The 60,948-nt window shown below is 42.6% G+C and overlaps 1 protein-coding gene across 1 annotated transcript; it reads right to left on the bottom strand.

Moving 5' to 3' along the window:
* Positions 1–2,543: 2,543 nt before the first annotated feature.
* LOC120914465 (homeobox protein CHOX-CAD-like) lies at positions 2,544–15,337 on the bottom strand. The gene is made up of 3 exons (XM_040325151.1): positions 14,673–15,337; positions 7,840–7,985; positions 2,544–3,146 (listed from the first exon to the last, which is right to left on the bottom strand). The coding sequence occupies exons 1-3, from the start codon at positions 15,100–15,102 to the stop codon at positions 2,916–2,918; spliced, it is 807 nt and encodes a 268-aa protein (XP_040181085.1). The 5' UTR covers positions 15,103–15,337; the 3' UTR covers positions 2,544–2,915.
* Between the last annotated feature and the right edge of the window lie 45,611 nt (positions 15,338–60,948).

Here is a 60,948-nt window from a genome sequence, read left to right as displayed (position 1 = left end):
GCATTGTGTGATTTGCGTAAGTTACGAATTTGCTTGCGCAAAACTAAGGTTTGTTTTATATGGGCTAACTTTAGTAGACCATGCAAAACCATACCTTTTTTTCGATCGCCGCGTTTTTTTTTAAATTTGATTTTTTTTTCCCGTCGCGTAACTTTTTTTTTTCCCGTCGCAACTTTACGAACCCGTCGCTATCCACAAAGCCCGACGTAAACTACGTATGCGCGATGCACGTCGGGAAAAATGACATCACACGCATGCGTAGTCCGTCCGGCGCGGGAGCGCGCCCTAATTTAAATGGGAATCGCCCATTTTAATTAGGGATCGCTTAAGATGCAAGGAGATCAGCTACACTGGCGCAATTTTAGAGGTAAGTGCTCTGTGGATCGCTACCTAAAATACTAAAATTGCGCCAGTGTAACTTTTCTGCCTAAAACTAAGATCCGCGATTTCTTTGTGGATTTGGCCCATAGCATCTACAAACTATGGGAAAGATTTATGGCATTTAAATGGCGTTTTTATTATGATTTTTTTAGTAATGGAGGTGATCTGCAGTATTGCGATGTTGCCACAAACATGTTGGACACTTTTGACAAATTTCTGGGACCATTCACATTTACAGAGCGATCAGTGCTATAAATATGCACTGATTACTGTAAATGTGACTGTCAGGGAAGGGGCTAACACTAGGGGGCGATCCAAGGGGTTAACTATGTTCCCTATTGTGTGTTCTAACTGTGGGGGGAATGGGACTATAGGAGATGACAGATCATGTTTTCTCTCGTGTGCCCTCTGGTGGCTCTCCTGGGTGTAGCCGTATATATACGGGATTTTGCCCTGGAGAGCCATTCTGCCGCAGTATATCTGCGTGAGCCAGTCGGGAACCGGTCAAAGTTTTCTTGCAACATTTAGACAAGCCTGTAAAATATTGGGAAAATATAGTCTGGTCAGATGGAGACCAAGATTGAACTCTTTGGATGCCACAATGGACACCATGCTTGGAGGTCAAATGGCATTGCACATCACGCTAAAAACACCATCCCAACAGTGAAGTTTGGATGTGTGAACATCATACCTGTTTTTCAGTTTACATTACTGGCATATCATTGGAAGGAAGAATGAATGGAAAAATGTACTCTTGATAAAAATCTGCTGTCATCTACCAGGATGATAAAGATGAAACAAGGGTGAACATTTCAGAAAGACAATGATCCCAAAGAACTAAAGTTTAGAGTTCACAGAAGAATCCCATGGACCCTTCAAGATTTGAAGAATGGGCAAAAATTACACCTGAGCAATGCATGCAATTAATTTCTCTATACAGGCGGCATCTTGAAGCTGTCATTACCAACAAAGGATTTTGTACGAAGAATAAAAAAATGGGTTGTTACCGACGTGTGCTGAAAATTTCATGTCAATAGCACCTTTAAAAATGGTGATGTGTTCAATACTTATTTTACCCGCTGTGTAATATATATATATAAATATATATATATACACACACACACACACACACACACACACACCAGATATACAGTATATGTAACAGATATATATATAAAAAAAACACTTACAAAAATATTAAAAGTCTTCCCTATCAAAAATGTAAAAAAACTAAAGAAAACCCAAACATTTGAAATAGAGTTGGGTTTTTAAAAGTATAATGTTCTTTTTGAACTTGTTATATTGCTGCCAACGAAAGCCTTATGTATATTTAAATTGGCAGGGAGGCTAAAATCTTTGACAATTTTTTATTATTTTTATTGGTGAGAGTGCATTGAAACTTGTTATTATTACACACAGCTCTTAGTTGCATGAACAGAATAAAAGGTAGATCTGTATATATATTTAGTATATGTCAGTAATTAATTTAAGTAAACTTGCTTTTGTCAGATGCTCTAATCTTTTATTCTGTTCACATGAATGTACAAAATCACCAAACTGTTTTGATCCTTTTCCTTACGGCAATAATTTGTTAATGGACAGAGTATATTCTAAAACTGTACAGGATATAATGGATGTGCACATCATTTGAATGGATGTACATTGAGTTAAAGATTTCTCAGTCACAGTATCATTTCTCAGTAAGATTTCCGTTCAAACATTTGTACAGAGAAAATGTTCACATTAAACCACAAATTTCGGTACACACTTAAGACAAATAATCATAAGGCACGTGTAAAGCCCTGTACACCCGATCGGTTTGTCTGATGAAAATAGACCGATGGACTGTTTTCATCGGACAAACCGATCGTGTGTGGGCCCCATCGGTTTGTTTTCCTTGGTGAAAAAAAATAGAACATCTATTAAAATGTTCCTATGGATAAAAAAACGATAGAAAAAAACAATCGTCTGTGTGGAACTCCATCGGTCAAAAATCCACGCATGCTCAGAATCGAGTCGACGCATACTCGGAAGAATTGAACTTAATTTTCTCAGCATGTCGTAGTGTTTTACGTCACCGCGTTGGACATTTTTGACTGATGGTGTGTAGGCAGGACTGATGAAAGTCAGCTTCATCAGATATCCAACGAAAAAATCCATCGGATTAGATTCCATCAGATATCCGATCGTGTGTACGAGGCATAAGAGTAGCTTTATGTAACATTTAAAAGGATGTACAAATTAGTTCTTAGTTCACCAAAGTAAACCAGTCATTTGACTTTGGAACTCCTTGGTAGGTTATAAAAATTGTAACATTGTCTTCTTCCTTCAGTTTATTCAGGAGAATTGTAACAATTTTGTTAGCATCTTCTTGCATGACAGGTAAGACATTTTTTGATGCGTAGTTGCTATTTCTGCTCAATTCTACCTCTGTTAAAGAGAGTAACAGTTTTCAGTCTTAAAAGTCAACAAAGGAAATCCTTAATGTCTTATAGTTAGTCATGGTTGTAATTGGCTGTGCTTAAGCTTCCCATTTACACAACAACATGATGTATGATGTCATCGGGATGCAGGCCATTGAGTCCAAGTTGTCGTGGTTGATATGAAGAGCTTGTCATTTCCCCTTGTACCATAGAGTCACAGTGTGGATTGGGACTGGCTGAACTGGAATCACTCTGCAAAGAGCCGGATCCATCAAACTGATTCATTTTCTTTTTGAAAAGCTTTCTCTCCTTCGCTCTTCGGTTCTGGAACCAAATTTTTACCTATAAGGTCAAATAATGAGAAAGATATTGAAACAACAGTGGGTAAAGTGTATGTTACTCCAATATTTAATATTCCTGATGTGCGTCTGTTGTACCATATACTTGTGTTAATATGTATCCTGTTTCTTTGTATTTCGTCCGATGTGTGAAATACCAGGTGATTCTGCCAGACCCCCCTGCTTTATTATTTCAAACTGGCCATGCTAGGCATGGTAGCACATCTATCCTCGCGTGGCAGGTTTTCTAACTGTGCTGGGATCACAGGTGGCCTGTCCTCCAATGGCAAGACTTGCATTGACTTGCCCCCCCTGCAAAACTAATTACTGAAAATATTTGTGTACTGCTGTTTCTTTGCCTCCTTTTTTTTTGACCCAACAGTCTCCACCTCTCTAAGGCCTCGTACACACGGACGGACTGTCCGATGAAAACGCCATCAAACCAAAATCCCCGCGTACAGGATACGCGCTGACGTGGCCGCCCCCTTCCCCGCGACGATGACGCGGCGACGTGCGTGACCCTGGAAGGTCAATGCTTCCACGCATGCGTCAAATCACTTTGACGCATGCGAGGGCTTTCGGCCGAGCGGACATGTCCGGTAAGTCGTACAGACGACCGAACGTGTCCGCTGAAACTGGTCTGCGGACCAGTTTCAGCAGACATGTTCGGTCGTGTGTACAGGGCCCAAGCCCCTTATGCAGCTGAGAACAGAGGATAAGTGATCACTTGTAAAAAAAATAAAAAAAATATGTATTTATAATTTTTTTTGTATATACACAAATATTTTGCCTTGCTTTTCTATTTTAAACTGAATGGATTGTTTTACAAGGTAAAGCCGGCCATAGAGAGAGATCAACCGGTTCAACAGGAATCAGGTGAATTTCGATCCATCTATGGGCAGGCTGGTTGTACTGAAGTTGATCTATCAACTTTTATACAACCAGCCTGTTGGTTATTTTCCATGTGATCACTGCTGGCGGCAGTGATCATTGTATTCTTTAAAGCTTAAGTAAACCCTCCAATCATTTTCAGCCAAGGAAACTGCCATCTTGGCCTCTGTTTAATCTGCAACTGCCATGATGCTGCACATGTGATCTGTTATGACACAAGCCATTGGATGATTTAATAGTTTGGTTGAGAGCACAATCAAATGTGAAGGCTAGCACAAATGTTAACAGTTTTTATGGATCAAATTGATGGGTTTACTTCCGCTTTAAGCAGGAAAACCTCCCACTGTCAAAATTAGGGTTGCACCGATACCGATTCTAGTATCGGTGCCAATACCTACCATTTGCATGAATACTCATGCAAATGCTCTGATGCTTAATCTGATATCTGTTGTACCGGGTCTGGCTTCCTCAGCATAGCAGATGGGGGGCCAGGCAGCCTCACAGATGATCGGTGCAGCGGTTGGGGCAGTTACAAACACCAATCTCCCTGTATAGCTTTCAATAAGGCAGCTGAAAGCTGCTTCTCCTCCTCTCCCTCCCATGGCTGTCAGCTGCTTTATTGAAAGCTATACAGGGACATTGGTGCTTGTAGCTGCCCCCACCGATCACCCCCTGTGTCTTCCTCTGGGTCCTCCCCTCATCCCAGATCTGTCAGGGCAAGGGAAGGAGTCTTTCTCTCTCCCTTTCCTTTTCTGAATGCACAGAGTCAGTGATCACTGACTGTCCATTCATAACTGAGCATTGTAAACTGATTTTTTACGATGCTTCAGTTTATGAATGAACGCTCCTGTTCATTCATAAACTGAAGCATCGTAAAAAATCTGTCTCCTGTCCATTCATCTTCAGTGCAGCTGAGGCTACTGAGAAATCTGTGTCCTCAGTCCCTTTCCCTTTCTCAAAAGAGAGATGTCAGGGGTCTGTATAGACCCTTGATATCTCACCAAAGCCACCCCCCATCCCCACAAGGCTGAGAAAAAAAAAAACCACACTGACACCGTCCACTCCCTCTCCGAAAGAAGAAAGGAAACAAAAAACAAGTATTGAGACTTGTACTCGGTCTTAAAAAAGTGGTATTGGTGCAACCCTTGTCAGAATACAATAGTGCAAAAGGAGGGAATACCTCGGCGGCCATAGCTCAGGCATTTATTTTTCCACCTGGGCAGTTCAGGCACCTGGAAATTAGTGATTTTTCCGAGGGATTCCTTCATCAACACTCACTGACTGTTAATTGGGGAATTGGGTGATTTGAGAGGAAATTGCATAATCTATGGCCAGCCTAATGCCTGGTACACTATGAGTTTTTTTTCATTCAACCCAGCAAGTTGAACTGACTGCTCCGATCGGAGCCACTGTACTAACCATCCAAAGTTAGTACAGACGATCTCCACCCACTGAGCTGTTGTGTTCTGACAGAGGGATGGCCTCCTACCACAACACTCCGATCAGCGCTCTCTGCTGGTTTTCCAGGGGAAAAAAAACGGACGACATTTGGCCCATGTGTATGTCGTTCTGTCAGAGATGGATCGACTGCTCAGAAAAGGAATCTATTTATAAAGTTGCAAATATCTTAGCAGTCATGCAAATGTTAGGAATGATTCTCATAATGCATGTTAAACTTAACATTATAGGCTAAAAATGTTTAACCAGAAGAAGAAAGTCCTCTGCGCTGTGTAGAACATGCATGGAGATTCCTGTGCTCACCACCTACAGAGGGAACTGTTATACAGAATTGACACAGTGTTGCAGAGACAGAACTCTGAAGAGTTTACTGAAACCCTTCACAGATGGGCAACTGTATGGCAGTTCACTTTCTGTAGTAGCCAATTTATTACATCATTAGTGAGGAGTGAGGAGCACAGACATCTCCATACACTTTGTACAGAGTGCAGAGGCCCCCCTCATATTTTCTCTTCTGGCCAATTCTTTATAGCCTATAGTGTAATTTTCTCTATTGGTCGAAAGTTCATTAACTCTGCTAGATGAAGGTTCTTAAAGCAGGGTTCCCATCACATTTTTCAATTTTTAAAAATATCTGCTTTCATCTCTCGTTGTATATGTTTCTATAGTGTCACTTACTATTTTATAAAATCCCGCCGTTCCGCCAAGTTATTTAAAACGAACACTTTATATTCCGGTCTTCAGAACGTTCTCATTTTGCTTGTGGGCATTGTGAAGCCCACAAGCAATTGCTCCCGGGAATAGTGGGGATGACGCGTCAGAACGAGCCACCCGTCCCGCCCCAATCTCGCACATGCGCAAGACTGCTGCAGCGCCGTGCCATCAACCACTTGGGTTGCCATCACAACGAGCGGCGGCTGCGGAAGTGTACGCCGTTGTGATGGCAACCCATCATCAACAACAAGCCGCGACCATCACACAGCATTAAAATACATGATTGCCATTTCCTTAATTGTTTTGCCAGTTTTGAAAATGGCGCCGAGCTATTCAGGGAATCGGGTCACTTCCGGTATAGTAGTAACGCGATTCTTGCACAGGGGAAGGGCACGGCATCACATGTCATCATTTCCCAGGAGCTTTAGCGCTGTTAGGAGCTGACGTCAGGATCCTCAGTGAATAGGAAGGCAGATTTCGTGGGACCGCATACCAACAGGCATTTCAAGGTCTAAGCTACACTTTAAAGCGAAATTATATTTTTGATGGAAACTCCTCTTTAAGGCATTTTTTTTCTCCTTCGAATCAAATGTTGAGGAATGTTACATTCACCCAGCAACAGGCAACCCATAGAAGTTGCCATTTTACACAATATTACAAACACTATGGTAGGTAGATTCAGGTAGAGTGAGGCCGACTTATCACTAGATAAGTCGACCTAACTCAGAATCTACGCCGACTTATGTTTAAGCGTATGCTCAAACAGAGATACGCTTAAACATATCTAAGATACGACGGCTTGCGCCATCCTATCTTAGATTGCAATATTTCGGATGGCCGCTAGGTGGCGCTTCCATTGCGGTCGGCGTAGATTATGTAAATGAGTTTGTACGCCGATTCACGAACGTACGCCCGGCCGCCGCAGTCGATTTACACCGTTTCCGTAAGGCCTTAGGCGGCCTAAAGTTATCCCACCTATGAGGTGGAATAACAATGTTAAAGTATGAATAAAGAATGATGAGCGCAAACTGAAAATCTAAAAGTGAATATAAAGACAGTCAATGTTAAAGTATGGCCGCCGTTCCCACCGCGAGGTTCGAATTTTTTACGTTGTTTAAAAAATTTACGTTGCGTAAGTCGTCCGTGAATCGGGAGTTACGTCGTTTACGTCCACGTCGAAATCAATAGGCCCGTACGGCGTACTTAGCCGCAATGCGCACTGGGAAATGTAGGCGCCCGGGGCATGCGCAGTAGCCGAAAAACATCAAAAACGTGAGGTCAAGCCTCATTACCATTAAACACGCCCCCCTCCAACCCATTTGAATTAGGCACCCTTACGCCCGCCGCGTTTACACTACGCCGCCCTAAGTAAGGAGGCAAGTACTTTGTGAATCATGTACTTGCCTCTCTTACTTAAGGCGGCGTAGTGTAAACACGCTAGGCTACGCCGCCGCAAATTAGCGCGCCCCTACCTGAATCTACCCATATGGGTATTGTTTGTGATGTTTTCACAAATAGAGAGGCAGTTCCATGGCATTTTTTATTGTTGTACTTTTATAGGTTTTTATCTAAATGTTGCAAATATAAAAAAGGAGCTAACTGACATTTTGGGGAAATAACTGTTTTGAACTTACCTGTCTTTCAGAAAGGCTTAAATTAGCAGCAAGTTCACTTTTTCTTCTTATAGTAATATATCTACTATAATGAAATTCTTTTTCAAGCTCCAGTCTCTGATGGTCAGTGTAAACAACCCGATATTTTTCCTTCGTCCTTGTCTTACCTAGAAAATGAGAACTGCAGTTGTAAATTGAGTCCTGCAATATCGAAATTGTAATAATTTTGCATGCGAATACCTTTATATTATTCCTATAGTTATTGTGATTTTTTACTTCCGAATGACATTAACAATTTGTAATACAGCCTAACAAAGCAATAAGTTCCATTGGTAAATACCAAGGCATGTTGAGACCTGTAGTTCCTGTACAACTGGAGGGTTTCAGGCTGACCAGGTTAATTTATGATGAGAATTTATTCGCTTGCAATATATTATCAGTTGATATTTTCAAAGGTAACAAAACCTGTAGGACAACTTGCTCTTGTTTGTAGGCAACATATTTGTGGTTATGTTTTCATAATGTATTGGTTACTACCATAAACTGTACGGAAGCAGTAACACTTGGGGTCATTAAGAGGCTTGCCTCCAGGTATCTCGTTGTTCTGCTGAGACAGGATGTGACCAACTCAAAGGGGGAAAAAAAGCAAAGAAACAAAGCAAAACACAACTGTGAAGATAACAAACAAATACAACACTACCTACGTGTGCTGATGCCTTTGATCTTTCCTTATTCTCTTTGATGTAAGTTTGGAATCATACAGAGGAACAAAGATGCCCAAATTGGTTCTTTAAGTTCTATTGAGGTGCTAATTTCAAACTGATAGCAGACAAAGAAGCTACAAGGTGATCTTATCAATGAACGTCTTTGACAAGGAAAAGACGAAAAGTGTTGCTCAGACTCCCTTTCATGTTAGGGAAAGTACTGTAGGATTATCATTCAAGAAATTGGCCTAAAAATGTTTTTCATACCAAGGATTGTCTGAATTGTTCAGAGAAAAATGGTTTGGCTCTTATTCAAAGTTCAACTTACTGGGGTTGATTTACTAAAAAGGTAAATAGGCAGTTTTTTGCAAGTGAATTCGAATTTTGCATGTCAGTTTTTCATTAGCTTAGTGAATGTGGTGAAAATGCACTTTGTAAACAATACTTAATCATGTGCAAGGAAAAATAAAAACGACTTCACATTCACTTAGGCCTGATTGCAGGTTGCAGTTTGCGTTTTTCATATACACAGTTTTGATCCATTGAAGTCTATGGAACCACAAATCAGAACAAAATCCCTGGCCCTTTCCAGAGAATGCACAGATGTGAACATGACCCATAGGAAACCATGTTAAATGAACAGTAGTGTTCATCTGCAAAACTTGAAAATGCACAAAAATAAATAAATAAAATATAATAGATGTGAACCAGGCCTTAGCTAAGGAAAAAATTAGCAAAGTGAAAGTGTCCTTAAAGTGAACAGTCTATTTGCCTTTAGTAATTCAACCCAGTAAACATCTGATTGTACAAATGACATTAGTTGCCCATTCTGGTTGAAAAACAACTAGATACGACAATCATCATCTGATAACTATGAACCTGAGGTTATGCAAGGCCCAATATATTACCGAAAATTAATCCGACATTTTCTACACATTTTTCCTGTTCTTTCAAAAGATCACCTGCTATGTACAGGTACAATGTTGAGACTCTCACTGTGTAAGCATGATGATATAATTGAGGCCAGAGTGATCATAATGTTATTGTAATGATTTTATCTCGGTACCAAGTCCTTTAAGACTGAAGTTACACTCCTGATACAGACGTAGGCAAGCAGTCAGGCATGCAATCATGATCTAAATGTAGTCAAGAAAAATAAATAAAAACTTTCTAGAGGGACATAAACCTGCATGCCCATCCTGATTAACCTCACAGTATTGCTCCATGGTTATGAGAAGGTGGTAAAGCAGGAATTTCCTCTAGTCCTAGTCACTTCCAGCTTGTCTGATTGAGTATTTCTTCTGGGTGGCAGTAGTAATGGGGTTCCCGTAGACATAAGGTCATCACCTGATCTAGCAACAAATAGCCAGGAGTTCAGCAATGGCCACCCCTATATTTCCTTTACTACAAATGTATTTATTTAGGTTTAAACATGCATTTGCTAATGGAGGACAGGCATTTAGGTGCTACATGAGTAATTAGTATCAAATAAATTATACAAATATAAATTACTTGTTTGTGCCAAAATATGCAAATCTCATGGTTCTTACCTCCTCTTCCTTTTTAGATAGAAAGCTCTCACAACCAAGACTTTTCTAAAGCCTGGTACACAAGGGCCGGATATTGGTTGGTACATTTAGCCCATGTGTACAGCAGCCTGTCAAACAGTAAATGTCTGGCTTCTGTCGTACAGGCATGCTGCCAATCGGCATAAATCAGCGCTCAAAGTCATTGGCTGTGAGCGCTGACCGGTGTGTTCTTGCCGGGGGTGGGGGGGTTGCAGTCCCCCTGTCAGGACACAATAGCTCAGTGGGGAAATTGCTGTACTAACATCACAGTTAGTACAACAAACTCTGCAGTTTCTCTTTTACACTCAGCCAGCTGGGTTGAATAAAAATAATAATAATTCTAGCAGTGTGTACAAGACTTAACCCTCTTGTATTTACTTGAAAGTAACTGTACTTTCTCCCTTTATTAAAGTGCTGTGCAAAGTATTGCCACTATATAAATCCTAAATAATAATAGTAAACTCTAACAAGCAGGGTCCTCTGATTTCTCTTGTACCAAACTGTTGACGTTTTATAAATCCTGAATTATTATAATAATATCAATTAAAAAAAAATATTTACTAAGAAATGCCCCATCAGTGTGCCTTCTTACTATATGTGTAGTAAATAATATATCTGTCTAATTATATTCTTGAACACATTTGTGGTGTTTTTATTCTGTAGATGTGCTTCCAAATACGGTTTGCAAAAAAGACTTCTGCCCTGTGGGAAATATCCTTTTAGAGGGGTCAATTGCTCAGTGTTTGTTTATTGCACCTTCCCAATGATGTTGGTAGTTAGATTCCTTTTGTATCATTCCAAAAACCTGTTGTGCTTTTGTAATACTCTTTGTATAGTAGTGTCCATTGTAGAGTAAGAACCAATGTGTTTTGGGTCACTTGTTCCCATGCTCATCCCCCAACTTTATGACTTTTCCAGATGTGCGTCTGTAAAACTTGGAAATTGGGGCGTGTAAATACAATATTTAAAGCTATTTTGATTAACATATATATTATAAGTGGCGAACATGCTTCAAATTTGCTTGCTATTTCTAATTATACCCTTGATTTGCTAGGAGGAAAGCCATACATCATTAAAAGACACGATGATCATAAAACTCTTCCTAGTGCAATAAAAGCCCATGGTTTCTTTTATAAGTTGTGAAAATCAGCACCCTTTCCGGCTGTATAACCCCAGGAGAAAAGGGACTATGGGAATACAAAGCTGCATATCAAAGCGAAAGCAATAGAGGTGTGAATAAAGGCCTTGCTACCTTTAACATGACCGAAAGGGCCTAATGAAACATGCTTTCAATGTCATTTTTCTATTTAAAAGTTAACCGAAAATTATGTGGGATTAAATATATATTATATATCCCAGAGTTATTTACTGCCAATTACTGGTCCATTGAAATGTATAATTATTGACATGTAAAATATCAATTATCAAGCATTTAATATAATAACAAATGTCAGTCTTTAACATTCCTTTATCTGCTGCATTTAATAAATGCAAACACCTAAAGGTGTCCCATGTACAGAAAGTGAAAATATATTTCCATTAAAATATTTTCTTTCATTTGTCATCATTTTGTTAAATAAAATACTATATATTTTTTAAAAATATACTAAACTTTCTTATACGTGACACCTTAAAAATTCCACTATAATGGGATGTGTAACATTGGGATGTGGTGTCAGAGAGAGGGCTCAATGTTACAGATAGTAAAAATGCAAGCAGAATAAATTCATGTGTCATTCTATGTGCCTAGATCTCTAGTACACAGCCTAAACAGATGGATTAAATACATCTTCTCAGGCTGTGCCACTGTTGTATTTGGATGTAAAAATACACCAGCTGTAATAAAGGTAAATCTAAAGAAAAATTGTATAATGTATGGCCCAGCCTTCGTCTGTACAGATCAGGGGTAATGGGCAATTGCAAAAAAAAACATGGTTCTGTGGAGCAATATAGTATTTTAACTGCAGAGCACCTACTTGCAGCTGTGGAAAGACATTTTAGTGTCACAGGCGGACTAAATTCAGTCAGCAAATTTATGTTGCAGTATCTAACGTAAAAAGTTTCATTTTTTGTGTCCTAAAATGTGTTAATTATTTATTCAATAGAAAAATTCGAATTGCATCGTTCCATGAACTTGATGAGATGCTAGAAACACAGATGCATTGCAATAGACACTATTTAATTTGTATGTTTATACTAGTTTGGCATTCACAGACTACTAGACTGGGGTAAAATCCAAGCATTGGTTAAATAGTGCTGCTGCCATACTGGCCATAAGGCAGGCAGGCATGTTCCTATAACCCTTCCAGTACTATATTAGGCCGCGTACACACAGTCGGTCCAAACCGATGAAAACGGCCTGAAGTCCAGTTTCATAGGTCCAAACCGACCATGTGTACGGTCCATCGGTCTGTTGTCCTTCGGACAAAAATGATAGAACTTGCTTTAAAATCGAACCGATGGACGGCTGACCATCGGTCAAAACCGATGGTTAGTACACAAAAGCATCGGTTCAAAACCCGCTCATGCTCAGAATCAAGTCGACGCATGCTTTTTTTCAGCACGTTGTGTGTTTTACGTCACCGCGTTCTGACCCGGTCGGGTTTTGAACTGATGGTGTGTACGCACATCAGACCATCGGTCTGCTTCAGCGGTGAACCGATGAAAACGGTCCGTCGGACCATTCTCATCGGATGGATCGACCGTGTGTACGCGGCCTTAAAGGTCCTTAGATCAGCCTCAGCCAGTCAAGATGATTGAATACTTATATGCCTGATCAACCTATTGCCAGAGTACACTTCAGTACTACTTCTGCCAATAAAGCCTGACTCTGAGGCCCCGTACACACGACAGAGTTTCTCGGCAGAATTCACCGAGAAACTCGGTCAAAACCCGGATTCTGCCGAGAAACTCTGTCGTCTGTACAGTTTTGCCTCGATGGAGCCGCCGAGGAGCTCGTCGAGAAAATAGAGAACATGTTCTCTATTTTCTCGTTGTTCTATGGGAGAACTCGACGAGAACTCGACGAGGAACTCGACGTGCTTGGCACGTCGAGTTCCTCGGCCGTGTGTACGGGGCCTCAACCATTTAGGCCAAACAAGAATATCAGTTGCAGACTCCGTATCCAGAAAAAAAAGAAAAAAAGCGGGCGGGCGCAAATTGTACCTATAATTGCATTTTTTCCCCCTCCTGCAATTATTCTGGGAAGCATTAATAAATAATTCAGATGGTTGGAATGCTAGCAAAAAAAAAAAGAGCAAAGGAGGATTAGGGCTAATTTTCATGATTTTAAAGCGTATGGCTTTATGTTACAAAAAATTACTTTCCTAATCTCTGTCGCTAAAACGTTACTGTTCATATACCCTATAAATGATTGCAGTTAATGTTTTTGTTAATCTCCCTGTAAATAAGACGGTTTAATTTAAAGAATCGTTACCAACCTCATATTAGTTTGACAGCTTTTATAGATCTATTAAACTTGTTACACCCTACAATAAACAAGGCACTTTACTACAGTATGTTACTGCTGTTAATTAGTTTTTGTACAATAATTGTACAGCACATGTGAACAACCTACTGCTACAGTTTGATTCACAGTGCATGACAGTACAGCTTTTCTATAGCCTACTATGTTCAACTGTTAGTTACCTGCATGCTGGCTTATACATGACTGATCCTTCTTAATCTTAGTGCAATAAATGGGGAGTTGTTAATGCAATGCGATATGTTTGCGTCGATTTGTGGACAGTTTAAAACCACCTGCAAGTTAAAATGTCAGATTTTGAAAGATGTGTGTGTGTAAATCTCAGACAAAATGTAGACATTTAAAACTGTTAAAGAAAAGCATAAAATATAGGACTTTTATATTGTAAATTCAATTTAAAAAATAAGTCCAATAAACAATTTTTCTTAATGGCATTACATTTATTTGGTAAAACAGTTGAACTTGAGTAAGTATTAAATCTTTTTTTTTGGGGGGGGGGGGGTTCAAACACAACAGATCTTTGATGACAACACAGATAGCTGAGCGTATGTTATTATTCATTTATTTTACTAGAAAGGATAGATGTATATTTATATCAGGGTGGTTATCTGTACATCCCTCCTCTGTGTTCTTAACTGGGCTTGAGTTTTTGCAAAAAAAAAAAAAGAAAAAAAAACACCACCATCTAATCTGTAAGTTTTCAGAGAATTACTTCAATTTCACATACTGTATATGTACTTCATCAATGAATGAATATGCCAACTATGAGGCACTATTGTTTTTAGTGCAAAGATTAGTGAATTTTGCTATTTGAAAACGAAATTTTCTAAGTATGATAGATGCAGGTGTTTTGAAACCTGCTTTCTAAAAAGGTAAAACATTTTTATGTCATTATTAATGCTCTAGGAAACTTGAGTGAGTCTGGAATATGCTGTCCCCAAAAAAAATTTCCATTCTGACACTGACTATCACATAAATCATAACGAAAAAAATTAATTTCTATTCTGTATGACAGTAAACCAAAATGTAAATTATGTAAACAGAGAAAGAATGTTTTCAAGAAGTATTGATATAATTAATGTAACTTCTTTCACATACCTGTAGATGTAGATTGTGCTGTTTTTCTCATCCATTCATAAGAGTTTTGACTTTGACCACTGGGCGAGTGTGCAGCTGTATGATTTCCTTCAGCTGTATGCATAATCCCAAGTCCAGAAGGATGTGGAGAATTATAGCCAGGAGAATTGTAAGGAAATTGGCTGGGTGATAAGTCAGAGGTCTGTATGGTATTTGCGCTGGATGGTGAAGCAGAGTAAGTGCTCCAGTCTTCCCGAGGTGATCCATACTGTGATCCCCAGACTCCACAGGACTGCACTTGGTTATCCATGGTTGGTACATGATGATAAGCCACATAGTTAAAGTATGGCTGACTGGACACATAATTCTGCCCTCCATGGTTGTTATTTGTTGGCCTTACAGAAAGTGGGTACATGTTACCGGATTTACTCCCAGGATATGCGACGTTCATAGTTGTATCAGTTCCTACGTGGTCATCATTAGCTGTATAGTCCTCTTAAAATGACCCTTGCTTCTTGCTTCACTCCTTCAGTCTATCCATAAATGACCCCTGCTAGCTGTGGAGTCTCATTGCTACTAATGACTAACAATGGTGTGACCAGGTGCTGGCAGTAACAGTTTACTAAGGCCCTGTCTGATGTCAGAGATAACTGCCTGGCCCCCAAATGCATTTGCATTCAAATGAAAGGCTGGACATCCCAGTATCATCACCTTGTTGCTACTTCCAGTGCTTCCTTTTCAATTTCTATGAAGTTTTCAGCATTCTTCAAACAACTGCTGCTGTCATAATTGATAACTTTATGTAAACCTCTGCTCAAACTGTAGGCCATATACACCCAATAAAACTCAATGGGGTTGATTTTCTAAAACTGAAAAGTGCGAAATCTGATTCAGCTCTGCATAGAAATCAATCGGCTTCCAGGTTTTAGCCTCACACTGACTGCGAGAATGAAATGTTCAGCTGAACTCGCACAATTTCATTTCCTCATGTCAGTCACGACTTTGGGGGCGATTTTAGAGACATCTGTGCAGGTTTCTGCACAAATGTCAATGGAAATCGCACCCCCAAATTGCCAAAAGTAGTACTGAAACTACTTTGGCAATTGGTGTGGCATAGCACCGATTCGGACACTGCCATTACCGGCAATTGCTACCGATTTGGCATGCAATTTGACATGTCAAATCGCATGCCAATGGGAACCAGGGCCAGATTCACAGCAGAAATACGCCGGCGTATCTACTGATACGCCGGCGTATTTTCAAATTTGCTGTGTCGTATCTTCATTTGGAATCCTTAAACCAAGATACGACGGCTTTTGGCATAGATCCGACAGGCGTACGGCTTCGTACGCCTTCGGATCGTAGGTGTAATTCTCCGGCGGCCGCTGGGTGGAGTTTGCATCGTTTTCCAGCGTCAGGTATGCAAATTAGCTGTTTACGGCGATCCACGAAGGTACGCACGTTCGTCGCATTCTCTTACGTCGGTTTTTCCCGTCATAAAGTTAAGTGTGCTATTTAGATGGTGTAAAATTACACCATCCATGTTAAAGTATGGCCGTCGTTCCCGCGTCGAATTTTAATTAATTTATTTTTTTGCGTAAGACGTCCGGGAATACGAAAGTACGTTACGCACGTCGCCGTTCAAAAAACATGTTGGGGGGCCGTAATTTCACGCAAAGCACGGCGGGAAATTTCCAAATGGAGCATGCGCAGAATGTTCAGCGCGGGAACGCGCCTAATTTAAATGGTACACGCCCCATTTGAATTAGGCAGGCTTGCGCCAGACAGCTTTACGCTACGCCGCCGAAAGTTTACACGCAAGTGCTTTGTGAATCAAGCACTTATGCTGGAAACTTGCGGCGGCGTAATGTAAACGGGATACCATACGCCGCTGCAAATCTACATGAATCTGGCCCCAGGTTTTATTGTCAAAGCTTAGTAGAACAAGCTGAACATAGAAGCTGATTGGTTACCATGCACAGCTGCACCAGATTTTGCACTCTTCAGGTTTAAATCAATCCCAATGCATGTAAATAGTCCTCCAACAAGTGCAAGTGCAGAATGAATAAAAAAAAGGCCTGGTTTGCCTTTTAATAACAGTATATAGTCTGTAAATATACATGGTGTATGTATGAACATGTTATTAGTCTTGCAGGGAAGTCTGTACTGATAATGGAACAAACAATCAGCAGAGAAACATATTATTCAGTGCTCTATATGACAATGTAGGATTTTTTTTATTTTCCAATCAGGTTTGCCAGGATTGGGGATGCTTACTATAAGATCTTTGATTTATGTGAAAATCCACCCAAGTAGACACAGGGGTTGTCAACATCCCAGTTCAAGGATCATGTAAAAAACAGTACCCCCCAAATGTACTTTGGGACTTTAAGGGCAACTAGTAATCAGCAAGGTTTAGAAAAATAGCAATTTTATTAATAAAAGTGTGGTGCATACATTACCATATGTCAAACAACATAAAAACAACACCAGACTTGGATCATGTAGGTATAATTTTCTTAGTAATAATTCCAACGCGTTTCAGGACTGATGAAGAGTCCTTTTCTTCAGGGGCATTCCATACAAAGTATCTTAACCATACAACATTCTATAATAAAACATAATACAGATTAGAATCAAATCACAACAACAGAGAAAACAGGAGCATCGTTGAAGTTTACTAGTTACTGATTACTAGTTGCCCTTAAAGTCCGAAGTACATTTACTGGGGGTACTGTTTTATATAAGATATTTGAGGGTAACTTGAGCAGTTGTCTCCAACAGCAGTTTATATCAACATATTCACATGACTTGAAAATGTGTAAAACATATAACCTCAGGAAATTAATACTGCATTTGTATGAAAATGTTTATCTCTTCTCTCGTTGTTTCCTGGGGTGTGCACAAATGAAATGTGCCTTCGAATGCCCCGTACACGTGATCCGAATATCGTATGACAGATCGTATGACTTTTTTCGCTTAATAGTCGCAAGTAGAAAACTCACGAAAATTCTTGTACGACAGAAAAAAAAAAATCGGAAGTGATGTCATGTGTTGTAATGTATTTGTATTGTATTTTAGGACGACAACTGTACTGACTAAACGAAAATCGTACGATCTGGTATTGTATGAGAAAAATGTCCGTGCATGTCCGATAAAATAATATCGGATGAACTGTCATGATCGGCTCTTGATCCGATTATTGTACGTTTCTTCCTCGGACTACATTTTTCATACGATATTCGGATCGTGTGTACGGGCCATAATGCAGAACATCTTCAAATTAGCCATGTAGGTGATAAACATTTTAGTGAGTAATAGTAGTACATATAAACAGGCATGGATAGCTTTCTTACCACTGGTTGTTCCTAGTGGGACATCTGTCCATGCATGGACAATGCATAGACAACTTGAGTTTCCATGTCTGACCACCATGTGTTAAGTTTTATTGACAGACAAAAATCATGGAGCGCAGTATTTATGGCAATCATAAAATGTATTGTTTGGACTAACTTAAGCTTTTATATATTGGGGCAGATCCACAAAGATCTGCCTATCTTTAGGCAGGCGTAGCGTATCTAAGATACACTACGCCGCTATAACTTACTTTTTCTTCTTGTGAATTCTCAAAGAATCCGCGCGGTAAGTTACATCGGCGTAGTGAATCTATTGCAGCGTAAGGGCGCGCAATTTCAAATGGGAGTGATGGGGGCGTGTTCTATGCAAATACGTTGTGATCCGACGTAATCCTTTTGTGGATCTACCCCATAGGTTTTAAAATACTGCTAACAATTTTGCCTAAACGTAAACCATAAATGAATTATGTTTATTTTGCTGAAACATTATCATAGTAAACAAAAATACTGGGCTTAAAGTGCTCAAACGCTCAAAAAATAATACTATGGGACAGCTCACTATTATTTAAAAACAAAAATAATAAACAGATAACAGCATATAAAGGCAGTGCTTTTTGCTGATAATGGGTATCATAAACAATTGCAATGTGCCTTTAAATAGAAACGAATACAGTGCCTTGAAAATATATTCATACCCCTTGAAATTTTCCACATTTAGGGGGTTATTTACTGAAACTGAGTGCAAAATCTGGTGCAACATAGAAACCATTCAGCTTCCAGGTTATATTGTCTAAGCTTTAGACCCCTTTCACACTGGGGCGTTTCTCAGGTGCTTTGGCGTTAGAAAAAGTGCCCGTAAAGCGCCTGAAAGAAGCTGCATCCGCAATCCCAATGTGAAAGCCTGAGTGCTTTCACACTGAGGCGCTGCGCTGGCAGGGCATCAAATAAAGTCCTGCAAGCAGCGCTTTTTGGAGAGACACAGCAAACAACGTGAAAGAAGATGCTCTGGTCAGATGAGATAAAAATTTTACTTTTTGGCCTAAAAGCAAAACGCTATGTGCGGCAAACAATTAACACTGCACTCTGAACACACCATTCCCACCAGGAAACATGGTGGTGGCAGCATCATATTGTGGGGGATTCTTTTCTTCAGCAGGGAAGGAAGTTGGTCAGAGTTGATGGATGGAGCCAAATACAGGGCAATCTTAGAAGAAAACCTGTTAGGCCGCGTACACACGATCGGTCAAAACTGATGAAAACGGACTGAAGGACTGTTTCATCGGTTAACCGATTAAGCTGACTGATGGTCTGATGTGCTTACACACCATCGGTTAAAAAACTGATCGTGTCAGAACGCGGTGACGTAAAACACACGACGTGCTGAAAAAAACGAAGTTCAATGCTTCCAAGCATGCGTCGACTTGATTCTGAGCATGCGCAGCCTTTTGACCGATGCTTTTGCATACTAACGATCGGTTTTGACCTATCGGTTAGGCGTCCATCGGTTAAATTTTAAAGCAAGTTCTCTTTTTTTTGACTGAAGGATAATTGACCAATGGGGCCCACACCCGATCGGTTTGGACTGATAAAACGGTCCTTTAGTCCGTTTTCATCGGTTTTGACCGATCGTGTGTAAGCGGCCTTAGGCTCGATTCACACCTATGCATGTTGCTTTTGAGAGTTTTTGCGGTGCTTGCTGCATTTTTTGACGTGCGTTTTTACCGCGATTTGCGGTTTGCGACTTTTTTTTTTTGTTTTTTAGCCAGTAATTTTTCTTTTTTTACATTTCCTTTAACAACCAGCTATAAACAGGTTGGAAAAAAAAACCAAAGCGCGGCAAAATGCGTTTTGGATGCAGGTCCATTGAATTCTATTGCATGAAAAACGCTGCTTTTTGCTGGAAAAAAAAGTCCCTGACCCTTTCCAAAAACGCAGAGGCACAAAAAAGCATTGATGTGAACATGTTCCATAGGAAACCATGTTAAAAAATGTCCTTGCATTGCTGCAAAATGCATAAAAAAAAAGCATTAGTGTGAATGGAGCCTTAGAGTCTCCAAAAGACTTGAGACTGGGGCAGAGGTTCATCTTCCAGCAGGACATACAGCCAGAGCTACAATGGATGGAATGGATTGGATCAAAGTATATTCATATGTTAGAATGGCCCAAAGTCCAGACCTAAATCCAATTGAGAATCTGTGGCAAGACTTCAAAATTGCTGTTCACAGACACTCTCCATCCAATCTGACAGAGCTTGAGCTATTCTGCAAAGAGGAATGGGCAAAAATATCACTCTAGATGTGCAAAGCTGGTAAAGAACATCCCCTAAAAGACTTGCAGCTGTAACTGCAGCAAAAGGTGTTCTACAAAGCTCTGACTCTGACTCTGGGCTGAATACAAATGCACGCCACACTTTTCACATTTCATATTTGTAAAAAAATATGAAAAACCATTTATCATTTTCCTTCCACTTCACAATTATGTGCCACTTAAAAAACATTTTTTGTTGATAAAAAAAATATAGAAAATGTCAAGGGGTATGAATACTTTTTAAAGGCACTGTACATTTAGTGAACTCCCACATAAGTGGGACAGAAGACACTGCTGGATGATGTGCTGACACTGCCAGGTCCTGCCGGTGTCTGCTATGTCCCGCAGCGGCAGTTCCTCTGCCTATAGTGCCTGGCTGCAACGACTCTGGTATAGCAGGCACAGAAGGAGCTGTGCTCTGTCTTCCATCACCACAGATGTCTGGACTGCACACTGATTTAAGAGACATGCTTTTACCTACTTTTGTTTGTGTGGCATTGATGCCAGAACCCACAGGTCCACCATATCCTGATGCACACATATGGCAGAGCTTGCGAATGGAGTGTTGTTTTTTCAGAAGACATAAAACAACATTTTCCCCACACACGGTCATTTTAAATGACGTTTTTAAAAACTACGTTTTTTTTTCATCACAAAAAACGACCGTCTGTACGCGGCATTACTCGAATGAGTGGACTACTTCATCAAAAGCAGTCAAACACACTTGCAAATCCTCCATTAAAGCAGCATACACATGATCGAAAAAAAATTCATCGGAAATTTCGATCGTGTGTGGGCCCCATCAGACTTTTTTCCATCGGTGTTTAGAAATAGAACATGTTTTCTTTTTTCCGATGTGCTCAGAATCAAGTCAACGCATACTCGGAAGCATTGAACTTAATTTTTCAGGTCTCGTCGTAGTGTTTTACGTCACCGCGTTTTGGACGGTCGGAATTTGGTCTGACAGTGTGTATGCAAGACAGCTTGAACGGAATTACGATGGAAAATTCCATCGGATTTTAGGCCATAGGAAATTGCGATCCTGTGTACAGGACATTAGACTTCACCATACACATGGGGAGATTGCATGAACACCAATAGGATCCTCCTTAGACAAACTCTCATCAGATCAGAACAACATGTAAATAGGTATAAAAAACTGAATTGCGCAGTATTACTGACAAGTACATTTATTAAGAATTACAGCAAAGGCAAGAATACTCACAAACAACGCAGTAAAAGGCGCATTTCAATCCAGTAAAAACGAGCAATGTTTCCATCCAGTGTGGTGGCCAGCTGTCGAGTTTGGCACCGGCACCTAACTCCTCACACTGAGTTTCGTTGTAACCAGACATCATCAGAGGTGTGGCCACATATACAAGAGTTTATATATATATATATATATGTTGCAAGCTGGAAATGGAATTAGAAAGCAATCACTGACGTTCTGGAAACCCGAAATGGAGAACCGGAAGTGGAGTTCACCAGTGTCCAATTAACTGTTCTCTCTCACTGACAGCAAACCTTGTTTTATTATGTATTGATTTTGGTCCAGAAGAAGCACATATTTCAGCGCAAAACTAGTCTAGCACGTTTTTTGTACCTTGAAAAGCAGGTCCTGAGCTGGCTGTTCCTACCCATTAATAACTACCATAGGATTGTACCTATTCAGGTTACCTTGTATGCTACTGTATTGGGGCAATTGCCATACTTAGGATTTCTCAGGCTGACCATTTGTATCCATTGAGCCTGCAAGGACTCTGTATAGATGGTGGGCCGTTGAGAAATTTTTACATTCACAAAAGGTATATGTTTTTATAATTGTTTGTCCATATATTTGTTATAAATAAAAAATATTTTTGTAATATTGTTTTCAAACATGCCTAGAAAGTCCATTCTTTCCAAACCTCCTAATTCCTGCAATAGCATGATGAAGTTGCATTATTCTGGTACAGATTGAGAACAGATAGATAAACAATGGACCACTGGGTGGTAGTGTGGACATTCACTAATCCCAATAAAAGAATTGTGCCACATCTGTATACACAACCAGAATACAATTCAAATATAAAACTTTATTAATGTGCAAAAGGCTTAAAAACATTTAAAAAAAACAAAGTAGCATTCTTCATCCTTAAAGGGTCACAACAGGAAAACATTTTTTTTAGCTGAAATGACTGTTTACAGGGTACAGAGACATAATAGTTAACTGATTCCTTTTAAAAATGATTAAAATAGATAAAAACCAATCATATAATGTACCTGCAGTTTAGTTTCGTTTTTGCTGTTGTTTACTGGTTCTCTGATGTACAGAGCCAGAGAGCCAATAGAGGGCAGTGATGGCTTGTAAAACAAAACTGGATTGGTGCTGAGGGGTTTTAGACACACCTCTTTGATTAGTGACCACAGTGAGAAATTTCCCAGTACTGTGGTGTTTAGGAAACAGACAACCAGGAAGTGTCCAGAACAGAGAGGAATTACAGCAACATCAAAGCAAAAAAGAACAATGAGGACATGAAACCAGGACTGCAGTAAGGTAAAGGAAGCTAATTTTCCTTTAGTGACCCTTTAAAGTATAATGCCGCGTACACACCATCACTTTATGTGATGAAAAAAAATGACGTTTTTAAAAACGTCACTTTAATTGACCGTGTGTGGGGGAAAACGTCGTTTTATGTCTTGTAAAAAACGACCAAAAAAAATTGAAGCATGCTTCAATTTTATGTGTCGTTTTTCAAAAGTGCACTTTTTACTTCACAGAAATTGACCGTGTGTAGCAAAAAACGTCGTTTTCTAAGACGTTTTTTCATCCACGCATGCCCAGAAGCAAGCTTCAATGGTAAAACGTGGTGGAACGTAACCTCACTTTGCAAGATCATTGTGAGAAAACGATGGTGTGTAGGCAACTTCGTCTTTGAAAATTGAAGTTTCAAAAACGTCGTTTTTTACTTCACAGAAAGTGTCGTTTTTTTTCATCACATAAAGTGATGGTGTGTACGGGGCATAAGGGGTGGTGGCCAAAATCTGATCACCCAACATATGATGTTACAGATTGAAAATCCAAATAATTTAAATAGTAGAGGGTTCCACCACTCCTTTACAAGGGCCTCAAGGAGTGGTGGAATCCTCTGCTATTTAGATTTTAAAGCCCGGATTCACAAACAGCGGCGCATATTTATGCCGCCGTAGCGTATCTTCTTTACGCTATGCCGACGCAGCGCATAGAGGCAAGCACTGGATTCACAAAGCCAGTGCTGCCAAATCTGCGCTGGGTTTCCAAGTTGTAAGTCGGCGTAAGTGGAAGTGGGCGAGAGCCATGCTAATGAGGCGTGACCCCATGCAAATGATGGGCCGAGCGCCAGACAGTTACTTTTCGCCAACTGCGCATGCGCCGGGACGTGGACGCATCCTTCTGCGCCTGCTCAGAATCACGTTGGAACAACTGCCTAAGATACGACGGATCACTGCCTACGGCGTGAACGTAACTTACGCCCAGCCATATTCATGTCCAATGTAAACGACGTAAAATATGACGGCTTGAGTTCCCTGGTGCAGACCTTTGCATGTCTGCTGCTGGGTTAGACCTCCATTATGGGGAATAACTTTACGCCGGGCGTAGAACTTACACAAACCACGTATAGCATGCGCCGGGTGCACGTACGTTCATGAATCGACGTATCTCCCTCATTTCCATATTTGAATAGAAAATCAATGGGAGAGCCACATGCATCCAGCATAAATGTGCACCCATGATACGCCGGCGTAGGCAAGTTACGTCGGTCGGATGAAGCCTGTTTTTAGGCGTATCTTAGTTTGTGGGCACGGCGCATAGATACGACGGCGCATATATGCACTTCCGCAGGGTATCTGGAGATACGTTGGCGTAAGTGCTTTGTGAACCTGGGCCTGAATCTGTAATTTCATGTTCGGTGATCAGAAGTGGGCCGCCACCCTTTATACTTTAAGGCTGCAGAATGCTATGTTGTTTTTAAATGTTTTTAAGCATTTTTTTTTGTGCATTAATAAAGTTTTGTATTTTAATTGTACTCTGTTTGGTTGTGCCTATAAACTCCATAAACCATGGTTCAACTATCCCTTCTAGCTATTTATTCTGGTACAAATCCCTCGTCTACACTGTACTGCACTGAAAAAATACTTTGTTTACTCGCAATTTAAAACAGAAATGAGTTACACTTTAAATTACAACAACTAATGCATTATGATAATAATGAAGGAAGAGACATGGAAATCACCATTCCAAGAACTGTCAGATTCTGCAGGATCTTCAGCTAGCAGTTTACTTACAATACTGCAGAGATCAGTGGTAGGTGAAGTGATTATAGAGCCGATCACTTGCATGTGTTAGCAGCATGAACGATTACATTGTGAATGGGCGCGATTAGTTGTGAGAGCCGTCAGCCTTCCATTGCTATCAAGGGGGCTGCCTACTCTCAGCAAATCATGAGAACCCCCGCTGGGGTTCCCACATGTAATCGCCGGCAGGGTGCATTCACACTTGTAGAGGCTCCCATACACAGAAGATCTCAGCCTCCAGATCTGCCCATTTTTCCTACAGGTGATCTCAGCTGAGGCTTATCTGATCACTTGCTTTCCTACTGATATGCAGGCACCAGAGGTGTCTATAGCAATCTACTTCCACCATTTTCTATAGACTCTGGGGTAGATTCAGGTATGAATCGCCGTCGTATTTCTGAGTTTGCGGCATCGTATCTATGCGCCTGATTCTTAGAATTGCATAGATTTGACTAAGATCCGACCGGCGTAAGTCTCTTACGCCGTCGTATCTTAGTTGCAATTTTACGCTGGCCGCTAGGTGGCGCTTCCGTATATTTACGCGAGGAATATGCAAATTAGGTAGATACGCCGATTCAGAAACGTACGTCCGCCCTGCGCATTTTTTTACATCGTTTACGTTAGGCTTTTTCAGGCGTAAAGTTACCCCTGCTATATGAGGCGTATCCTATGTTAAGTATGGACGTCGTTTCCGCGTCGAATTTTGAAAATTATACGTCGTTTGCGTAACTTGTTTGCGAATAGGGCTTTGCGTAATTTACGTTCACGTCGAAAGCATTGGCTTTTTGCGGGTTAATTTGGAGCATGCGCACTGGGTTACATTCATGGACATCGCATGCGCCGTTAGTCAAAAACGTCATTTACACGGGGTCATGTTTTATTTACATAAAACACGCCCACCTCTTTACAATTTGAATTAGGCGCGATTACGCCGGCAGATTTACGCTACACCGCCGTAACTTAGGGCGCAGGTTCGTGGTGAATACAGAACCTGCCTCACTAAGTTACAGTGGCATAGCGTATCTGAGATACGCTACGCCCGCACAAAAATAAGCCATTCTACCTGAATCTATCCCTTAAACATAAATGATCACTTGAGAAAGTCCTGACTGGCTGCTAAAGGAAATCTATGGTCACAGCATACACTTTCATTTAATAACACCGGCATTGTAATATCAATATGAACAACAGTTTTTTTTGACAATTTAATGTAAGCTTACTTGAAAAATCTCCCAAGATCTGGGGATATTCATGCGTCTTTAGGACCTCCTATCCAGCCCTGGGTGAGACACTCTTGGGAGACAAAGCATTCATTTGGGATGGCTTTATCTTATTTTCACAAAAATCAATAACAGGTACAGCTTTTCACAATATTTAGAAGGGTGGCGGTGCAACCCATCAGGAGAGAAAGGGCCGGATCCACAAAAACAGGAGTATATTTAGGCGGGCGTAGCGCATCTCATATGTGCTACGCCGCTGTAAATAAGAGTGGCTCCTAGGGTATCCACCAAGAACTTGCTCCCATATGCGGGCCGGCGTAACGTAAATCTGCCGGCGTAAGCCCGCGTAATTCAAAGCAGGCTTGGAGTGGGCGTGTTGTATGGTAATCTGGTATGACCCCACGTAAATGACATTTTATTTTGAACGGCGCATGCGCCGTCCGTGGGGGTATGCCAGTGCGCATGCTCAAAATCACGTCGCAAATAGTCAATGCTTTCGATGTGAACGTAATTTACGCAAAGCCCTATTCGCGAACGTTTTACGCAAACAACGAAACGACGGAAAATTCTACGCTGTTCCGACGTCCATACCTAACATTGCGTAACGTTACGCCGAAAAAAGCCTTACATAAACGACGGAAAAAAATGCGCCCAGCGGACGTACGTTTGAGAATCGGCGTATCTAGCTAATTTGCATACTCTACGCGGAAATCAACGGAAGCGCCACCTAGTGGCCAGTGTAAATATGCACCTAAGCCCACATTCAGTCGTATCTTGTTTTGTGGATACAAAACAAAGATACGATGGCGCATCGTAGAACTTACGCGGCGTATCAATAGATACGCCGCTGTAAGTTCTTTGTGAATCTGGCCCAAAGTGTTGACAGTGTCTCATGACATGATCCATGGCATCTAGGATGGACTTACTTGGCCACATTTCTGTTGTTTTTCTTTGTGATAAGCTGACATCAGGCACTTGATCTTCCATCTTTCATAGGCCACAACATTCCCACAATTTAGGTCAGTTGTAATGTGATTAATGCATGTACATTAACACTTGTTGCACATTACAGTCTCCTGCAGCACTTCTCCAGCCACCAACTATACTTGCAGCATATCATCGGTCTCCTCCAGAAGTGTGTCACAGTCTCTGACAATCCTCTGCGGCACTAGACATACTGAATATTATATGTGACCCCTTGGGGATTTCAGAGCCAAAGTTGAGGCCTCCTATGTCTAGTAAGTTGACCACCACTGATCTAAACTATGTGGGGATCATTAGATGCTCGTTGTCCCATTTGGCATCAACATTGTTTTTTTTGGTCAAAATTCTTTACAAGGTAAAACATGTGATCTCTCAACATGCTTGTAATTAAATATTTTATTTAAAATATGATGATTTTATTATCTCTGCAGAGACTTTAACACACCAGTAACAGACACGTTACAATGCTAACACTATCATGGAACGTAAGGATGATTTTTAAATCACAACTATGCCAGTCATACACTGGCTTCTTCCCATTTATGGTGAATGAACAGACACAGGCTTCGTACACATTTTAAATCATGCCCCTGATGACGCTCTTATGACGAAACATGTTGGGTGAAACTAGGAACCCCTTTTGATGTTGCCTCGCACGGAGGTCAGCAACTTTTATCATTAATGTACATGCAAGTTTTTTCTCACGCATGCTAAGTGTGCATTTACACTTAGCAGAACCCCTGCATATGGGACTCTGTCTGATGTGGAAGGAGTCCTGGTGTTTGACATCTGAGAGATCAGATTTGTAACAAGCGCAAGTTTCCACTATATTAGGTGGTCCACAGCTAACAGTAAGAGGCAGTGTGTGTGTACCCATTGGTGGAGGACTCCTCACAAGATTTCTTTATCACCGTTTGGAATTCACATTTTCTGTACTCCTCTTACTATGAACTTTTCTTTTTAATACTTTAGGATAACATTTTAGCGCTGCACCCTTTTGTGTTATATGTTATTTTTACTACCAGTATATTGTGCCAGCTGCTTGTGGATTGTTTTGTATGTAAGCGCAGGTTTATTGTTATTTTAACCTTATAACTTTGAATCAGAGCAATGCCTGTTGGCCCAGTCCCACCAATGGCTTGCTTCTCTGCAGCTGCTGTTTTCGTAAAATTTGGGAAGCAAAGTGCAGAAAATGTACCTTATTTAAAGTGTAACTATGCCTAAAATACAACCCACCCTACCTAGCCCCCAACCTAATCTCGCACCCCTCATAACAAGATGCTTACTTACCTCTCCATGTGTGCTCTGTGCCCCGCCCACCCTTTTTTGAAGCCTATTAGAGCCTCTGGCTCTAATCACGTGCTTTAAACTCCCCCATTGGAATTGGATATGTAAATCAAGGGGCCAGACTCATGGATGGGGGGGGGGGGCACACTTGTGTGCCCTCTATGGACGGGCCACCGTTGGCCCATTGTCTTCTCCAATGTTGACTGTCCCTACTCCCAATAGACTTAAATAGGGCCATAATCTTACACTAGAGCCCCTATTCAAGTAAAACATAGATGGGCAATTACCAGCCCAACGGGTGCCAGATTATCTTGTGACTAAACACTTACGGTAATTCTACAGAACTAAAGATAAACTAAAAAAAAAAAAAATACATTAAAGTTTTTCTAACCACTTAAAAAAAAACAGAACTGAGGCTGTCAATTAGCTGGAGATCCCTCCCCTGTCACCTTTTTTCACTTGGTGTCAGAAAAACATGACAGAAGTGAATCATGCTGAGGAATGAAGCAGCAGACAGAAATGACACTTAGTTTTCACGCTTCTTTTTTTATGCCAATATTTGATTGTTAATGATTGGGAATGATCGGAAAGCACTACAGCCTCTGTATAATTGGATATACAATTTAAAATTTTCAGATCCTGCACATTGGGATTGTTACAATGAGAATTTGCTGATGGACACTTATGAGAAGTTGGAAACTTCGGGGCAGATCCACAAAAGAATTACGCCAGCGTATCTATTGATACGCCGCGTAATTTTAAATTTCCTGCGTCGTATATTTGTTTTGTATCTACAAAACAAGATACGACGGCATCTCGGATCGATCCGACAGGCGTACGTCTTAGTTTTTGGCAGCCAGTGGCACTAATACAGTGATCAGTGTTAAAAAATGCAGAGTCACTGGCAGGGAAGGGGTTAACATCAGGGGCGATCAAAGGGTTAAGTGTGCTCCTAGGGAATGCTTTATAACTGTGTGGAGGATGGACTGACTAGAGGAAGAGAGACGTCTGTGTTCCTGATTAGTAGGAACACAAGATCTCTCTCTTGCTCTGTGACAGAACGATGGTCTGCCTGGTTTACATAGGCAGACCGCTGTTCTGCCTCTCTACGAAAGATCGCGGGTTCCCGGCGGCCGGTGTGGCCACCAGACCCGCTGATTGGCTCTCACCAATAACAGCAGGGGCGCTCAAGTTTTCGCGTAAGGGGCGGCTTTCTGCCACAGTAAATGTACGTGGGGTGGTCCTTAAGTGGTTAATTCAGATGGGGAGCATAGGGGCTATATACGGAGACAATTATTTAACGTGTATGGCAGTCAATATATTTTTCTTAATTTTGGATACAGTGGGGGTTGTCACTGCTATCCAAAGCTCCAATAGAAAGCTTTCCCTTACTTCCTGTGCTGCTGACAACAGTTTTACCAGATAGGAAGTGAGGGTGATTTTCTGACAGCAACATTAAAGAATGCTTTCTTTAACCGCTTGGGACCCGCGCTATAGTCAAATGACGGCTACAGCGCGGATCCCAAAATCCAAGTGGACATCAATTGACGTCCGCCCCTTTGCGCGTTCCCTGCGCGCGCTCCAGAGCGCGCAGCGGGGAACTGCTGTGCTGGCCGTGTCCCTTGGACACAGCCAATCACAGATCGCCGCAAACGGCCAATCAGAGTGGCCGTTTGCGATGCAATCTGTGCGGCCAATGAGAGATGATCTCATATGTAAACATATGAGATCATCTCTCATTGCCGTTTTACACAGAGACAGCGGTGCTGTCTCTGGAGAGGAGACCGATCTGTGTCCCTTGTCCATAGGGACATAGATCGGTCACCCCCCTTCCCCCACAGTTAGAACACTAAGCAGTATACACATTTAACCTCTTCCTCACCCCCTAGTGTTAACCCCTTCAATGCCAGTCACATTTATACAGTAATTAGTGCATATTTATAACACTGATCACAGTATAAATGTGAATGGCGGCAAAAATGTGTCAAAAGTGTCCGATGTGTCCGCCATAACGTTGCAGTCCCAATAAAAATGGCAGATTGCCGCCATTTCTAGTAAAAAAAAAATAATAAAAAATAATAATTCTGTCCCTTATTTTGTAGGCGCTATAATTTTTGCGCAAACCAGTTGCTTATTGCGATTTTTTTTTTTTTACCAAAAATATGTAGAAGAATACATATCGGCCTAAACTGAGAAAAAAAAATGTTTTTGTTTTTTTAAATTGGGATATTTATCATAGCAACAAGTAAAAAATATTGTATTTTTTTCAAAATTGTCGCTCTTTTTTGTTTATAGCGCAAAGAATAAAAACCGCACAGGCGATCAAATACCACCAAAATAAAGCTCTATTTGTGGGGAGAAAAGGACGCCAATTTTGTTTGGGAGCCACGTCGCACGACCGCGCAATTGTTAGTTAAAGCAACGCAGTGCCGAAAGCTGAAATTTCACCTGGGCAGGAGGGGGGTATATGTGCCCAGTAAGCAAGTGGTTAATAGATTGAGAAAAATCTAGAACCCGTGTCAGATTTTAAATTTCTGTTGCTGATTTTCCCTCAATCCCTACTTAGTGAAATCATTTTTTACCAGGCCAGAAAGCGTAAATGTCTCCAGGGAGGCCAAGATAGGAATAAAAACCCCACAAGAATTCAAATTATTTTCAACTTTATGCAAAGTCTTTTTTTTTTTTACTTTAAGACATGTAATAAAAAAAATAAAAAAAACATGGTTTTAATGTTGTGTAAAATCTCAACATAGCACAATTCAGAGATTTCCTCTATTGTTATAAATAGAAGGAGCCATCTCCATTATGTTACCTAAGGGTGCCATCTACTGGTCAAAGAAGACAACTGTCAAAATCCAAAAGTAGTCACTCTAATGCCACATACACACGATCGGAAATTCCGACAACAAATGTTCGATGTGAGCTATTTTTCGGAAATGTGTAGGCTCCATCGGACATTTGCTGTCGGAATTTCTGATCGTCTGTATGCAATTCCGATACACAAAAACACACAAACACACAGTTTGGTTTAGAGAAACTTTCATTTGTTTAAGTTACTTTTTATGTAATTGTTGTTGAAAATACAAACATATGAAATGCACTGGCAAGACGGATGGAGCCAAATACAGGGCAATCTTAGAAGAAAATCTGTTAGAGCCTGCAACAGATTTGAGACTGGGGCGGAGGTTCACCTTCCAGCAGGACAAGGACCCAAAACATACAGCCAGAGTTACAATAGACTGGTTTAGATCAAAGCATATTCATGTGTTAGAATGGCCCAGTCATGGAAAGTCCAGACCTAAATCCAATTGAGAATCTGTTGAAAGACTTGAAAATTGCTGTTCACAGACGCAATCTGACAGAGCTTGAGCTATTTTGCAAAGAAGAATGGGCAAACATGTCACTCTCTAGATGTGCAAAGCTGGTAGAGATATTCCCCCAAAAAGACCTGCAGCTGTAATTGCAGTGAAAGGTGGGTCTACAAAGTATTGACTCAGGGGGGCTCTGGGGGGCTGAATACAAATGCACGCCACACTTTTCACATATTTCTATGTAGGACATTTTAAAAACCACTTATCATAGTCCTTCCACTTCACAATTATGTTCCACTTTGTGTTGGTCTGTCGCATAAAATCCCAATAAAATACAATTAAGTTTTTGGTTGTAACATGACAAAATGTGGAAAATTCCAAGGGGTATGAATACTTTTTAAGGCACTATATACATACACTATATTATAAAACGTATTGGCACGCCTGCCTTTTTACGCACTTGAACGTTAATGGAATTCCAATCTTAGACCCCTTTCACACTGAGGAGTTTTTCAGGCGGTACAACGCTAAAAATAGCGCTGCTATACCGCCTGAAAAACAATGGGAAACCGCGGCAATACCGCCCGCAATGCGCCTCTGCAGAGGCGCATTGCGGGCGGTATTAACCCTTTATCAGCCGCTAGCAGGGGTTAATACCGCACCGCTAGCGGCCCAATCCCGCGGCAAATACGACGGTATAGCGCCGCTATACCGCCACCGCGCCTCCCGCCCCAGTCTGAAAGGGGCCTAAATCTGTAGGGTTTAATATTGAGTTGGCCCACCCTTTGCAGCTATAACAGCTTCAGCTCTTCTAGGAGGGCTGTCCATAAGATTTAGGAGTGTTTATGTGAATGTTTGACCATTCTTCCAGAAGCGCATTTGGGAGGTCACACACTGATGTTGGACAAGAAGCCCTGGCTCGCAGTCTCCGCTCCAATTCATCCCAAAGATGTTCTATGTGGTTGCAGTCAGGACTCTGTGCAGGCCAGTCAAGTTCCTCCACCCCAAACTGGCTCATCCATGTCTTTATGGACATTGCTTTATAGGAGCAGTAATTGGTGTGGTCGGGCAGAAGGGCAACTACAGAAACATTGCCCTGTGTGGCTGTCAGGGCTGTGTTCAGCCCTTCCGTCTCTGAGCTGGCCGCTCAGCCGTCGGCTAATTGCCAGCTCCTATCTCTCCACAGTGACTCACCTGTTGATGATCCTGCTCGTCAGTCCTGCCTACTTAAGCCTTCCAGCTCAGTTGCTCTCTTCCTTTGCCTTGGTCAACATCACATAGACTATCTCCTGGGTTCCTGTAGAAGACTTGATTGGATGACGTCCCTTCTGGCTCCAGATCCTGCTTTCTGTTCTACTACGTATATCTCTGGCTCTCTGACATTTGGCTTGGCTGACTATCCGATCCGGTTCCTGAACTCTGGCTATGTTTTGACTACGCTTACTCTGTTTATCTTTTTATTATTATTAAACACGTGTGATTTAACTCTACTTCTGTCTCGGTCTGATTCATGGTTTGTGACAGCGATTCTCTGTAGCTGTTGAAAAACAATTTCTCTCCCTCCCGCCGGATTTCAGCTGCTGCAGGGGGAGACACAGGGTATTATTCTTGTAATTGCACTTCGCCTGCACCAATCACCCTCTCAGTTCTGCCTACTTCTGATCCCCCATGTGCCCCCTCTGTCACTGTGCTGTGCCCCCTCCCGTGGCACTGCCAACTTCCCTGTCCTGTAAACAAATAAATTGTAAAAAAATGTTAACATTGTAATAATTAAAAAAAAATTGCAAAAATAAAATAATAAAAATAAAATAATTTTAAAAATGTAAACTTTTTTTAAAAATGATATATTTAATATATTTTTTAAAACTATTTAAAAAGGGTTGATTCACACAGGTTCTCTGTTATGTTTGTATTTATAATGAAAATATTGTTTTGATATATTGGGGAGGGGGGCTGCCAGGCCCCAAGATTTTTAACATCTGCCTTGCTCCCCCCAGCTCTGCCCCAATTATTATTCATCTTTTATTGCTTTGATTGCTCAAAACTGTTGATAGCTTACTTTAGTTTACTGCATATCACCCCTTCTTTTGACTGCATTTGACAATCCCAGAGGACTATAACCATGAGTCTTCGTTATCATTATGTTGTAGTGCCATCTGCTGGAAGTAAAGGGAACTGCCCAATATATAGACTGTACCTTGAGGCTGGGTTAACACTAGTGCGAATTGGAAGTGGGTTTCCTCAATTCACAAAGCAGAAGATTGTGACCGGCACTCTATGGAGAAAATTGCACAGGAGTTTGCACACAGGGTAGCACCGCTCTAACTGTGAAAAGCTCCAAATATGCATATTGGTTACTGGTAACTTCACTCCAGGTGCCAGATTGAGACGAACTCCCACTCAACACAAACTCGGAATATGGATATATGGAAAGAACTCGCACTCTGGAATCCATCCAAATTCTTTAATCACCAAGTACAAAGTAACTGCTAACATGTGTCAGTGAAGAGCCTTGTTCACAGCATATGCAGGTTCTTTCCATATATCCATATTCTGAATTGCACAGGAGCACTGGGTGTCTTTTGGTCCGTTTCAGGGCTGAATTAAATCTAAATTGTAAGTATAATTGTATCTTTACAAAATTAACATTTATAAAAGTAAATACAAATAACATATGTATAGTTGATATATATATAGTTATGCACATACATACATGTAGCACCCTCTAGTGTGTTAGAATGGTATTTTACATAATTGTAGCTGTAGTGTAGGTAAATTGTTTGGCTTGGCTGCCAGCCAAGCATGGGCTATATATGGGCCAGGGTGAGTGACTCAGGAAGGCTGGATGACTCATCGGGTAACACCTCTGGTACCTTCCCCTACTTGCTGGAACCTTAGATAAGCTTCCAGAAGAATAGGAGAAAGGTTAGGAGGAGCTGCCTGAAGTATTGAGGAGGGCCCCAGCCAATCCCCGGCCAAATGGTCTGACAGGGGAAGGGTACCTCTTAAATACTCAGGGTCATGCCAGCAGGGGGCTGTTGGGTGAAAGCTGGGGATGGAGTGCTAAGGAGGTTGTCTTTTGAGGGTAGCCCCCTAGTCGGGGGTTACCTCGGTTCTGGGGCTCGGGTGCTGGAGGAATCCTCTTACAACACACGGAGGAGTCCTGTCCAGGAAACACAAGAGCAAAGAGTGAGGACAGCAGGAGCCAGCTACCACAACCAGTAGATCTTCAGGAAAAGACAGCCGGGTGGCTGGTGAGTGTGACAGTCTGGGAGGACTGTGAGACATAGCCAAGAGGGCTAGTGAGAAAAACAGCTGCAGCCAGGCAAAGCCTGAAGTGGTGGTGCTGGGATCAGTAGCCACAGGGATTTAGCTGAACACTGGACTTTTCTCTACACAACCTAAGGAGCCTCTTTCGTCAGATTTACTAAAAGTGTTCAGCTGAGTCTGTGTCCTTTTTTGCTGAAGTAAAAGAGAGGAGTGTATATAGACTTTACATAGAGTGGTTGTCACTGAAGAAGTTGTTTAAAGTCAAGTGGGCATCCCATCATTTTGCTATTCCCTACCCAAGTTTATGTCCTCAATAAAACATAAAAACAAGCACTGGGCTGTTTCTTGACTCTGGGATACCGTGAAGATTTGGTGTGCCTGGCTGTGCAGGGTGGGGATCCCTGTTCACTAGCGGCTCCTACATGGGGTGCGCTACATCCATATTCTGTAAATAACAAAGTTTCAATAGGAAGCTTATGCCTCGTTTCCACTGAGCGGATCGGTTCGGGTCGCTTAGAATGGAACGGGTTAGAATGGTCCGGTCCATTCTGCAGAGCATTTCCACTGCAAATCGGACCATCCGGGACCATGCAAGGTTTAGAAAAAAAGCCTAGCACATCCACCAATCAGTGAGATGTATTTGTAGGCCCGCCCTAATGGAACCGTTCCATTCTCTATGGCCCCACATGTGAAGCAGGACCCAGAATGGTCCGGTACGGTTCGCTTTTATGGCATGCTTTCATAATGGAAACACCCAAAAAAGCGTACCGTACCAAACCGTACCGAACCGATCCGCTCAGTGGAAACGAGGCATTAGAGACTTTCTAAAGGACCCCAAGGTAGATCACATAAATTGGGAAAGATATAGACAGCCCAAGCTCATCTGGAGATGTCTTGGTGAGACAACTGCCTTTTTACAGAAAGCTTTATTTATCTTGAATTAGCACACTGTGACTTGGCTGAATGTTTTCTAACACAGTAAATGAACATTTCAGTTCATCTTTTGCCCAGGTTTTATTGGTATTGGTAATATGCTGAGAAAAATTGTTCTGAGAAAACTACCATGTTCAGAATGTATCTTTGAATAAACCTGAAGCTAATACAACTATATATTGTTTTAGGATGACATTATATTCCTAAAGACTGTTAGAAATTGGATACGTTATGCCCCGTACATATGATCGTTTTTTTTGTCGGATAAACCTTGGATGTTTTTTCCGATAGAATTCAGCTCAAGCCTGGCTTGTATTCACATGGTCACACAAAAGTTCTCTGAAATTTCTTCCGTCAAGAACAACACTGCGACGAGCCGAGAAAATGAAGCTCAATGCTTCCGAGCGTTGAATTGTTTCCGAGCATGCGTCGGAATTTTGCACGTTGGAATTGCTACAGACAATCGGATTTTCCAATAGGATTTTTTTCCGTTGGAAAATTTGAGAACCAGCTCTCAATCTTTTGTTGGCGGGAATTCGACTGCAAAAGTCCAATGGAGCACACACACGGTCGGAATTTCTGTTCAAAAGCTCACATTGGACTTTTGGAGAAAAAGACTGGACAGCCGCACTTCCACGAAATTCTTAAAATGTTGCTTTTAATAGTAAAAAATTGAAACATCACTACAAGTCACAGCAGACATTGGGGTGGATAGATGACGTGTTTTGCACTGGGGTATCATCGCTTAGACTAAGCGCCGATACTATTAAAAGCAACATTTTAAGAATTTTGTGGAAGTGCGGCTGTCCAGTCTTTTTCTCCAGTCTTCGCTCCGTGCATTGCCTGCACTCACGCTTCTGAGAGGACACTGATTGCTGAGTGCACTCACCTGGAGCGGCAGTTTCCCTTTTCTCACATTGGACTTTTGCTGTCGGAATTTTATGATCGTGTGTACGGGGCATTATAGATCCTTTATGTCACAGATTTAAACTGAATCCTTGAGATCTCCTGCACATGCTGTGGCACTGCACAAAATCAGTCTGTTACTGTGACTTTATAATCATGACCTTTGACAGAGTTGGACTGATTTACCAAGGAGTGGAGAATGCAAACACTATAAATTGTATACATTTTCACTTCAGTTATCCAATCATGTTTAGATAAAATAAGTAAACAGGAATTTTCTTTTCATATGATTGTATATATAAGGAAAGATTCTTCACTCCTTTAGTAAACCAACCTTAGGTAACCTAGAGACCCAAGAGTATGGCCCGGATTCAGAGAGATCTGCCTATCTCTCGGCGGGTGTAACGTAGCTCAGATACGTTACGCCGCCGTAAATTCGGGTGCAAGTTCCGTATTCAGAAAGAACTTGCGCCCTAAGTTACGGCGGCGTAACGTATGTGGGCCGGCGTAGGCCCGCCTAATTCAAATGTGGATGATGTGGGCATGTTTTATTTAAATGTAGTGTGACCCCATGCATTTGACGTTTTTTACGAACAGTGCATGCGCCGTTCGTGAAAGAATCCCAGTGCGCATGCTCGAAATGACGCCGCAAATCGTCAATGCTTTAGACGTGAACGTAACTTCCGTACAGCCCTATTCGCGAACGACTTACGCAAACGACGTAAAATTTTCAAAATTCGATGCAGGAACGACGTCCATACTTAACATAGGATACCCCTCATATACGCCAGAAAAAGCCTAACGTAAACGACGTAAAAAAATGCGCCGGGCGGACGTACGTTTCTGAATCGGCGTATCTACCTAATTTGCATATTCCTTGCATTAATATACGGAAACGCCACCTAGCGGCCAGCGTAAATATGTAGCCTAAGATACGACGGTGTAAGACACTTACGCCGGTCGGATCTTAGGGAAATCTATGCGTAACTGATTCTATTAATCAGTCGCATAGATACGACCCCGCAACTCAGAGTTACGACGGCGTATCCGGAGATACGCCGTCGTAACTGCTCTCTGAATCCGGGCCTATGTGTTTTGAAGTATCAAGGGAACATAACCTAAGAGTCTATTCCCACAGGGGCAACACAACTTTCAGCGCGATTTTGGTAAGAAACTTCAACAGGACTTGAGTATGAATCACAACGCGACTTGGGGTGACTTCAGTGCGACTTGAAGTCGCCTCCAGGAGGGGGAACTTCACACCAAATTATAAATAAAAACCGGCATGGGTTCCCCCTCCAAGAGCATACCAGGCCCTTAGGTCTGGTATGGATTTCAAGGGGAACCCCCTATGCCGAACAAACGGCGTGGGGGTCCCCCCCAAATTCATACCAGACCCTTATCCGAGCATGCAGACCGGCCGGTCAGCAAAGGGGTGGGGACGAGCGCGCGCCCCCCCCTCCTGAACCGTACAAGGCGGCATGCAGTCAACATGGGTGGGTGCTTTGGGGCAGGGGGGCACCCTGCGCCCCCCAACCCCAAAGCACCTTGTCCCCATGTTGATGGGGACAAGGGCCTCTTCCCGACAACCCTGGTGGTTGGTTGTCGGGGTCTGCGGGCGGGGGGCTTATCGGAATCTGATCCCGGCCCCCCACCCTATGTGAATGAGTATGGGGTATATCGTACCCCTACCCATTCACCTGGGGGGTAAAAAGTGTCAAGAATAAAAACACACTAGACAGGTTTTTAAAGTAGTTTATTAGGCAGCTCCGGGGGTCTTCTTCCGACTTCGGGGGTCTTCCGACTTCTCCCTTTTGCCGCTGTCTTCTTCCAGCTCTTTTACAGGTGGGGGCCTGGTCTTCTCCCTTCTTCCAACTTCCGGGGTCTTCCGACTTCTGCGCTCTCTTCTTTCGCTCTCCGGTTCTTTCTCCCTTCTGCCGGGCACCACCGCTGTCTTCTTCCAGCTCTTTTACCAGCAGGGGGACCGTCTTTATATTGGCCTATTATGACGTCACAGTCCCAGCATGCGACATAAGGGGGCGGGGTAATTATGTCGTCTCCACCCGGAGCATGCTGGGACTGGGACGTCATAAGAGGCCAATATTAATTGTTGCGCACCGCACACCTGCCATTACAGTGGGAGGGAGCGTTGAGTCAACATCGAAGAAGAGAAGAGGGAAGAAGGCGACACAGAAGACCAGGCCCCCGTTGGTAAAAGAGCTGAAAGAAGACATTGGTGGTGCCCGGCAGAAGGGAGAAAGAATCGGAGAGCGGGAGAAGAGAGCGGAGAAGTCGGAAGACCCCCCGAAGTCGGAAGAAGACCCCCGAAGTTGAAAGAAGGGAGAAGACATGGCCTCTGCTGGTAAAAGAGCTGGAAGAAGACAGGAGTGGTGTCCGCCAGAAGGGAGAAGTCGGAAGACCCCCAAAGTCAAAAGAAGACCCCTGGAGCTGCCTAATAAACTACTTTAAAAACGTGTCTAGTGTGTTTTTATTCTTGACACTTTTTACCCCCCAGGTGAATGGGTAGGGGTACGATGTACCCCATATTCATTCACATAGGATGGGGAACCAGGATCTGGGGGCCCCCTTATTGAAGGGGGCTCCCAGATTCCGATAAGCCCCCCGCCCGCAGACCCCAAAACCAACGGCCAGGGTTGTCGGGACAAGGCCCTTGTCCCTATCAACATGGGGATAAGGTGCTTTGGGGTGGGGGGCCGCAGGGCACCCACCCCCCATGTTGAGGGTATGCTGCCTGGTACGGTTCAGGAGGGGGGACGCTCGCTCGTCCCCACCCCCTTTCCTGACTGGCCGGTCTGTGTGCTCAGATAAGGGTCCCCCCAAAATCCATACCAGACCCTTATCTGAGCATGCAAAAAAAAAACTGCAGCTTTGTTGCACTGACAGTTCTTATATAGCTGAGGGTGGGGCCTTCCGGTGACATAAGCAGGTGCCCCTGCCCCCTTCTGACCTCATGTGACATCACATAACATCAGAGGAGGTAGGGACACCTGTTTACATCACTGGGTGGCCCCCATTGAGGCAGGGTTTTCCCGTGTTTTTTTTCCTTCGGGTCAACGGCACGGGACATTTTATTTAATTTTTTTATTAAAGAAGTTTTCCCAAACTGTCTACTGTCAATTTTACTTTATTGACACTTTTTTGGTGAATGTGTAGGAGTACAATGTAGGGGTGCAACTATAAGAAAGAGCGCTAGTTGAGCCAGTCTTGTGCGGACAGATTACCAGGCAAAAATCAATAAGATAAACCATGTATTGATTTATTGTTACCATAAGATGATTTAAAAAACTGTTAAAATTCTCCTTGCATAAATGGATGACAATCAACTTATGGAGGCGGCCAGGGATGGACTGGCTTGTTGAAAATTTGCTGTAGTGGTGGAACCCTCATGCACCCCTACGAAATCCACAACAACAGGGATAGAAGAGGGTGAACCCAACTCATGTAGAGACAGGGAGACAATGTAAAACCTCAACCGAGACCCAGATGGTAACCGGCGGTAAACAGCAGCATGGCTAGCTAGCCGTAAATGGAGAAGGGGCTGGGAGATAACCAAAGGGCCTGGTAATGAATGGGGGGGGGGGATCCATGCCGGTTTTATCTTTTTTTTTAAATTTACATTCTTATTATTTTTTTAGAAATACATTCCAATATAGAAGAATACAATTAATTGGTCAGTTTTTTTTTCAATGATTTTTATCTATATTGATGGGATCCGACAATACATTAAAGCCGTTTTAAATAAAAAAAATTCCTTTAGAAATTTTATTTTGCTGCTCTCATTAAAAAACAACACGTACCACCGATATATGTAAGCAGCCTTACATAGTGTGGGGCGTGGACTCCTGAGCCATGATTGACCAAAGGCACCCTGCCTTTGGCTAATCATGGCTCTCACAGCAGAGCGCGCTGTGATTGGCCAAAGTCTGCAGGTCAGGTACATGCTTTGGCCAATCAGCAGCCATCAATGCACTGCGATTTTTCAGTGCATTGACGATCTTGCAGTGCATTATGGGGCATTTCGGGGGCACACAAATTGCCCACAAACGCCCCATAATGTTCTAAATTTGGCAAACAGGCGAACACTCAATGTTCAAGTCGAACTTACTTTCGACTCAAACATCGTGCTCATCCCTAACCAACACTAACTTCTTCTTAGTATAGAAATGCACTGGTCTAAAGTGTCAACGTGATACATATTTGTTGTATTCAATATAAAGATCACATTTTGTCTAATACTCCCTGGAGGAGTATTCAGTGCTAATGGTAGATTTCATTTGATGCAATATTTTGTTAAGAGAGTTCAATATATTTCAATATTTGTATAGATACAACCAATCATAATATGATACTCTGGGCTGTAATATACAATTTCATATTATATACGATTTGTGCTGGGAAAAACAGAATAGAGTGCTATTTCTAAACAATTCCTCAAAAGATGATATACAAGTAAAACATAATACAACCTTTTACTATAAAAAAAAAAAAAACATAATACAACAAATAACAGAAACCTGAAACATGCAACCAAAATCATAGACCCACAAGAAAAACATAAAAAAGGGAGGCGCGGTCAAGGCATCTATTGGTATTGACATTCTGACAGCTTTTAAGTGGGGCGCTGTGGAGCTGAGCAGAGGTACAATGTGATGCAGAGGTGCTGGGTGGGTGGCAGACACTTGATACAACTGTGATACATTAGTTGCAGCAGCACAGACGTTGAATTAAATTAAAGTAGTAGAACACACAACAGTGTAGACATTTCCTAATACAGTTATAACTATGCAGGCAACTACTTTTGCTTGATTTCAGAAATTATATTTCTTATCTTTTAAAAAGGTTAAAAAGATCTGTCATGTGACCATGATTAGGGGGTAGGGATACAGGACACTGTGCAGACATACGGTGTGACTGTATTTCTTAGTTTGTTCAGCCTAAAGCAAGATGTAGGCTGTACTTAATGAAGGGGTAGGTTCAAGAAGCAGGTTGTGATTGGGAGGGGGTGTGTGCCAGAGGCAGGCTGTGATTGGTTGAGGGGTGCAGTGGCAGAACAAACTACAGGCATGCTGCTTGTCTGCACTGTGACCTGTACCTTTGGAATGCCAGTGAAAGGATAAAAACTTACTACACATGCACAGATCTGCTTCTGTTTTTTGAGTGGTCGTTTTAAAACAAGGAAAAAGGTGAGTGGAAGGATTTGACCAGGTACTTCAGGTGGAAGTAGTACATGAAAATGACAGAGGCTATGAACTATTAAATACACATATGTGAATACACACATAAAAAAGGGGGGGGGGGTGCACACCACTGGTATTATCTGTATCACTGCCTAGACATTTTGCCAGGATGCTCTGGGAGGTGTTGAATCCCCTGGTTGGCAGCTATGCACACTTACCTCCTTCTGGCTTTTTCCACCTCACTGAGTAGTGATGCCGCTGTCACTGCTCCTGTTAGTGGCGGCACCCCTCTGTATACACATGCTCCAACCCCCCACAGTTTTAGCCCTTTATCAGACACAAAAATTAGACAACTTGTTCATTTTAGTAAAGATTTCACCCTACTCTACACAAATGGGGACTGTGTAGAAATGGCTACTGCTTTTACATTTTTAGGAACCCATATTCCTTTACATTGGCTTTTGAAATGTACAAATGCAACAATTTAGAAATTGGATGAAACATTTAGCACTGGGAAACACTTTTTAATGTAGCGGGCAGCTGTTTTTCTCTGCTGGCCCTGCTTTAAATTTAGAGGGTAGTCAGAGGATTAGTTACCTCTGATCTATTTGTTTTCATATTTGAGCCTCTGTTCCAGCCATGGCTGTACTGCAGGTGACCACTATTGTTGTCTGGGTTGTCGGTACCACCCCAGGCCGAGGGTGGCAGCCGTCAGGTCAAGGCGTGTTGAGTATTCCTTCTCAGTGGGGGTTGATCGCCTCGCTGTGCATGCTGGAGGAGAGTATTTAAGGGACAGACGTTACGGGTTCACGGTTGTCGTTCCACCCTGGGCAGTCGTCCCACCACCCCTGTGTGTGACCCTCCTGACCGTGGTGTGCGTGTTCAGAGTTTCCTGGCTCCGGGACCACGTTGGTCTGGAGTCATGTCTTACCGAGCAGGCCCAGTATTCAGATTGGGTTTGCATTGACAAAGTGGTCCTGCGCTATCCATCCTAGAGGGAGGAAGCCGCCAAATGAAGTACCTGTCTGGAGAGCACCCAGCACAAGGCTGGTACACTCAGGGGAGGCCTGAACTTCATCGAAGGACACATTACTACTGAAAGGCTGAGCAGTGATTGCCCGTTAGTTTCCTGATTTCACAAGTAACTACTCTGAGAAGAGATCCGGGTGCTTAATCCTAAAGTGAGAGGATTTTGGACCGAACGTATGTCCACCTTTGGAAAGGTCAGTGGCAGAGACTGTACCAAGGTTCTGTGTGGCGCCCTGGCTGTTAGGACTAGTGAGAGAAGCCTATCCAGGGGCACACTACCCACTCTGGCTAGAGTGGCAACGAGAGTTTATGTCTGGAAGCAGGAGTGCTTCTTATCAAGTTCTACACCTGAACCCACTACCTATACCCTATTTTATCACTTCAATCTATTGTTCGTTCTTTTACCACGTTCGGTAAATAAAGTAAAGAAAAAGGAACGCAACGTGTGGACATTGACTTTGTTTCAGCTCTCATCCAGTACCCTAGACGGCGGAGAAATAGAGGTAACATGCAGCCCAAATTAAACCAGCAGCTCCTTCGGGGGTAGTGCTACATTAAAATATGAGAAAGCTATGGTTTAGGGAGTGGGTACACTTACAATGTATTAAAGAAAAAAAAAAAACGTAAAAAGGCTACAGTTTCTCTTTTAAAATAATTTACTGGATAAGTGGAAATCCCCGGTCTGTTCAGCACTCCTCCTTGAACTCACACAGAGCAGTAATGCACTGGTCCTGGGTTTTTCTTGGGACACAGAACTATAATTATATTCTTTGCTTCAGGCACTCTTGCGGGCAATGTTTGGCATTGTATCACTACCTTTAAATATACCGTTTATGTATTACAACATATCTTAGACATATAATAGATTTATTCTGTATTTCCCTGCCAATCTATCCAGCAACAGCATTGGCAAGTTACAGATCATGTGCAGGTGGGATGTACTTACCAACAAAATGTGCCCATCAACACTATGTACTGCCACCTGATGTAAGAAATAAATGCACTGTAGCCACAATGAGGTACTGTGGATACACCAAAAGTATATTGCCTGTCAAATCCTAAAGATCAGAACAAAATATTGTATGTAGGAAATTGTATTATAGACTTTTTAGGCAAATAAACTCCAACAAATGTGAATAAAATCATATCATTTTTATTACAATATTCGAAAAATATCTATCATAACCAGACCGATATAATAAGAACAATAAAAACAATGCACCCTCCATATTGGAATAGGTATATTCCCCCAATTTTCTTGATCATTCCTTCACAGAATTCTGTAACAAAATTAACTAACTTTTTTCTGCAGGGTAATAGGGGTCCTCTGTTTCACAAATTGTGGCTCTACATGTTTTGCGACTTAGTCACTTCCTCAGGAGCTTAAAGATATATGTAAATAGGATGGAAAGCATACATTAATGTATGTAACAGTCATCATTAAATGTGAGGTTTTTAAAGCTTGGGATATTTTCTATAACCTAACCCTGCTTTAAACTTCTCCACAACTCAGTGGCGTAGTGTGGGGGATGCGAGGGGGCAAAATTTAGAGGAGCACTGTCACCAGTGTGGACAGTCTAGCATGGGGATAAATGTCCCTTGTTAAATTTATGAGAGAGCACATTGTTCAGCAACAGCAGCCGTTCCTGGGATGCGGGCGGGTGGCTGAGGGATTAGTCTCACGGTGGTGATAAGCAAGGGACCGAGCCAAGGACAGATAGGCTGGCCGCCTGAGTGCCCGGGACTGGACAGAATAGATCCACTGCGGCCGCCTCCTCCTTGACCTAGCCCCCCTGACCCCACCCCCCCAAGAGATGAGAAACGACGGGCGCAGCATCTCCCATGCCTCCAGAGCATGGATTGCTCCAACTTCCTCTCCGCAGAAACATGTGGCCCGGAGAACAGGCTGACTGGGGACCCAGAGGATGGGCGAGGAGGCGCATGCTGCCAGGGAGACAAAGCTGAACCTTTCAGAACTATACAAGTGATGTTTTGATGCCACTATTTCCATATAAGGGCCAGTTCACACCAGACGCGGTTCCGTTGAGTTCCGTGCGCTTTTTTTCTGCACAACATGCATGCACAGTGTTTTCCATGTATTCCAATGGCTCTAGTTGGCTCTAGTTCCCACCATGCAGTCAGTTTCTGCACCGGAAACTAACCGGAAACGGACTGCATAGTGGGAACTAGAGCCAACTAGAGCCATTGGAATACATGGAGAACACTGTGCATGCGTTTTTAGTGCAGAAAAAATGCACACAGAACTGTACGGAACTGCGTCTAGTGTGAACTGTCCCTAAAAGCAAGAAAATAACTTAATCCAATAATTATGTGTCACTGATTTAAACATTTTCCCTGCTTAAACATATTTGGCATATATGTAACATTTAAAGAAAATTTTAAGATTTGCGCAACATTTAATTATGTGTTTTTTTTCTTTTGGAGAGTTACGGTAAAAGCTGTCAAGTATAGGTGTGTTGGAATAATTTTTTCTTTGTGTTCTTCCTTATTGGCATGAGCACTGTTACCTGCTGATCTGCACGTCTCACAGGGAGCAGGTGAAGTAATATAATCTCTGAATTTGATCTTAAAATATGCGTATACTTGTATTATCCATTGTTTACCAGCAGAGGTGCCCAAGTCCCAATTTTCTGATTTCTGTTTTTAGTGTGTATTTATACTATTACATCAAACGCTTACAATCTATGAAAATTCCTTTAAAAAAAAAAAAAGCTTTGATATACAAGTGCTTGCTTTGGATTACAAGCATGTTTCTGGAACGAATTATGCTCGCAATCCGAGGTTTTACTGTAGTTATATGTAAATGAATAAAAAATGACTTCCATCAAATTTACACTAATGAAGAAGCATTATAAGATTTTAAATCAGTGAAGTGAGACTACCTGCTCAATGAGCGTCACTGATTTTTAAATATTTTGATATTCTCATTTCCAGGTAGCTGAGTGCTTTGAGGAGCTATTCCTGCTGGTTGGAAGTTTGGAATCATGCTGCTATAGCAGACAATGTCAGTGAGCAAAAAAAAAAAAAAAAAAACACAGATAATATTTTTGGAAAAATTGTGTAAAGAAAATAAGTAAGGAAACTTGTTAATTTGTCAGTAATCAGTATTACGTTTAATGATTTCATGGGGGCATAAATAGGGCTTTTATCCATCCCCAAAACTAAAAACTAAAATCCTTTGTCTAAAAAAAACACTTTAGGCCCCGTACACACGACCGAACATGTCTGCTGAAACTGGTCCGTCGGACCAGTTTCAGCGGACATGTTCGGTCGGCTGTACGTCCGACCGGACAATTTTCTGGCGGATCGGACAGGTTTCCAGCGGACAAATGTTTCTTAGCATGCTAAGAAACATGTCCGCTGGAAGCCTGTCTGTCGGACATGTTCGGTCGTCTGTACAGACTCACCGGACACGTTCGCTCGGCCGAAAGCCCTCGCATGCATCAAAGTGATTCGACGCATGCGTGGAAGCATTGAACTTCCAGGGCCGCGCACGTCACCGCGTCATCGTCGCGGCGACGGCATGGCCACGTCACCGCGTCACCGGTGACACGTCACCGTGTATCTTGTCCGCGCGGATTTCGTGTCTGCGCGGATTGTACAACCATCAGACAGAAATCTCAGAGCGGACAAGTCCGCTGAAAACAGTTCATCCGTGTGTACGAGGCCTTAGGCCCTGTACACACGAGCGGATATCCAATGAAAACGGTCCGCCGGACCGTTTCCATCGGACATTTCTGCTCCGGATTTTGATCTGATGGGCTGTACACACCATCAGATCAAAATCCCCGCAGAAAACATACGCGGTGACGTGGCCGCGCCGTCGCCGCAACGATGACGCGGCGACGTGCGCGACCCTGGAAGGTAAATACTTCCACGCATGCGTCGAATCACTTCGACGCATGCGAGGGATGGGGATCGGTCGGACTTATCCGGTGAGTCTGTACAGACGACCGGATAAGTCCGATGGACAGGTTTCCAGCGGATAGATTTCTTAGCATGCTAAGAAATTTTTATCCGCTTGAAAAACGGTCGGCTGGACAAATGTCCGCCGAAAAATGTCTGCTGGACAAATGTCCGCCGGATTTGTCTGCTGGAACTGATCCGCGGATAAATCCCAGCGGACAGATCCGGTCGTGTGTACGGGGCCTTAAGCACACATTCTGATATGCATACAAAATTTCTCAGTTCTAGTCTCATTACTAAATACAAATTTACTAACTATACTCAGAAAAAGATAACAGTACTTTTGGTATCTTTCAAAAAGTAAAACCATATGCAATTTATCATGCATATAGACACACTATATTGCCTACATGAACTTTAATGGCATCCCAGTCTTAGTCTGTAGGGTTCAATATTGAGTTGGCCCTCCCTTTGCAGGTATAACAGTTTCAGCTCTAATGGGAAGGTTGTCCACAAGGTTTAGGAGTGTGTCTATGAAAATGTTTGACCGTTCTTCCAGAAGCGCATTTGTGAGGTGACACACTGATGTGGACGAGAAGGCCTGACTGGCAGTCCCTGCTCCAATTCATCCCAAAGTTGTTCTATCTGGTTGCGGTCAGGACTCTGTGCATGCCAGTCAAATTCCTCCACCCTAAACTCGCTCATCCATGTCTTTATGGACCTTGTGCACTGGTCCAAATCATTTGGTGTAGGGGGGATTATGAAAGTGGAAATGAATCTGGACTAATAGAATGGACTTTTGGCGGTACAAGTAATTAATGTAAAAAATCTATAAAATCTATATATTATAGATTTTTTTACATTAATTACTTCTACCGCCAAAAGTCCATTGTATTAGTCCAGATTAATTTCCACTTTCATATTATCGAGACGTTGGTACACTCAAACAGTTGCATTCACAGTAACTAGTCTGCATGCTTTTTTTGGCAAGGTCCACTTAAGTAGGGGGGATTATGGTGTGGGGTTGTTTTTCAGCGGTTGTACTTGGCCCTTTAGTTCCAGTGAAGGGAACTCTTAAGGCGTCAGCATACCAAAGCATTTTGGACAATTTCATGCTCCAAACTTTGTGGGAACAGTTTGGGGATGGCCCCTTCCTGCTCCAGTGCACAAAGCAAGGTTCATAAAGTCATGGATGAGCAAGTTTGGGGTGGAGGAACCTAACTGGCCTGCACAGAGTCCTGACTTCAACCTGATAGAACACCTTTGAGATGAATTAAAGCAGAGACCGCAAGCCAGGCCTTCTCGTCCACATCAGTGCCTGACCCCACAAATGCTCTTCTGGGAGAATGGTCAAAAATTCCCATAGACACACTCCTAAACCTTGTGGACAGCCTTCCCAGAAGAGTTGAAGCTGTTATAGCTGCAAAGGGTGGGCCAACCCAATATAGATACCCTATGGACTAAGACTGGGATGCCATTAACCACTTGACCACCGGGCACTTAAACCCCCCTTAAAGTGGAGGTTCACCCAAAAAATCAATTTTTAACATTAGATTGAGGCTAATTACGGGAAGCAGAATCGGGTGTTTTGTTTAAAATCAATGCAGTACTTACCGTTTTAGAGATAGATGTTCTCCGCCGCTTCCGGGTATGGGCTGCGGGACTGGGCATTCCTATTTGATTGACAGCCTTCCGACCGTCGCATACAGCGCGTCACCAGTTTCCGAAAGTAGCCGAACGTCGGTGCGCAGGCGCCGTATAGAGCCGGACCGACGTTCGGCAACTCGTGACGCGCTGTATGCGACCGTCGGAAGGCTTTCAATCAAATAGGAATGCCCAGTCCCGAAGACCATACCCGGAAGTGGCGGAGAACATCTATCTCTAAAACGGTAAGTACTGCATTGATTTTAAAAAAAAAACACCCGATTCTGCCTCCAGTAATTAGCCTCAATCTAATGTTACATTTTTGTTTCCGGGTGAACCCCCGCTTTAATAACCAGACAAATTTTTAGCTTTCGGTGCATTCACATTTTGAACGACAATTACTCAGTCATACAACACTGTACCCAAATGAAATTGTTGTCCTTTTTTTCACACAAATAGAGCTTTAATATGGTGGTATTTAATCACTATTGGGTTTTTTATTTTTTGCGCTATAGGAGAAAAAAGACTGAAAATTCTGTAAAAAAACGTTTTTTTTTGTTTCTGTTATAAAAAGTACTGTAAGGCCGCGTACACACGGTCGGACCAAACCTGGTGAAAACCGTCTGAAGGACCTTTTCATTGGTCCAAACCGATCGTGTGTGGGCCCCATCGGTCAGTTATCCTTCGGTCAAAAATTTTAGAACTTGCTTTAAAAACCCGCGCATGCTCAGAATCAAGTCGAAGCATGCTTGGAAGCATTGAACTTCATTTTTCTCTGCACGTCGTTGTGTTTTACGTCACTGCGTTGGACTCGATCGTTGTTTTAACTGATGGTGTGTAGGCAGGGCAGGACTTAGGGTGGTGGGGGCCCCTGGGCTTGAGTGTTGAAGGGGCCCCCTGGAGCCGAGAATTGGGGGGATCAAAGTTGTTGAGCGGGGGGGGGCGAATTGAAGTTGTTGAGCGGGGGGGAGCACATTAAAGTTGTTGAGCGGGGGGGGGGGATTTTTCAGTTGTTGAGGGGGGGAGTGCCTCTCACCTGTGCCAACAGCCGGGGCCACAGACTGTCATTAGCCCGGCTGTCGGCTTTCTTCCCTTCAGCAGCCACAGTCCTCCACACACCACTCCGGTTCCTCCTGCTTCCGTGCTGCCTCCTCTTGCAGTGCGGGAAAATTAATTAAATGCGGGAAGAAGCTGTCTGTGCGGGAAAGTCCCACAGAATCCGTGCGTGTTGGGAGGTATGCGCAGGGCCGCCATCAGGAATTTTGGGGCCCCTTGCACAGCTTAAGGCATGGGCCCCCTGAAGCAGAGAACCTAGGGGGGGTGGGGGTGCTGTCGCCTGAAATTGAGAAGGGTGGGGGCTGCCGCAAATTGAGAAGCCTTTACAAAAAAAAGAAGAAATAAAGAAAAAAACAAATATATATATATATATATATATATATATATATATATATATATATATATATATATATATATATATATATATATATATATAAAAAAGGGGGGTAGCCATCCGGGGCCCTGGGGACCTCTGGGCCTTTTAATAAAAAGAAAAAATAAACCTCTGGGCCCTTTAATAATAAAAAAAAAACATTTATAAAAAATACATAAAAAAAGGGAGGTTGCCATCCGGGGCCCTGGGGACCTCTGGGCCCCTGGGAACCTCTGGGCATTTTAATAAAAAATAAAAAAATAAACATTTATAAAAAAAATAAAAAAAGGGGGGTTGCCACATGGGGCCCTGGGGACCTCTGAGCCCTTTAATAAAAAAAAAAAAAAAAATATATATATATATATATATATACAGTGGGGATCGAAAGTTTGGGCACCCCAGGTAAAAATTTGTATTAATGTGCATAACGAAGCCAAGGAAAGATGGAAAAATCTCCAAAAGGCATCAAATTACAGATTAGACATTCTTATAATATGTCAAAAAAAGTTAGATTTTGTTTCCATCATTTACACTTTCAAAATTACAGAAAACAAAAAAATGGCATCTGCAAAAGTTTGGGCACCCTGCAGAGTTAATATCTTGCACTGCCCCCTTTGGCAAGTATCACAGCTCGTAAACGCTTTTTGTAGCCAGCCAAGAGTCTTTCAATTCTTGTTTGAGGGATCTTTGCCCATTCTTCCTTACAAAAGTCTTTCAGTTCTTTGAGATTTCTGGGCTGTCTGTCACGCATTGCTCTTTTAAGGTCTATCCATAGATTTTCAATTATGTTGAGGTCAGGAGATTGTGAAGGCCATGGCAAAACCTTCAGTTTACGCCTCTTGATGTAATCCCCCATGGATTTTCAGGTGTGTTTAGGATCATTATCCATTTGTAGAAGCCATCCTCTCTTTAACTTCAGCTTTTTCACAGATGGCATCAAGTTACCATCCAAAATTTGCTGAAATTTTATTGAATCCATTTTTCCTTCTACTCGTGAAATTTTCCCTGTGCCACTGGCTGCAATACAACCCCAAAGCATGATTGATCCACCCCCATGCTTCACAGTTGGACAGAGGTTCTTTTCATTAAATTCTGTGCTCTTTCTTCTCCAAACGTCCCTTTGCTCATTCCGGACAAAAAATACTATTTTAACCTCATCGGTCCACAGAACTTGTTTCCAAAATGCATCAGGCCTGTCTATATGTTCATTTGCGAAGTTCAAACGCTGATTTTTGTGGTGAGGACGTAGGAGAGGTTTTCTTCTGATGACTCTTCCATGAAGACCATATTTGTACAAGTATCTCTTTATAGTGGAATAGTGTACCACAACTCCAGTGTCTGCCAGATCTTTCTGGAGGGATCCTGCAGTCAAACGTGGGTTTTGAATTGCTTTTCTCACAATCCTGCGAGCTGTTCTGTCTATTTGTCTTGGTCTTCCAGATCTTGCTTTAACTTCCACTGTTCCTGATGACTGCCATTTATTAACTACATTCCGAACAGAGGATATTGACATCTGAAAACGCTTTGCTATCTTCTTATAGCCTTCTCCAGCTTTGTGAGCGTCAACTTTTTTCAGTTTCAATTTTCTAGACAACTGCTTAGAAGAACCCATGGTGCTGATTGTTGGGGCAAGGTCAGATGAGTCTGGGCATTTAAAACATTTGAGATTGACATCACCTGGTCTTCCCAGACGATGATTGAGAACAATCCATGACACTGGCAGATCTCAGTTTTGCAAAGGGGGTGCAGTGCATGCTATAAATTCTGCAGGGTGCCCAAACTTTTGCAGACGCCATTTTTTTGTTTTCTGTAATTTTGAAAGTGTAAATGATGGAAATAAAATATAACTTTTTTTGACATATTATAAGAATGTCTAATCTGTAATTTGATGCCTTTTGGAGATTTATCCATCTTTCCTTGGCCTCGTTATGCACATTAATACAAATTTCTACCTGGGGTGCCCAAACTTTCGATCCCCACTGTATATAAAAAAATAAAAAAGGTGGGTTGCCATCCGGGGGCCGTGGAGACCCCTGAGCCCTTTAATAATAATAATAATAATAATAATATATATATATATATATATATTATTATTATTATTATTATTAAAGGGCCCAGGGGTCTCCAGGGCCCCGGACGGCAACCCCCCTTTTTTTTATTTATTTTTTGTAAAAAAATGTTTTTTTTATATATATTTTTTATTTTTATATATATATATTATTATATATATAAAAATAAAAAATATATAAAAAAAACATTTTTTTACAAAAAATAAATAAATTAAATAAAAAAAAATAAAAAAAAAAATAAAAAAGGGGGGGTTGCCGTCCAGGGCCCTGGGGGGCTCCGGGCCCCTGGGGACCTCTGGACCCCTAAAAAAAAAAAAAAAAAAAAAAAAAAAAATTTTTTTTTTTTTTTTTTTTTTAGGGGGCCCCCTATTGGGTGGGGCCCCTGGGCTTGAGCCCAGTCAAGCCCAATGGTAAGTCCGGCCCTGTGTGTAGGCACATCAGACCATCAGTCAGCTTCATCGGTTAACCGATGACAATGGTCCTTCGGACTGTTCTCATCGGATGGACCGACCGTGTGTGGCCGCCTAACTGGAAGCAGAGAGCCTGTGATCAGTACAGCAGGGATTTCTGCAGATTCTGATCTGGAATGAAGAAATGGTACACAGCTCCAAGAGCAAACAGCATGCAGGCACTAACATAGGAAGAACTTGGCCAGGTGGCAGGGTGGTGGCAGAGTATCAGGACATTTTCTAGGTAACACTTTCCTACCAGAACCAAAGGCATTCTGACAGTGGAGGGATCAAGGGCTGGATGTGGCCCTAGAACAATTTGCCCAGGTTTGCTGAAATTCCCTTTTCTGACAGAAATATAGGAATGGGTAGGCTCAGGACCACTTGGGATATATAGACAATGTAGGTGCCTTAGGAGCCACAAGAGATCCCCGTGGGTAAGAAGCCAATATAGGTAAGGGGGCACACTGAGTTAATGCAAGCTCTGTGCTTGCCAGTACTGGGGCACCCTGGGTAGTATGCTAGCATATAAATAGTTGAGGCGAGGACAGGGGCGTAACTAGAAATCACAGGGCCCCATAGCAAAATGTTGTATGGGGCCCCCCCCCCGGATTTACTTCCTTTGCCGCCCCAAGGCCGGGTCCTTCAATGACGCCCCCCCCGCCCAAAAAAAACTAAAAGTCCCCCAACCCTGAAAGCGCACGGAAAAATCATACGGGTGGACCTACATATAAAATGTATAAGGATTGAGGGGTGAGCTGTGTATGGGGGAATTTAAGGGTGATCTGTGTACGGTGTGCAGGATTTAGGGGTGATCTGTGCACATGCAAGTACCCTCCTTCCCAAGTACAGAGCTCTCCTCTCCCCATCAATACACATTCCTCTGGCATCAACCCCCCTTCTTCCCCCTTTCAGTAGTGAGCATTCCGGTCACCCAACTAACATCAGAGATGGGCTGCAGAAGAGAAGCTGTAACTCACTGCATGTCCGTGGAGCATAGGGTGACCACGTGTCCCGGATTGCCCGGGACAGTCCCACATTTTGCAGATCTGTCCCGGGCACCTTCATTCCAGGACAATACAGTGTCCCGGAATGAAACTGACACAGCCACCCCCCCGGCCAATCTTATGACCCCAAAAAAGGCCGCCACATCACTGCTTTACTCACTGACGGTACTTGTCCTGGCCGGGAATGCCTGGAGGAGCACAGTCCCCGCCCCCTGCTTGTGATTGGAGAAATCATAAATCCCACCTGATTTTTGGGAGGGGGGGTGTCCCTGAATGGTAGTTTGGAAATGTGGTCACCCTAGTGGAGCAGCTCCTGCCTGTGTACACCCCCCATCCCTTCCCCCCTCCCCTCTCTGCTTTCACATAGACATAGATAGACAATGTGTTTTGTAGAGCAGAGAGGGTTCTAAACGGCTGTCGGGAGGAGAGCGCTGTCACTTGTAAATACAGCAGCGCTTCTGTATTGACAAGTGACAGTAGAGAGGATTTTTTCACCCCTGTGTTGCCGCAGCGCCCAGGGCTGCTGTTAGAAATCACGGGGCCCCGTACAGCCTACCTGACAGGGCCCCCCTAAAAAAATATCAAAACAAATATTTTTGCTAACAATACACCACAAAAATAAAACGTATAAACTTACAGGGGAACTGGGCTAAATATACAACAGGAAAGACAATTCCCCTCTTCCTTCACCATCAGAGTTTCTGTCTCTCTTCTGGTGCTTTGCAGGGGTTAAAGAAGGATCCCGAGGTGGAGCATCTTACTACTGCTGCTTGTGCGGGTGGGATATGTACTGCGCCAATCACATGGGATGAATAGGAGAAGAGGGTCAGCAGGGATTGGTGCAGTACACAGTACACATCTCACCCACACAAGCAGCAGTAGTAAGATGCTCCACCTCGGGGTCCTTCCTTAAGCCCTAAAAAAAAAATGTGGTGGGAATGAGAATCATGGGGTACGGGAGAAAAAGGGGGGGGGGGTAAAAGTGGGGGTGGGTATGAGATGGGGCAGATAGATCGCTGTCAAGGAGACTGGAGAGGGATAATCAGAGATGGGCATGGGGCATACTCTCAGCTGGTAATAAATAGCCATAGTATAAAAAGTAAATGGGCTGTCTGGCAGGAAGGGGAGAGGGAGTGATCTCCATTGCTTAGTAAAGAAACAGTGTTGGGGGTGTGCAAGGTGGGGGTGGGGGGTTCCAGACATTTGTAATGTTTGTAGATCCTGGGACACACACATGTGTGAAGGTAAAGTGTCTGCAGGGGAAAAGTCAGGGAGGGGAGGGGGGAGAGATAACAAGCATCTGAGAGGAGCAGTGTGACAGGCAAAGATGAATGGATCTGTGTGAGGACGACAGGGAGCAGGACGGCCAGATAGTGTCTGAGGAGGGGAGGAAGATGCCAGGGAGAGAGCATTGCAGACACAGCCAGATAACAGAACTGACCTGTACACTGTAGCAGAAGAGAGCCAACGTGAGGAGACTTGTTACCACTGCTGCCCGAACCTGCTGGGAGGAAACTTCAAAGGCCCCCCATGCACCTAGGACCCCTGGGCAGTTCACAGAAGTGCCTGTGCATTAAGACAGGCAAGCTCTCCCCCGCTCTCACAGTGTCCTGACGAATCTCCCAGCTTTTAGGGAGAGTAAAACAGGCAGCGCTGGGGGGAGACCAGGCACCTATAGGACATAGAGGATCACATGTGGCTAGAACAGGGAGGCAGATCGGTGCGCTGTGACAGAAATATTGCCGACAGGAGGGAGAGAAACACAGCATCGGTTCTGTAACTGTCACAGCGCACCGATCTGCCTCCCCATCGGCGGGCCCCACTCGGCTGCGGGCCCCATAGCGCCTGCGTGGGTCGCTATGGCGGTAGTTCCGCCACTGGGCGAGGACATGTCTCATTCTCTTGGTTTTGGGAAACACTGAGGACTAAGTTACAGCAGAGCGTAGGCTGTAAGGCTCAATCTCTTATCTCCCCCTCATGAAGGAAAGGGGGGCTTAGGCAAAAAGAGGAGCAGGACTTTATAAACTATGCACTTTGAGCAGAAGGTATGAGAACATTTAGGAGTTTTGAGGTTCTCAGCGACATGTGGAGGGTAGCAAACACTATTTGTCTCTATTCAGTAATGTGTTTTCAGGCATTCTTTTATGATTGGCACATTTATAAAAGACAAAGTCATGTTAGACAGGCCCAGGTTGCCAGACGCCATAAATGTTGTCACACATGAGGAACTTACGTCTGAGGCAGGATAAACAATACCCGATCCTGTTATTATGAGTGGCGAGTTATCCATTGCCAACCTACCAGATTAAAATTTACTGACATGATTTTCTTGTGTTTGTAAAAGTGCTATATGTAAAAGGGGGTTGATTTTGGTGCCTTCGTCCTGTCAAAATGTATAGGGAATTGGAGGGAGGCTAAAGTGGACTTTAATGGTACCATATGTGTAACTGATTATCAGTCAAGTTTATAAAGTTAAAAAAGAGTTTGTATTACAAAAATAAATGATTTTCTTGTAAAAGAAATTTACTGACATGACATGTCCCCTCCTGAATCACAGTGATAGTCTCCCTCCATGCCAGGTGGTCCTTTCAGTCAACTCCAGTCCAAACAGCACTGACACTGCCGCTCCAAGCTTGCCTTGCTCCCATCCCACAGGCACCACCTCCGCCAGGCCCGTTCCCCACTGGTGCCACCCAAACACACTGTAGCAGGCACTCGGATGATCTAAGCAGGCTCCGAATCGAAACTGTTCTGAGCCGATCATCACAACCATAATTTTTACTTGGAACCTTTTCCTGTCACTGGCATTTCCTGGCAGGAAAATGTGCTATTTTTTTACTGGCTGCCAGAAAAAATACTGATGGTTGGTATTCTGACTCCATTGTAGTGAAGCGATCTATCCCTTGTGGGACCTCTATGCCTGGCCTGTATAAGCAGGTATAATCACTGAGGACAATACTCATCAGATAGCTTGAACTCACCAAATTCTGATTCCATCCAAGGAAGTGCTTTAATTTTGAACATCGGGTTACAGTAGATGACAGGATAAAACAGATAAATAGGTTGTGGTATTTATGCGGTCAAAAGATGATATTGTCTGTAGCTTACTATGCAGAATACATATACCCTGTTACATGTGGCCTGTTAGCTTCAGCCATTACACAGGAAGTACAATCTCAGGAAAAAGGGTGGAGCATTACATAGAAAGGAAGTATGTCATAACATCAGGGAAAAGACATGTAAAACAAGTGTATTACCATAAAAGGTCACTAGATGGCAGCATGTGAACTTAATACAAACGTCCATAGAAAATGGTTCAGAGAAAATATATTTTTAAATTCTATGCACCATTGCGGCAGGACAGTTGGCAACACTGATCATGCTCCAGGGGGTGGGGGGCTTTTTGTAATGTTTGATTCTGTTCTTTGAATATTTTTGGACATTTATTGTAGTGACATTGGACACTTAGTCCCGGATTCACGTAGCACTTACGCCGGCGTATCTCGAGATACGCTGCGTAAGTGTCAATGTGTGCCGTCGTATCTGTGCGCAGTGCCCACAGAACTAGATACGCCTGAAAATAGGCTTCCTACGACCGACGTAAGTCTCCTACGCCGTCGTATCGTGGGCGCATATTTACGCTGGCTGCAAGGGGCGCTCCCATTGATTTACGATTCGAATATGCAAATGAGTGAGATACGCCTATTCACAAACATACTTGCGCCCGGCGCATTAATATACGCGGTTTACGTAAGTCGTACGTCCGGCGTAAAGTTAAGCCTCATAAAGCAGGTGTAAGTCATGTTAAGGTATGGACCAGGGAACAGCCGTCGTATTTTACGTTGTTTACGTAGTAGTACGTGAATAGGGCTGGGCGTAGGTTACGTTCACGTCGTAGGCATTGAGCCATCGTATCTTAGGGAGTATATTCTACGTGATTCTGAGCATGCGCACTGGGATACGTCCACGGGATGGCGCATGCGCCGTTCGTTCGGCCCATCATTTGCATGGGGTCACGCTTCATTTAAATGGATCACGCCCACTTCCACCTACTTTGAATTAGGCCGGCTTACGCCTAGGATTTTACATTACGCCGGCGCAACGTTGGAAGAAAGTGCTTTGTGAATACTGTGCTTGCCTCTCTGTGTTACGTAGGCGTAGCGCATATGAGATGCGCTAAGCCAGCAGAAATATGCACCAATGTATGTGAATCCGGCCCATAATACCTAAATGACGACATATGTTTGACCTAGTTGTGTCCCATAATATGTCTATTTACGTTAAAAAAAAATTATGAATCTGACTTATTAGTTTGTACTGTATGAAACAGAAAAAGTGATTTACTGAAGAAAGCATGTATCCATTACATTGACTGATTGGTATATAAGGTACATTCTTTTTCTCACAATAGCTCACCTAGATACGCATCTATGGTGTTTATTGGGAAATGCAAAAGGTGCCTTTGGAAAAGTCTGCATTCATTTCTTATGCAATGTTGTGTATATTTGGTGTACAAAAAGTAAAAAAAAAAATGTATCCTACTCTTTTCTTTCTGTACCAGTGTGACACAGTTTAGCTTGCAAGGGGAAATTTTAGAGTCCTAAGGGCAGACATCTATCTTTCTCCCTTATTAGGACATCACTGAGACATACTTTATTTTCCAAAGAGGGAGTATGGAATAAGGGCACATATGTGCCTAATGTAATTCCCCTTTCTAGCCACTAGATGGTGCCAGAATTAGTGAAATGGTTTAAGCCTAGACCTAGGCCTAGACCTGTTCTTTAGCAAGGAACATACATTCCACAATAATAATTATGCTAGCAAAATTAGTGTGTACTGTACATTGCCTCCAGCATTGCTCCTGTTTTTTTTTTCTGTAAGCTGCCATTTTGCTGAAGCCTAGAGCACCTGAGCAGCAGTAATTCTTTCAGCAGATCGGCCTCTAGTGGCTCTGATTTTTAGCACAGTGCCAAAAAATAGAGAGCAACTAAGCAGGTGCAGATCAGGGTGAGCCAGTGTATTACTGTTTTTTTGAACAGCTATGCCTATAAAAATCCTGGCCTGAAGTGATTTAGCAGAACCCAATGTTCTTGCTAAAGTTTCACTTTAATAGGCAGTGTAGGTGCCTTAGGAGCCACTAAATCAGAGTTTCTCAACCGGGTTCCGTGAGAAGTGCCCAGGGGTTCCACTGTAATCTATCCATCAATCACAGGCAGCTGATGGGTAGAACGCATCCCCGGTTTGCCGACACATGCAGAGCCGGGCAGGGAACTGGCATTAATCAGTCCTCTTGCATACCTTCCAAATTTTAAGGTGGAAAAGAGGGACACCTGTCAGCAAAAGTATGTAGGCATAGGACACCCCATTTGTGAGCTATGTGAATTTCGCGCCAACAATAGATAATGTGAAACATGTGAAAGGTAAATAAATAAACAATATATGTACTGTGTATTTAAATTCTAAGCTGCTCCCCTGATATGATGGCGTGGATACCTCCTATCTGCATAAGTAGTGGATGGTAGGGGGCGCTAGTTGGTATATCAATAGTCATTACAATATTGATTTAAACCTATTAAATAGTAGTAATAATAATTTCTGTGATTAAATAACAATTTTAAATTAGTGTCCAGTGAGGCAACTAGTGCCAAACATGATATATATAATAAAATATAGTCCCAAATTGGTGTCACAATGATCAAACAAAGATAAATTGCTTCAAATCCAATGATGAAAATGACATCCGCCAATAGATAGATCTTGCTGTACTTGGTGATGTCTCCACACCCAAATAGTGCTGCTTTTATTCCTCCACCATACTACTCATAGGTACAACACCCAAAGTGCTCAAATAGTGGTTGTGAGCTTACCAGATTCTGTGGATCTCTTTAATGAAAAAGATGGTCAAGACCGCTTTTGCAGGGTAATGCCTGGAGTAGATTGTAAAGACCTCTTTCCTCCGGTATATTAAGGATGGAACATGAAACAGAAAAACACTTCCATAGTGCAACCTGATCAGACCATTTTCATCAGACCAACCTATCGTGTGTACGCAGCATACGAGTTTCAATTTGTATGCAATTACGCAGGCCCTTGCACTACATGGTTTTGGTAAACCTGAAGAGAAAAACCTGCAGGAAAACTGATAGTGTGTATGGGGCTTTACACTCCTGGGTACTTTAAGATCTTCAACTATTACTGTTTCTTAAAGAGCTTCTTTGTTTTTTAGTAAACTTTCAAAGGAGATCACCACTCCAGCCCACCGAGTTTTACTACAGAGCTTTAGCGTAACTATGCTATTCTTTGCATTTTTTTCGACTTGCTTCTTCTTGAAAACTGCAGATACAATATGAGTACCTTTTACATGTTTAATAACTTATTTTGCTCGTCTATAAGATGGGAACGTCTCCTGCTAACCTATAGGTGCGGGTGTAAGCTGTTTTGTTGATCTGCTACTGTAAAACATGTAGCAGAAATGATTGGGTGCAGCTGTAGAATGCAGCATAGATTATTATTATACAGGATTTATATAGCGCCAACAGTTTGCGCAGCGCTTTACATCAGGAAAGACAGTACAGTCAAAATACAAATCAATACAGGAGGGATCAGAGGGCCCTGCTCTTTAGAGCTTACAATCTAAAAGGGAGGGTCAAGTGGAACAAAGGGTAGTTAGCTGTGGGGGATGATCAGATGGACTCAAATGAAAATACAGTTAGGTGTGGGAAGGTTAGGCTTCTCTGAAGAGGAGGGTTTTCAGGGATCCTCTAAAAGCTTATAGAGAAGGAGATAGATGGATAGATTAATAGAGTAATCGAGGCGAGAAATGACTAGGGAGTGAATTAAGAGTTTTGTGGTGTCATTGGTTAGAAAGGGGCGTATTTTGGAGATGTTACGAAGGTTGAGGCGGCAAGATTTTGACAGTGATTGAACGTGAGGCTTAAAGGACAGTTCAGATAAGTTCCGTTTTGGATAGATTGAGTTTGAGGAAGTGGTGCGACATCCAAACTGATATATCTGATAGTAAATTAGTGATACGTGAGGAGAATGAAGGAGTGAGTTGAGGGGTAGAGAAATATATTTGACTGTCATCAGCGTAAAGGTGGTATTGGAAGCCATGGGAGGCTATCAGCTGACCCAGGAAGGAGGTGTAGATAGAAAATAGGAGAGGTCCAAGAACAGAACCTTGGGGGATCCCAACAGAGAATGGAAGAGGAGAGGAGGAAGTAGAGTTGTAAGTAACACTAAGGTGCGGTTGGATAAGTAGGTAGAGAACCAGCGAAGAGTACAGTCACGGTTAAAAATCCACGCATGCTCAGAATCAAGTCGAAGCATTGAACTTCATTTTTTTCAGCACGTCGTTGTGTTTTACGTCACCGCGTTCTGACACGATCGGTTTTTTAACTGATGGTGTGTAGGCACGTCTGATCATCAGTCAGCTTCATCGTATAACTGATGGAAAAATCCATCAGACCGTTTTCATCAGGCTAACCTATCGTGTGTACAGGGCATTAAGGTTTGACCTCATATTAGATGGTTTTGGTAAACCTGAAGAGAAAAACCTGCAGGAAAACTGATAGTGTGTATGGGGCTTAAGAAACACTGTGGAGTTTTTTGAGGAGGAGTGGGTAGTCAACCGTATTGAAGGCGGCAGAGAGGTCCA

The sequence above is a fragment of the Rana temporaria genome, chromosome 9 (genome assembly GCF_905171775.1).
Source record: "Rana temporaria chromosome 9, aRanTem1.1, whole genome shotgun sequence".
Classification (NCBI taxonomy): Eukaryota; Metazoa; Chordata; class Amphibia; order Anura; family Ranidae; genus Rana; species Rana temporaria.
This window is presented reverse-complemented; position numbering and strand designations above follow the sequence as displayed.

Coding starts and splice junctions, on each gene's coding strand:
- LOC120914465 (XM_040325151.1), bottom strand. CDS start 15,102: ATGAACGTCGCATATCCTGGGAGTAAATCCGGTAACATGTACCCACTT. Junction 7,986..14,672: donor AGCACAATCTACATCTACAG/GTATGTGAAAGA, acceptor CTCATTTTCTAG/GTAAGACAAGGACGAAGGAA. Junction 3,147..7,839: donor TAAGCCTTTCTGAAAGACAG/GTAAGTTCAAAA, acceptor TTGACCTTATAG/GTAAAAATTTGGTTCCAGAA.